The 55,546-nt window shown below is 39.6% G+C and overlaps 3 protein-coding genes across 5 annotated transcripts; 1 reads left to right on the top strand and 2 right to left on the bottom strand.

The window, feature by feature from the left end:
- Positions 1 to 10,229: 10,229 nt before the first annotated feature.
- On the bottom strand, positions 10,230 to 15,422 carry LOC135464158 (uncharacterized protein C2orf50-like). 3 transcript variants are annotated; one of them, XM_064741658.1, is made up of 4 exons: positions 15,017 to 15,422; positions 12,013 to 12,183; positions 11,230 to 11,269; positions 10,230 to 10,756 (listed from the first exon to the last, which is right to left on the bottom strand). In XM_064741658.1, exons 1-4 carry the CDS (start codon positions 15,046 to 15,048, stop codon positions 10,562 to 10,564), a joined length of 438 nt encoding a protein of 145 aa, XP_064597728.1. In that variant the 5' UTR covers positions 15,049 to 15,422; the 3' UTR covers positions 10,230 to 10,561. The 3 variants fall into 3 exon arrangements, with proteins under 3 accessions (XP_064597728.1, XP_064597727.1, XP_064597725.1); XM_064741657.1 differs by lacking the exon at positions 15,017 to 15,422 and adding an exon at positions 13,373 to 13,511; XM_064741655.1 differs by lacking the exon at positions 15,017 to 15,422 and having other exon boundaries at positions 12,013 to 12,543.
- Positions 15,423 to 41,381: 25,959 nt separating this feature from the next.
- Positions 41,382 to 48,919, top strand: LOC135463993 (solute carrier organic anion transporter family member 2A1-like). The gene is made up of 9 exons (XM_064741466.1): positions 41,382 to 42,093; positions 42,607 to 42,693; positions 43,665 to 43,898; positions 44,337 to 44,501; positions 44,989 to 45,178; positions 45,847 to 45,991; positions 46,305 to 46,456; positions 47,413 to 47,477; positions 48,256 to 48,919. The coding sequence occupies exons 1-9, from the start codon at positions 41,382 to 41,384 to the stop codon at positions 48,525 to 48,527; spliced, it is 2,022 nt and encodes a 673-aa protein (XP_064597536.1). The 3' UTR covers positions 48,528 to 48,919.
- Positions 48,920 to 50,860: 1,941 nt separating this feature from the next.
- Positions 50,861 to 53,458, bottom strand: LOC135463992 (transcription factor Adf-1-like). The gene is made up of 2 exons (XM_064741464.1): positions 53,162 to 53,458; positions 50,861 to 51,594 (listed from the first exon to the last, which is right to left on the bottom strand). Exons 1-2 carry the CDS (start codon positions 53,313 to 53,315, stop codon positions 50,861 to 50,863), a joined length of 888 nt encoding a protein of 295 aa, XP_064597534.1. The 5' UTR covers positions 53,316 to 53,458.
- Positions 53,459 to 55,546: the final 2,088 nt, after the last annotated feature.

Raw genomic sequence — 55,546 nt, 5'->3', positions numbered from 1 at the left:
TGGAAGGGTTGAATCCCTTTACAAATCCCACCTTCCTGGATAAGATGTTCCGTCAATTCTCAAGGGCGATTTTTGAAATGGACAGGAACTGCAGTCATCATAGCATTAATGAAAAGAGCAAATATATGTTATATGAGTTATAAAAGATATATATGTTGAAAATTAAATATATTCAGTATCAAGCACATTTCTGTATATTAGTATAGTACAGCAATTTTCAATATTTAAAGTAGTGGTGATACAATTGTTTTTTGTGGTGGCACAAATGTGATTTATATGTTGTTTTTTTTTTTTGTATTTTTGAACTTTAACATGTTGTATAAATACATGTAGCTTTACAGATTAAACACGGTGGTTTTACAAGTACACGTATAAACGTGAGTATTTTGAACTGTTTTTTTTTAACCGTAACAAGATATACAATATCATAAATAATTTATATGGAAAAATAATATTCATACCTAATTATGAATTAGAATTTAAAATGAAGTGATAATTTTTAACAGTGAAATACATTTTGCAACACCATAGATATATGAAGCTGAGGACTTCAGTTTGATTGATATTTTTGTGGTTTTGATTTTCCTTTGTCTCTAGTCTGCAAGAAGAGAAGCTGTCAAAAGCACTTTTTTGTCACGGTTCAAACCTAAGGTTTCTCATCTAGTCAGAGGCATACACTGTCATGAATAAACAATATTTTCTGTTTTTCTTAAGTTTTTTTCATAGCACAGTCTTGAATCATTTTGACATGCTTGTAACCAGATTACAATTTTTTATGCACATCAGGAATTGTGTAACTAAGAATGTACTTGTTTTCTGTAGACAGAGAATAGAGATAGTAAAATAAACACTAAAATAGATTTCAAATTATGTGTTAAAAAAAAAAAAGAACACAGTGTAGATATGTTTTAATAGTGCAATTTGTCTTCATTTGTTCTGATTACAAATTTTCACATTATACAAGCACAGTGTTCAACTACAGTTTTGATACTTAATGCAGAATTTACAATAACTTTTGTACACATATATTTATTACACAGCATATACATTCAGTTGTACCTATTATGAATTAGTTTCAGTTGCAAAATTTAGAGTGCGTATGGATAGGGCTTAAGTATGGCGTAGGAGTTGGTTATAGGAAAACATAAGTGTAGGTTTGTGTCTTTGCATTATTGAAAATGACTTATTATTTGTTTCTTGTCGAAAATTGTTTTTTCGTAATATAGGCAAAAGGAGTTTTTGAAATATTAAGTTAACATGTGTAAGACAACCATAAAAGGCTACCTCCATTCTCTCAGTTGACATCTTATTTTTGGCCAGTCATATTGCCTCGTATAGGATAGATATAATTCGCTCCGCCCCGTCATAATCATGAAGACTTTTCATTATGACCGCTATCTGTTTTAGACGAGTGATTGGATATTTCATACAAAGCCACGCCCTCTCTTCCTGTCACTGGTCTGTCAGTGTCTCAACCCAACAGCCGTTGTTATGTCACATGGTCGGTGACCTGTCAATCAATGTCTGCTCACTCGGCGCATGGTTTCTTTGGCTCCGCCCCTACTGTCTTCATATGACGTTTTCTTCCTCAATAAGTACTTTGGAATTAAAGCCTGTGATTGGCTGAAAACACCATCGATAGCCAATCTGTCGTCTATATGCTTTCCACCGATAGCACAGATCATCTGTTGCAATCCCCTTGAAATAGGCTCTCAACTCTGTTGTCTGCCTGATTATAGAATATTATAGAACTGGCATGCTGCAGCTGTACAGTTTAAATGACCTAATTTAATACGTGCGTGTATAAATTTGCTTTTTAAAAAAAGCTCATCAGCTCTAAGATAACATCATTTGTAGGATAATTAATTTGGAAGTTTCACGAAATAATCATATTTGGTTTGTAAAATCTTCAGATAAAGAATTTGGAAATTCATCTTTTTGATAATATCATCAATTTTTGGTGACATTTTAATAATATTTTAACAAACAATAAATACCTGTGAGCCTTTGCCAGTTTGGCACTGATCAAAATGTGGTGAAAATATTTGTGATATTCTTATTGGTGAAGATATTTGTACTGTTCTTATTGGTGCAGACATTTGTGACTTTTTAACTGATGTGGATGGAGACATTTGTGAAGTTCTTATTGGTGGAGGCAACTGTTATGCTGTCAGTGGTGGAGAGATTTGTGATTTTCTCAGTGGTGGAGACCTTTGAAGTTCTCAGTGGTGGAGACCTTTGAAGTTCTCAGTTTGTGGAGACATTTGAAGTTCTCAGTTGTGGAGACATTTATGATGTTCTCATTGGTGGAGACATTCGTGATGTTTTCATTGGTGAATACAGTTGTGGAGTTCTCATTGGTGGTGACAGCAGTTATGCTCTCATGAGTGCGGACATTTGTGATGTTCTCAGTTGTGGAGATATTTGTAATGTTTTCATTGGTGGAAAGTGAATTGTATGATGTACATTTGTATACAAGATAGGTAAAAAGGTAATTCCTTTGATGTATCTATTTAGCATCTCCTTACAGAATTGTGGGTTAATCATAGCAGTGTTGTAGAAGATTATTAGGTGTGGCATGTAAAATATAAGGTGGCAAGTTAAGTCTTCCCAGAATTCCAATTGATATTCCATGAAGTTAAATTATAATTAGCCCATATCTTAGCCAAAAACAGGTGTAACGTAATTAATAATTATTTCAATTTTTTTTTTTTTTGGAAACCTTTCAAATGTATTGTAGACTACACTGTTATTCTGTATCTGTAGATGGAAACAAAGTATCCTTGAAAAAAAATAACATAGAAAGTTTTTAGTGACACACAGAAAGCCAGGTGTGCATTAATTAGTCACTAGTAGTTGATATAGACATGTACAATGACAAGGGGTAGTGGGAGGGTTGGGGGGTGGGGGCTGGAATTCCCCAAAACTTCAGTCTGGATTTAACATGTTATATACAGATTTATCTTTTAGACCATGTAAGTTGAGATTCAGGACACTTGATGGTATGAAGACAAAGATACCAAAATTTGATACCCTGAGACCATAAATTTGTTATTATATCAAGATTTTGAGTTTTGACTGAAGCAAAAATAAGGAATCACTTTGTGGTATGGGGTCCTGGTACTTCACATGATGTGTGTCTGGTACTGGATACATAATCCCAGTATTTGTATATTGAGTTGGTGCAGCTTTAATGCCGCAGATGCATCTGTTTAAGCTTTAATACAATTTTTTACTGTTTATATGCAGATCTTTCTGTTTTCCTTAAGTTTTTTTATAGCACCGTCTTGAATCATTTTTCACATATTTGTGCCAGATTACACTTTTTTACGCACATGTCTTTTAATATGCGTGAAATATCAATCAGGAATTGTGCAAGTGAGAATGCACTTGTTTTCCGTAGACAGAGAATAGAGATAGTAAAATAAACACTAAAATAGATTTCAAATTATGTGTTAAAAAAAAAAAAAAAAAGAACACAGTTTAGATATGTTTTAATGGTGCAATTTGTCTTCATTTGCCCTTATTACAAATATTCACATTATACAAGCCCAGTGTTCAACTACAGTTTTGATACTTCATGCAGAATTTACAATAACTTTTGTACACATATATTTATAACACAGCATATACATTCAATTGTACGTATTATGAATTAGTTTCAGTCTGTTTGTCTGTCCGTCTGTCACAGGTTTAATTATTGTTATATTAAATAGCACAATATGATGAAATTAAGTTTGTTTTTTCTTCTTACCTTGTTTTACTCACAGGTATTTCTCCTCATTACTAATGTCAATCAAACTACGAAAGAAAAAAAATGTACACATACATTAGTAAAAAAACTGAAAAAAAAAAATAATAGTAAAAATTGAAAAAAAAAATAAATGTTTAAAAGAAACCGAAAGAAAAGTTATTTAAAAAAAAAAAGATAATATAAAAATTAAAACACACGGAAATGAAAGGTCGAAAAATATTTGAGTGATGGAACAAAATTGTTTTTATTGTTTGGTGACATGGGTTGCCATGGTGACTTGAGTATCAGCACATGGACTATTTTGATTCTTCAGCCTTTTTGTGTGTTTCCAAGGTGTTCATTTTAGCCTAGTCTGAAAGCATTGATCTGATAAAGTTACACTTTTTGTGAAGCCCTGAATTTGATCAATCCAACCAACGTAGTTTTCTCTCCACAGTCAACTTTCAAAATGTGCATAAATTGCGCTGAAAGTTGTTCTTTCAGATGTGAAAAGGTTGAGGAATTGGGGAAGTCCAAAGGTACGTATGCATGTATGTATAATGGGACGCAGATATGAATAAAATTTTAGATTCACTCTTAAGATGTGTGTTTTGTCATTGTTAGACATGTAAGATGCGACAAGCAGGTCTGTATAAAGTCTGTTCCGTCTGTCTGTCTGTCTGTCTATTCCATCTGTCTGTCTGTCTGTCTGTATGTTCCGTCTGTCTGTCTGTCTGTCTGTCTATTCCATCTGTCTGTCTGTCTATTCCATCTGTCTGTCTGTCTATTCCATCTGTCTGTCTGTATGTTCCGTCTGTCTGTCACATATTTGATTGATCAATTACTCTAATTCTTCGGGCAAATTCTTTCCCTTGTGTCTTTTAGCATGGGCCGCTCACTTATCGAGGGACAGACTTAAATCAAAATTGAAAACTCCTTCGCAAAGCTTAGTTTTTAGTACACGAAGTTGAAATTTGGACACATTTTTGTTAAGATAACATTGGTGAAGTGGATAAAATTTTTAATTTCTACGGCCGAAAAAATAAGCTTTAAGATCACGTTTCTGACTTGAGTCAGAAATAGCGTTGTTAAATTGGCCTTAGGTTTCCTCCCAGCATATTGCTGGCAGATGTGTCTGAAATATTCTAGAGTATGGCGTAAAGCAACAAAGAAATAAATAAATGAACTTATCGAGGGGCCTTTAGTGCAAGACGACATGCATGGACTTTTTGGGGGATGTCACAGCTCTTTTTGAATATATGGTTCCTGATGCTGACCTAGCTATTACTGAATGTATGTAGGTCTATTTGGCTTATAGCTGGTTTTTGAGGTTGCACTTCTAAAACCCCTATTCACCAAGGTTCATTGTTAACGTGGTGATAACTGGTTTTTGTGGTTGCACTTCTAAAACCCCTATTCACCAAGGTTCATTGTTAACGTGGTGATAGCTGGTTTTTGTGGTTGCACTTCTAAAACCCCTATTCACCAAGGTTCATTGTTAACGTGGTGATAGCTGGTTTTTGTGGTTGCACGTCTAAAACCCCTATTCACCAAGGTTCATTGTTAACGTGGTGATAGCTGGTTTTTGTGGTTGTACGTCTAAAACCCCTATTCACCAAGGTTCATTGTTAATGTGGTGATAGCTGGTTTTTGTGGTTGCACTTCTAAAACCCCTATTCACCAAGGTTCATTGTTAACGTGGTGATAGCTGGTTTTTGTGGTTGTACTTCTAAAACCCCTATTCACCAAGGCTCATTGTTAACGTGGTGATAGCTGGTTTTTGTGGTTGCACGTCTAAAACCCCTATTCACCAAGGTTCATTGTTAACGTGGTGATAGCTGGTTTTTGTGGTTGTACGTCTAAAACCCCTATTCACCAAGGTTCATTGTTAACGTGGTGATAGCTGGTTTTTGTGGTTGCACTTCTAAAACCCCTATTCACCAAGGTTCATTGTTAACGTGGTGATAACTGGTTTTTGTGGTTGTACGTCTAAAACCCCTATTCACCAAGATTCATTGTTAACGTGGTGATAGCTGGTTTTTGTGGTTGTACTTCTAAAACCCCTATTCACCAAGGTTCATTGTGAACATGGTGATAACTGGTTTTTGTGGTTGTACGTCTAAAACCCCTATTCACCAAGGTTCATTGTGAACATGGTGATAACTGGTTTTTGTGGTTGCACTTCTAAATGCCCCGTTCACCGCAGCTTAATGATGACGTGCTTAATGATGAATAGCTGGCTGATGTTTATGTGGTTGATCTTTAAAAAGCCAATTCACAGAAATGAAATATTTTTGCACCATTCCTGTGTCTTAATTGTGATGCACGGATTTGCGTGATTGAGCCATGCGTTATGAAATTTGTTCCTACATGTGAGGCCTTGGCAGCATGCGTGGGGACAACAGTTGGTGGGTGACGCTTGTGTAGCTGTTGTTCATCCACCACGTAATTTCCATGGCAACGTAATACCTACAGACTACTTGTTGCCATGGAATATACGTTGCCACTTAACACTATATACGTTGCCCTGGGCGCTGAATTCCACTAGATCCACCCAGTTTCCTGACCTTCATCATAAACAGCGAAAAACACTTCAGTGCAGCGTTTAAACATAATTGGGGCCTCTGTGGCTCAGTTGGTTAGCGCGCTAGCGCAGCGTAATGACCCAGGAGTCTCGCACCAATGCGGTCGCTGTGAGCTCAAGTCCAGCTTATGCTGGCTTCCTCTCCGGCCGTATGTGGGAAGGCCTGCCAGCAACCTGCAGATGGTTGTGGGTTCCTCCCACCATAATGCTGGCTGCCATCATAAAAGTGAAATATTCTTGAGTACGGCGTAAAAGACCAATCAAATAAAAAAATAAATTAAACAGTATCAAGTAAGTAAAAACAGTGGGGGAGAATTTCAATCAATCGCTTAACCAGGCATATATGCTCGTGGTTTGTCATATCAACCTATCAGTCAACTCAATTTAACTCCCCTTTATAGTGAAGGATGTTCACGGTCCTGTTGTTCTAAAGTGTATTAAAAATTAAGCCAGACTTAAATCTTAATACCAGTCTCGGTATAAATTTGATTTGATTCAAGTCCAGACTACATTTAATATCAGGATTAAGTGCTAATACATTTTTGAACAACTGGACCCAGAAAATTTGTCAGTAAGCATAGCAAATTTATAATCTTCAACGCAATATCACACGTTACATGTGGCTGAAACAGAATGGAGTAACCAATGCACATAACAGGAAGCAAATTTAAGATAGATATTAAACATTGGAAAGATTGCTTTGGTGGCTTAATGGTTTGAATGTCCACCCAAGAGTCAGGAGACCGGGATCAAATCTTGGTCAGGTCATTCCTAAGACTTGTTGCTGCCTTGTTTTGCGCTCAGCACTGAGAGGTTAGAGCAAGGAAACAGGACTGGTTGTCAGTAAAATGTGACTGGGTGAGGTGTCATGTCTGGTGTCTTCCACATGATACTTCAGTGGCGACAACACTTTGGCAGCATGGAATCGCCCTGTCACTAGAAGACACGGTATATCTACACACACCTAATGACTCTTTGTCATATGACTGATAAATTGTTACCCTAATCCCTCAACCATTTCGCATGTGAAAGAGCTAATTTCAGTGCAATTTATGCAAATCTTTAATACGATATTGGAGACAATACATTGGATTGGTCAATTTCAGGGCTGCACAAAAAGTATAATTTTAGCAGTCAACACAGAAAAATTGCCTTCAGAATATGCTTGAATAAACATCTTACAAACATGAAAAAGGTGGAAGAATTACTGTAAGTACTGGTACTATGTAACACATCATGCATATACATATACCTGTACATTCAACATTAAAACTTTGCATTCACATATTTCCACAAACCTTTACTTTGTGCTAAAAAAGCCTATAACAAGAGAAAAATGTTTTACATAAATATATTTGAGAAAATCTATAACAATCAATAATATTCAGAAGTTGTAAATAACAATATTCATGTCATTACAGCAACAAAATGACATATACAAACGCATAAATACATGTATACCTTAGTCATGAGAAGTTAATAATGGAATAAAGGCACACATTAGGAAAGCTTAACAAATATGTATACACTGTCAGCTCTTAAAATACAGTAGCTCTGTATACTGGTTGTATTATTTCAAGTAGATCAGATGCAGCTACATTACATTCACTATGTTTCAAAATGTTTGTTGTTACATATCTTTCAAAATATTGTTACAGTTTGCTGTTACATATCTTTCAAAATGTTGGTTTTCAAAATGTTTGTTACATATCTTTCAAAATATTGGTTTTTACATATCTTTTACAATATTTGTTGATACACATCTTTCAAAATGTTTGTTGTTACATATCTTTCAAAATGTTTGTTACAGTTTGTTACATCTTTCAAAATGTTTGTTGTTACAGTTTGCTGTTACATATCTTTCAAAATGTTGGTTGTTACATATCTTTCAAAATGTTTGTCGTTACATATCTTTCAAAATGTTTGTCATTACATATCAGCATCAATTACATCATATCTTGCTCAGGCAACTTTTTTTTCTTTTCAGCCCTCTTAAATTTTCTCCTCTCGTTCCGCAGAATGAATTTGATAAAAAATGTCAAAAAAAATTAGTCTTTGTTTTTTAAACACCATACTGAACAGTTTTACATTTATCTGATGGTGGTCTGAGTTTTATGGGTTTAGCCACTGGCGGAAGACAAGTCATCTTCAACCAAACATGGGCACCATTGTCTTCAACCAAACATGGGCACCATCGTCTCCAACCAAACATGGGCACCATCGTCTTCAACCAAACATGGGCACCATCAACCACTTTGTTGTCACCAAGGCCCACGAGAGAGCGAGGCAATCTAGAGTATCCATTTCCAAGGTCAGGACTGAACCCACAATCCTTGCAAGCCATCCTCAAACCATTTTTCTATGGTCAATGAAACTATCAGGTAAAACGAATAACTTTGTCATGGATGAAACATTTTATCAAATTAAACTGATTTATTTATTAGATTGGTGTTTTACACCGTACTCAAGAATATTTCACTTACACGATGGCAGCCAGCATTATGGTGGGTGGAAACCGGGCAGAGCCCGGGGGAAACCCACGACCATCCACAGGTTGCTGACAGACCTTCTCACTTACGGCCGGAGAGGAAGCCAGCATGAGCTGGACTTGAACTCACAGTGACCGTATCAAATTTAATAGTCTCATCTTGTTAAGCAAGCTCTAGTTATCTGTTTTGAGAACAGCAAAGAACAGCAACCATGGTAGCAAAGGAATAATACATTTTCAATGTCCTGGGGGAAATAAGAAACTATTACAATAAGATTGAACAAGAATATAAGTGTTAGGGTACACCTGTGCACATCAGACGATATTATCACTGGTTTGTGGACGTTTGTAGATTAGGAACAAGTAAAATAGACTCAAACACTTTCACAAACTTCAAAAACATAATTACATCTGTAAGTACATGTGGACTAAACAGCATGATAAACATGACATGAAAACCAACACAAGACTGGTGATATAAAAATGTTTAGTTCTGATGTTGTGTTTCCACGGAGCAGCAATTACCTTGTATGATTATTTGACGCATTTGCCAAAGATTTTCCATGACCTCTACAACACATGTACTCCCACAGTCTACCCAAGCAATGAGTTCTCGTCTGATGCATAAAAAAAAATGGAACGCATTAACACGCGCGTTAAACAATAGCATGGACTGTGTGGAAATACCTATATTGGTGTAATTCTATTGGATTAGTAATCGAAAACGCAATCGCATGTCCATGGAAACACAGCATAACACACCTAAGTTTTGATTTTTCCCATCACTCTGGAAAATTATCTGTCTTGGACAGGTGGACAAACCAGCATGCATTATTTCCATGCCTGACTCTTAAAGAAACCCAGCAGGCCATTTAAAGCAAGCCGAATATATCAAATAGGTAGAAACACATCCAATAACACCTGTAAATAATACTGTAATCTATATATTCTAGCAATATTCAATGTACATGTACTAAGAATAATGAAATAAAAATTATAATAATACATCTGTTTTACATTTTTTAATATCACTTTCATGTGTGAAGAAAATCCTGACTCGTGTTCATTCACATGGTAGTAATACTTTGGTATTCTCACTGGCTTGTAATATTTTTCTGTACGAAGCAACCTGCATAAAACAGACGCTTGATTTTGTCTGTCTGGAGAAGTTACACTGTTCATATAACTACAGTAAGCCTCTAACACTGTTCATATTACTACAGTAAGCCTCTAACACTGTTCATATAACCATAGTAAGCCTCTAACACTGTTCACATAACTACAGTAAGCCTCTAACACTGCCACTGCGCTTAACACGTGCAAGTGACAAACATAGCACTTGACAGCTTTCTACTGATTGCTCTCCTCACCAGCTAATTGCAAAACGGAAACTTCTTGCCTAAACAAAAAAAAAAAAAAATTGCTTTCTGCTTGTTTCATATCTTAGGATATTCTGAACAAATTGGAAAGCCTTGCCGTAACTTTGTCGTCTATGTTAACATATCACATAATGTATGAAGTACTTGTTTGACAGTGACATTGTACGACAACAACCTACACGTGTACATATCTACAATATCTTACAAAACGGCTACGTAAGTCATGGATGTGCCTAAAACTGTCATCTAGCTACATATGTCTTATACACTGTCCATTTCACAGCTTGAGCTAAAACGCGGAAAATCCTGATACGTGATAATTTCAGAATGAATATGTACACATTCAGTCACAGGTACAGACCCAGCTGCTACGACAGCTAGTAACAAATGAGGTCATCGCCAATCTTCCGCCGTCGCCTCTCACTGTAAAATCGGAACTCCAACGCTTGCATCTGATTGGCCACATCTGTGTTCAGTCGCCCTCCGTAATTGCCAGCATTCGTATTTGGCACTGGTCCTTCTGAATAGATGGAGGCTTTCTCAGGTAATTCCTGAGGTGTTTTGGGCCGTCCCTGTTTTTTTTTTTGAGAAACAAGATAAAAAATAAACAGATTTGTTGCGTATCATATACCTGTATCAAAAACGATACAGGCTTTTAATTTTGTAAACTGATTTGGACAGCCCACCCAAAGGCGAGATTTTTTCTTCTTTCACTATTCGGGGGAAATCTAAAGTCCTCTACTGAAATGCATGTATAAGTAAAACAAACCAGCTTAAGCTGAAAAACTTTGACTTCATTTAAGATTTCTCAACATTTCTGCATCTCTCCATGTCATGTTTTTCCACATCCTGTTGGCTAGAATCTCACTATTGTGGAATAACTTATATACTACATACTTCAGTGTGATCTCATAGTTTCGCGCCTCAAAACCTAGTCTTGCATTATATCATAGGAGCTGTTTGTGTATGAAGGGAGGTAAACCAGAGGAGGTCTATTCTGATAATTAACTACATGCAATATGTTATATTTTCATGTTAACCTTACCTTTGGATCAAACTCTGCCAAAAATCCCCAATTCTCCTCCCTGTCAAATACATGTAGTGAATTCTGAGAGTTTACATTGATTACTGTGACAGTCCTAGCTACATGTTATACTGCATTCAAGGTAGGAATGGATTAAAACGCACATGTTTGGAGACTGACCATGCATTCGATCACTTCCGTATCTTTTGACAGAAACTACATGTACTTAGCAAGCATGACAAGCCATGTAATATCAATTTTAACCGTTTTCGGCGCTGCCTCACTGACCACAGCCTGGTATCTGCTAATACTGATTGTCAAGCTGGAAAAAGTGGGTAACCATATACCTATACCCACTAACTCAAACAGGAATATTATTTTATTTGACTAAAATTAACATTATGAAAGAAGATTAATTTTTTACACTTTTTTCCATTTACAGGTTGCACATGTTACAATAAAGTAAATGTGTATGTAAATCTGTATCAATTAACTTGTAATTAGATTGTAACCTGCATCAGGTCTTAAAAAAGAAATTCTTTACTATGCTAACAATCTCTAGAATAACTTTCCTGTAATATCAATTCTCCCCCTTCTTCAGGAAAAAAAATTAATTTTTATTAAAGGCTTAAGAAAGTAATTTTAAAAAGAAATACCCCCATCCCCAAAAGAAATGGCATCAGTTCTGGTGCCATGTACACGTGAATACTTTATGCAGGTCTGGCGTAGGTGTTCATTCAAGTTTGTCCAAATATATATATATATATATATTTAAACAAATGAACACGTGAAAAGCGGACTTACCAGCTTTTGATACATCTTTTCTCCGACTCTACACTCTGCTTCCAGATTTTGTTGGTTGTCACCTCATCGCAATTGCTGTAATCACCGTTGGTGTAGTTTTTGTTGTCTTGTGTGTTAATCTGTTGTTGTTGTTCTTTCTTGTGCTTAGGGATGCAGTTGTCGTGGTAAGCACTGCGGGGACGAAATGATCGAAAAGAATTAGAACCTGGAGCACGATACCCAGCTGAAACAGTCCGATCTGACCACGGCAGCCCATCCATTTTGTCTCCTAACAGTTTACAGACACAATGAATGCACGGAGACAGAGAGGGACTGCTGGGCTGTCATATTTTCAAGACAAAATGTCGCGAGCAAGCGTCATGTCGATTTATAGTCAAGTGCACACAAAACGCGCACAAAAGGAAGGAATCTCTGCTAATTGCAATCTCAATGCTTCCAGAGACAGTTATGACAAGTCGACATCTATCCGCCCCAAAATCAGGCAATGTCAGTGAAAAGACTACCGTCAAAATCGATCCGAAAATCAATTTTCGACCCAGTGTCTTTTCACATTTGCACGTGGAGTTTGGTGACGTCGATATTTTTGTGTACGCGTTGCCATTGGTTACCATATTGACATCTCTTGAGAGACAAGACACGTGCGTGTTGGGAGATAGAATGTCACCATTGCGTGTCGTCCGATAGATCATGCGCAATAAACTCACCAACACGTCAGTGCTCTTTGTTTGTGATGAATGTTTTATGTAAAGATTTGCTTCTCGCAGACTAAACAGTGTTGATCTTCATAGTTAATGACAATACAAAGCTTTTTGTAAGCCAGTTTTAATGCCCGCAATTAAATGGCCATGATGTACCCTTATAGACAAGTCTATAGACCTATATACGCTACCATGTCTTTTGACTAAATTGCTTTCCTAGCTTAATTGTATAATGCAATGTATATTAGAGCTACAACACGCTAGACAAAATATATACCGGTAGCCGCTATTTCACCATATATGTGGTAGGCCTACATGAAATGCACCATGGTACTGGAGATATGTTCATACACGCATTTTAGATGTGTCACTGAAGGGTGTACGCATATGTAGTCCTACCAGGTTATTTGTACCGGCAAATGACGACTTAATTGTTGAGCAATGCATGTATGTCCTTAATTACTCGCCATACTGTGTGGGGGGTCCTGGATATTGACTAAACAGATATAAGCTGAACACAAAGACTTAAAGGGTCAGAAACATGTATGAAGACTAAGTGATCCGATGCGTAGCGTATAGGCATTCAGGCCTATAAATTATTTATTCATACACAAAGAAAAGACAAAATCTGTCTTTCCACTAGCCTATACATTTGCACCCACCTTTGGCTAGTGTATGGTAACAATACTCCCCGTCCCACATCGCGGCTCATCTTGTGTAATGTGGCAAGTGACCACACACCGTCAGAAACAGCTCACGTGTCAAACTGTGAGGCACGGCGAGCAAACTGGGTGAAAGTTACACCTATGCAGTGGCAGGTGCATGGCAATTAAAGGCTGCACAGGCATGTAAATAGCAGACCAACGCGTACCTGCTGACACAAGGGACGAAACTCACGTACGCCATCCTGCATAGGGCCCACGAGTAAAGCTAAATTTTACAGCTCCATGCTAATAGCGGAGAAAATAGTACATGTATTTACAGTTTGTCAAATGTATGCCTTCTTAATGTTTTAATCAAGACGACGAAACTAAATATGTAAAGTTACATATAATATTTTGAATCCTTGATCCTTTGTTGATAAACTGATAGTGTAGGTTGGAGGAGTGAGTGAGTGCTTGGGGTTTAACGTCGTACTCAACAATTTTTCAGTCATATGACGACGAAGGAATCATTAGGGTGCATGTACGTATAATGTGCCCCCTTGTTGCAGGACAGATTTCCACCGCTCTTTTATTTAGTGCTGCTTCACTGAGACGACTTACCGAAGGCAAGTAAGCCGCCCCGCCCGAGCCATTATACTAATACGGGTCAACTAGTCGTTGCACTATCCCCTTCATGCTGAACGCCAAGCGAGGAAGTTACAACTTCCTCTTTTAAAGTCTTAGGTGTGACTCGATCAAGGATTGATCCTGGATCTACCGGTCCCGAAGCGGACGCTCTACCAACTGTGCTATCCGGGCCGGTCTCGTAGGTTGGAGAAAAGTAAACGCTCATTGTAATTGCTAATGGCATACTATTGCGTAATTTGCAGCTCTTTCTATATAAAGCCCACAGAAATGAACCTATATGCTTATACATGTGATTATGCGCCCTATTTTATTATTTGGCTATGGATTCCAATGCCTGAATACAGTCAATACGACCGGGTTTTACAGAAACCCAGAGCAATTAAGGCTGTATTGGCCGAGTTGTATTGGCCGTGTTAAAAGCCGGATTGGGTGAGTTGAAAGCCGTTATTAGCCGAGATGTATTTGTCGCATTGAAAGCCCTTTTTGTCCGAGTTCAAAGCCGTATTGGCTGAGTTCAAAGCCGTATTGGCTGACATAAAAGCCGTATTGGCCGACCTAAAAGCCGTATTGATAGAGTTGTATTGGTCGAGTTGAAAGTCGTATTGACCGAGTTGAAAACCGTTTTGGCCGAGCTGGAAGCCGTATTGGCCGAGATGTATTGGTGGAGTTGAAAATCGTATTGGCCGATTTGGAACCCGTATTGGTCGACATCACAAAATGCAGGGGTGGAGATGTATTTACTTATTTGATGGTTGTTTCATGCCACACTAAAATTTTTTTCACTTACACACGATGCCGTATTTTTTTATGGATGGTGGAATCCCAAGTGCACGGCATAAACCTCCGATTCATGGCAAGTTACTGGTGAACCATCCCACGTCCATGTGACGCACAGATTTGCTCATCATATTGGTGGAAAACAAGTTCAATCTTCAATTAACGAGTTTAACACTGCGTAAAAGGCTAAACAAATTCACTTCCCAAGAACATGCATATTAATGTAAAGCCAATTACCTTTTGATTGTTGATAGCATGTAGCTCGCCATTTCTTGAAATTTGTCTTCGTGCCCCTCCCAAACCAATGTTGAATCCCTTTTTCAAAGCTCAAAGTTTGGGAATAATCGGCTCCTTGTCATTTCGTTGGGCACAACTCTCCAAATAGAAGGGAAGAACAGCGTTCCGAAGAAACGTCACCTCAGTTAAGCCCCTGACAGGGAAGAACAGCGTTCCGAAGAAACGTCACGTCAGTTAAGCCCCTGACAGGTAAGAACAGCGTTCCGGCAGACGACACGTCAAAGCTCCTGATAGGTAAGAACAGCGTTCCGGCAGACGACACGTCAAAGACCCTGACAGGTAAGAGCAGCGTTCCGGCAGACGACACGTCAAAGCTCCTGATAGGTGCTATCGATAGAAAACCGTTCCAGTGAATGGCCACCTTAATGAAATGAGCACACATTTAAGGCATTTATAAGCATATATTGTTGATATAATCATATCAAGTATAATATATTTTGGCATGTACCTGCCTCCCCCGCCCCTCCCCTCCTATACATCACGATTGCTTGTACGTCTTGTATTATTTTAAAAAACTGGATTTGGATAAAGTAAAATAACAAAAACTACATCACATATAAAACCAGAGCAGTGACGACAGTGTGATTGTTGACTAATGGTCACACATATTATCTGAAACTTGGCATCTTGTCAGTTTACCTCTGTAGGGTTTTCTTCTAACTTTTCATGTAAATGCTTAAACAATAGCAACTCAACGCTCCCAAGTACCATGGCAAATGTAGACCTTGCTTAAAAAAATACAGTGATGTTAAATGTAATATATCAGATTTGATGTAGAATTATCCAAAAGGCTCTGTTGTCATAACACAAACACATTAAAACCAAAAGGTTCCGTTGTCAGAACACAAACACATTAAAACCAAAATGCTCCGTTGTCATAACACAAACACATTAAACCAAAAGGCTCCGTTGTCTAAATACACACAAACACATTAAAACCAAAAGGCTCCGTTGTCATAACACAAACACATTTAAACCAAAAAGCTCCGTTGTCATAACACAAACACATTAAAACCAAAAGACTCCGTTGTCATAACACAAACACATTAAAACCAAAAGGCTCTGTTGTCATAACACAAACACATTAACACCAAAAGGCTCCGTTGTCATAACACAAACACATTAAACCAAAAGGCTCCATTGTCATAGCACAAACACATTAAAACAAAAAGGCTCTGTTGTCATAACACAAATACATTAAACCAAACGGCTCTGTTGTCAGAACACAAACACATTAAAGCTAAAAGGCTCCGTTGTCATAACACAAACACATTAAAACCAAAAAGGCTCCGTTGTCAGAACACAAACACATTAAAACCAAAAGGCTCCGTTGTCATAACACAAACACATTAAAACCAAAAGGCTCTGTTGTCATAACACAAACACATTAAACCAAAAAGGTTGCGTTGTCAGAACACAAACACATTAAACCAAAAGGCTCCGTTGTCAGAACACAAACACATTAAAACCAAAAAGGCTCCGTTGTCATAACACAAACACATTAAACCAAAAAGGCTGCGTTGTCATAACACAAACACATTAAACCAATAAGGCTCTGTTGTCATAACACAAACACATTAAACCAAAAAGGCTCCGTTGTCAGAACACAAACACATTAAACCAAAAAGGCTCCGTTGTCATAACACAAACACATTAAACCAAAAAGGCTCCGTTGTCATAACACAAACACATTAAACCAAAAAGGCTCTGTTGTCATAACACAAACACATTAAACCAAAAGGCTCCGTTGTCAGAACACAAACACATTAAACCAAAAAGGCTCCGTTGTCACAACACAAACACATTAAAACAAAAAGGCTGCGTTGTCAGAACACAAACACATTAAACCAAAAAGGCTCCGTTGTCATAACACAAACACATTAAAACAAAAAGGCTGCGTTGTCAGAACACAAACACATTAAACCAAAAAGGTTGCGTTGTCAGAACACAAACACATTAAACCAAAAGGCTCCGTTGTCAGAACACAAACACATTAAACCAAAAAGGCTCCGTTGTCATAACACAAACACATTAAACCAAAAAGGCTCCGTTGTCATAACACAAACACATTAAACCAAAAAGGCTCCGTTGTCATAACACAAACACATTAAACCAAAAAGGCTCTGTTGTCAGAACACAAACACATTAAACCAAAAAGGCTCCGTTGTCAGAACACAAGCACATTAAACCAAAAAGGCTCCGTTGTCATAACACAAACACATTAAACCAAAAAGGCCCTGTTGTCATAACACAAACACATTAAACCAAAAAGGCTCTGTTGTCAGAACACAAACACATTAAACCAAAAGGCTCCGTTGTCAGAACACAAACACATTAAAACAAAAAGGCTGCGTTGTCATAACACAAACACATTAAACCAAAAAGGCTCTGTTGTCATAACACAAACACATTAAAACAAAAAGGCTGCGTTGTCAGAACACAAACACATTAAACCAAAAGGCTCCGTTGTCATAACACAAACACATTAAAACGAAAAGGCTCTCCGTTGTCATAGCACAAACACATTTAAACCAAAAAGGCTCCGTTGTCAGAACACAAACACATTAAAACCAAAACTCTCCGTTGTCATAACACAAACACATCAAAATCAAAAGGCACCGTTGTCATAACACAAACACATTAAAGCTAAAAGGCTCCGTTGTCATAACACAAACACATTAACACCAAAAAGGCTCTGTTGTCATAGCACAAACACATTAAAAACCAAAAGGCTCCGTTGTCTAGCACAAACACATTAAAACCAAAAGGCTCCGTTGTCATAGCACAAAACATTGAACCAAAAAGCTCTGTTGTCATAACACAAACACATTAACACCAAAAAGGCTCCGTTGTCATAACACATTAAGCTAAACACATTAAAGCTAAAAGGCTCCGTTGTCATAACACAAAACACATTAACACCAAAAGGCTCTGTTGTCCTAGCACAAACACATTAAAACCAAAAGGCTCCGTTGTCATAGCACAAACACATTAAAACCAAAAGGCTCCGTTGTCATAGCACAAACACATGAACCAAAAAGGCTCTGTTGTCAAACACAAACACATTAACACCAAAAAGGCTCCGTTGTCATAACACATTAAAACCAAAACTCTCCGTTGTCATAACACAAACACATCAAAATCAAAAGGCTCCGTTGGTCATAACACAAAACACTATTAAAGCTAAAAGGCTCCGTTGTCATAACACAAACACATTAACACCAAAAAGGCTCTGTTGTCATAGCACAAAACACATTAAAACAAAAGGCTCCGTTGTCATAACAGAAACACATTAAAACCAAAAGGCTCCGTTTGTCATAACACAAACACATTAAAACCAAAGCTCCGTTGTCATAACACAAACACATTAAACCAAAAAGGCTCCGTTGTCATAACACAAATACATCAAACCAAAAAGGCTCTGTTGTCATAACACAAACACATTAAACCCAAAAGGCTCCGTGTCCTAAACACACCCAAACACATTAAAAAGGGCTTCGTTGTTCAAACACAAACACATTAAACCAAAAAGGTTGCGTTGTCAGAACACAAACACATTAAACCAAAAGGCTCGTTGTCATAACACAAACACATTAAACCAAAAAGGCTCCGTTGTCATAACACAAACACATTAAACCAAAAAGGCTCTGTTGTCATAACACAAACACATTAAAACCAAAAAGGTTGCGTTGTCAGAACACAAACACATTAAACCAAAACGCTCCGTTGTCAGAACACAAACACATTAAACCAAAAAGGCTCCCGTTGTCCTAACACAAACACATTAAACCAAAAAGGCTCCGTTGTCCATAACCACAAACACATTAAACCAAAAAGGCTCTGTTGTCATAACACAAACACATTAAAACCAAAAAGCTCCGATGTCATAACACAAACACATTAAAACCAAAGGCTCCGTCGTCATAGCACAAACACATTAAAACCAAAAGGCTCCGTTGTCTAAATACACACAAACACATTAAAACCAAAAAGGCTCCGTTGTCAGAACACAAACACATTAAAACCAAAAAGCTCCGATGTCATAACACAAACACATAAAACCAAAAGGCTCCGTCGTCATAGCACAAACACATTAAAACCAAAAGGCTCCGTTGTCTAAATACACACAACACATTAAAACCAAAAGGCTCCGTTGTCAGAACACAAACACAATAAAACCAAAAGGCTCCGTTGTCATAACACAAACACATTAAGCTAAAAGGCTCCGTTGTCATAACACAAACACATTACACCAAAAAGGCTCTGTTGTCATAGCACAAACACATTAAAACCAAAAGGCTCCGTTGTCATAGCACAAACACATTAAAACCAAAAGGCTCCGTTGTCATAGCACAAACACATTGAACCAAAAAGGCTCTGTTGTCATAACACAAACACATTAACACCAAAAGGCTCCGTTGTCATAACACAAACACATTAAAACAAAAAGGCTCCGTTGTCAGAACACAAACACATTAAAACAAAAAGGCTCCGTTGTCATAACAGAAAATACCATTAAAACCAAAAGGCTCCGTTGTCATACACAAACACATTAAAACCAAAAGGCTCCGTTGTCATAACACAAACACATTAAACCAAAAAGGCTCCGTTGTCATAACACAAATACATCAAACCAAAAAGGCTCTGTTGTCATAACACAAACACATTAAACCCAAAAGGCTCCGTTGTCTAAACACACCAAACACATTAAAAAAGGGCTTCGTTGTCATAACACAAACACATTAAACAAAAAGGTTGCGTTGTCAGAACACAAACACATTAAACCAAAAAGGCTCCGTTGTCATAACACAAAATCACATTAAACCAAAAAGGCTCCGTTGTCATAACACAAACACATTCACATTAAACCAAAAGGCTCTGTTGTCATAACACAAACACATTAAACCAAAAAGGTTGCGTTGTCAGAACACAAACACATTAAACCAAAAGGCTCCGTTGTCAGAACACAAACACATTAAACCAAAAAGGCTCCGTTGTCATAACACAAACACATTAAACCAAAAAGGCTCCGTTGTCATAACACAAACACATTAAACCAAAAAGGCTCTGTTGTCATAACACAAACACATTAAAACAAAAAGCTCCGATGTCATAACACAAACACATTAAAACCAAAAGGCTCCGTCGTCATAGCACAAACACATTAAAACCAAAAGGCTCCGTTGTCTAAATACACACAAACACATTAAAACCAAAAAGGCTCCGTTGTCAGAACACAAACACATTAAAACCAAAAGGCTCCGTTGTCATAACACAAACACATTAAAACAAAAAGGCTCTGTTGTCATAACACAAACACATTAAACCAAAAAGGTTGCGTTGTCAGAACACAAACACATTAAACCAAAAGGCTCGTTGTCAGAACACAAACACATTTAAAACCAAAAAGGCTCTGTTGTCATAACACAAACACATTAAAACCAAAAGACTCCGTTGTCATAACACAAACACATTAAAGCCAAAAGGCTCCGTTGTCATAATACAAACACATCAAAACCAAAAGGCTCCGTTGTCATAGCACAAACACATTAAAACCAAAGGCTCCGTTGTCATAGCACAAACACATTGAACCAAAAAGGCTCTGTTGTCATAACACAAACACATTAACACCAAAAGGCTCCGTTGTCATAACACAAACACATTAAAACAAAAAGGCTCCGTTGTCAGAACACAAACACATTAAAACAAAAAGGCTCCGTTGTCATAACAGAAACACATTAAAACCAAAAGCTCCGTTGTCATAACACAAACACATTAAAACCAAAAGGCTCCGTTGTCATAACACAAACACATTAAACCAAAAAGGCTCCGTTGTCATAACACAAATACATCAAACCAAAAAGGCTCTGTTGTCATAACACAAACACATTAAAACCAAAAGGCTCCGTTGTCTAAACACACCCAAACACATTAAAAAAGGGCTTCGTTGTCATAACACAAACACATTAAACCAAAAAGGTTGCGTTGTCAGAACACAAACACATTAAACCAAAAAGGCTCCGTTGTCATAACACAAACACATTAAACCAAAAAGGCTCCGTTGTCATAACACAAACACATTAAACCAAAAAGGCTCTGTTGTCATAACACAAACACATTAAACCAAAAAGGTTGCGTTGTCAGAACACAAACACATTAAACCAAAAGGCTCCGTTGTCAGAACACAAACACATTAAACCAAAAAGGCTCCGTTGTCATAACACAAACACATTAAACAAAAAGGCTCCGTTGTCATAACACAAACACATTAAACCAAAAAGGCTCTGTTGTCATAACACAAACACATTAAAACCAAAAAGCTCCGATGTCATAACACAAACACATTAAAACCAAAAGGCTCCGTCGTCATAGCACAAACACATTAAAACCAAAAGGCTCCGTTGTCTAAATACACACAAACACATTAAAACCAAAAAGGCTCCGTTGTCAGAACACAAACACATTAAAACCAAAAGGCTCCGTTGTCATAAACACAAACACATTAAAACAAAAAGGCTCTGTTGTCATAACACAAACACATTAAACAAAAAGGTTGCGTTGTCAGAACACAAACACATTAAACCAAAAGGCTCCGTTGTCAGAACACAAACACATTAAAACCAAAAAGGCTCCGTTGTCATAACACAAACACATTAAACCAAAAAGGCTGCGTTGTCATAACACAAACACATTAAACCAAAAAGGCTCTGTTGTCATAACACAAACACATTAAACCAAAAAGGCTCCGTTGTCAGAACACAAACACATTAAACCAAAAAGGCTCTGTTGTCATAACACAAACACATTAAACCAAAAAGGCTCTGTTGTCATAACACAAACACATTAAACCAAAAAGGCTCCGTTGTCAGAACACAAACACATTAAAACAAAAAGGCTGCGTTGTCAGAACACAAACACATTAACCAAAAAGGCTCCGTTGTCATAACACAAACACATTAAAACAAAAGGCTGCGTTGTCAGAACACAAACACATTAAACCAAAAGGCTCCGTTGTCAGAACACAAACACATAAACCAAAAGGCTCCGTTGTCAGAACACAAACACATTAAACCAAAAAGGCTCCGTTGTCATAACACAAACACATTAAACCAAAAAGGCTCCGTTGTCATAACACAAACACATTAAACCAAAAAGGCTCTGTTGTCATAACACAAACACATTAAACCAAAAAGGCTCTGTTGTCAGAACACAAACACATTAAACCAAAAAGGCTCCGTTGTCAGAACACAAACACATTAAACCAAAAAGGCTCCGTTGTCATAACACAAACACATTAAACCAAAAAGGCCCTGTTGTCATAACACAAACACATTAAACCAAAAGGCTCTGTTGTCAGAACACAAACACATTAAACCAAAAGGCTCCGTTGTCAGAACACAAACACATTAAAACAAAAAGGCTGCGTTGTCATAACACGAACACATTAAACCAAAATGGCTCTGTTGTCATAACACAAACACATTAAAACAAAAAGGCTGCGTTGTCAGAACACAAACACATTAAACCAAAAGGCTCCGTTGTCATAACACAAACACATTAAAACGAAAAGGCTCTCCGTTGTCATAGCACAAACACATTTAAACCAAAAAGGCTCCGTTGTCAGAACACAAACACATTAAAACCAAAAGTCTCCGTTGTCATAACACAAACACATTAAAACAAAAAGGCTCCGTTGTCTAAACACACACAAACACATTAAAAAAGGGGCTTCGTTGTCATAACACAAACACATTAAGACCAAAAAGCTCCGTTGTCATAGCACAAACACATTAAAACCAAAAGGCTCCGTTGTCTAAATGCTCTCAATTACATTAAAACCAAAAGGCTCCGTTGTCTAAATACACACAAACACATTAAAACCAAAAGGCTCCGTTGTGTAAACACACTCAAACACATTAAAACAAAAAGGCTCGGTTGTCTAGACACATTCAAACACATTAAAACCAAAAGGCTCGGTTGTTTAAACACATTCAAACACATTAAAACAAAAAGGGCCTGTTGTCTAAACACACCCAATCACATAAAAACAAAATCCTCCGTTGTCTAAACACACTCAAACACATTAAAACCAAAAGGCTCTGTTGTCTAAACACACTCAAACACATTAAAACAAAAAGGGTCCGTCACGAGCCAGGACTGGATTCAAACCCGCGACCTCACTGCACGGCCAAAGTCCAGCGTGACTATTGCAACGAGTCATCACTTTATCTGTCTCACCCATTAGGGGCTCTTGACAAGCTTTTCATATACTCAGTACATGCATTCTTTTTTCTGTGCATTGCATACGTATATATATATCCGATCAATACAACTATACAGCCTGCTGTGATATAAAGGAATTTATCACCTCCTGCTGACAAATGACTCGTTATAGCTATAGCTATTAACCTTTAACTCCATTGGCTTGGGAATAAACCCTCTCAATGGTCTATGCATTCGACTTCAGGCGTCACACAGCATACCCTGGATTAATTCTTTAACTTGGCGGTGATTAGGTTTATAGATTTTCTAAAGCAAGTATGATAATTTATTATTAAGACCCTGAGGAATTATAATTACTCCGTCTGTAGCATGGGTCCATCTGTTCTAAAGTGGCAAATATAGTTATGAAGCGCCATATATATGTACACGCAGCCTATACATTTAACCACGTATGCTGGCTTCCTCTCCAGCCGTAAGTGAGAAGGTCTTCCAGCAACATGCGGATGGTCGTAAGTTTCCCCCGGGCTCTGCCCGTTTTCCTCCCAACATAATGCTGGCCGCCTTCGTATAAGTGAAAATATTCTTGAGTACGGCGCAAAACACCAATCAAATAAATAACTTTAACCACGTTTGTGCTGGCATCGTTCGTGATTGTAGAAGAACAATGGTTTACTAACTGCAAAGAAAAATGAAACGCGATTACACCGGCGTGTTCGTGCCAAAACTAGTCCGGCGTGGTTGTACATGCAGGATATATACCGTGGTACCCATCAGTCAGATATAGAACAAGCTTGGTCCAGAACTGTCTATATTCACTTTCTATACGTGCAATTTTCAAGTTATTTATTCACTCCAAAACCAGTCAAACCTGGTGGCACGAGAGGTCAATTGTTTATAAACAATATAATTTTAAATTGGAATTGAACTGTGTTCACTTTCCATATATACAGTGTAACAAAAGTAAGTTCCCCCAAAACGTTGTTTGATATCTTCAGTGGTATGTACCAGATCGCTTTGAAATTCTGCACACACCATCCCAGTAATCCGGCGGATATTGCATATCAAGGATTAGCGTGCAGGTGCAGTTATGCGGTAATGGGCATGCGCAAACTGAAAATCAGTCGATTTTGAAAATTTCATAAAAGGAGTCAACCAGATTTTTCAACGGCAATGCTTTATTTTATCACAGAATTCGATCATTTTCACTCGATGTAATTATCAATATCATGTGTAGCCGCCACCAGATTGTATCACATTTCGACAACGCGCTGGCATTGTGTTGATGAGGCGTGAGATCTGACGTTGCTGGATGGCTGACCACTCTTCCTGAAGGTGGCGTCTCAGACCTAATGCAGGTAATGTTTAACCGAATGAATTTCTTGTGGTGTGTGTCATGTCCTTAATGCCCACCCACATGTATATTTCAGGACTGGTGACACGAATTCTCTGATGAAATCAAACTTTGGCGGTAAAAAATCTGTCTGACTCCTTTTGTGAAATGTTCAAAATCGACCGATTTTCAGTTTGTGCATGCCCATTAGCGCACAATTGCACCTGCACGTTAATCCTTGATATACCACGTCCGCCGGATTACTGGGGTGGTGTGTGCAAAATTTCATTCCGATCTGGTACATATTAAGGGAGATATCAAACAACGTTTTGGGGGAAACTTACTTTTGTTGCGCTGTTTATATCAAGCATGTTCCATGTGAGGCATCTGGTTTATGTTGTACAGACTTATCCCATATTCAGCAAAGGACGTACACAGTTGGCTCTATATTTTTCTGTTTGACAGCATGGTCGGCGATGTAATATGTGTGTGTATAAAAATATTCCCTGACAGTGGTTTTGATATGTAAATTTTTTATCACCTCCTTCAGATATGTCCATATGCACATAGTATATTTTGGATTGCATATATTTCTTCTTATCCATCAAAGATGGCATGCAGGAGTAAATCATGAAGGAATGGCCGCCGGTGCAGCGAGAATGCAAGAATCGTCTCTCATTGCTATGACCGCCATAACCGCTATAACCGCAACAACCGCCATAACCGGGGGCCTCCGTGGCTCAGTTGGTTAGCGCGCTAGCGCAGCCTTATGACCTAGGAGTCTCTCACCAATGCGGTCGCTGTGAGTTCAAGTCCAGCTCATGCTGGCTTCCTCTCCGGCCGTACGTGGGAAGGTCTGCCAGCAACCTGCGGATGGTCGTGGGTTTCCCCCGGGCTCTGTCCTGTTTTCCACCCACCATAATGCTGCCGCCGTCGTATAAGTGAAATATTCTTGAGTACGGCGTAAAACACCAATCAAAAAAAAAAAAAAAAAAAACCGCTATAACCGCCACAACCGCCATGACCATGACCGGTATAATCGCCATCTAATATTAGGGATTCTTGAGTTGAAAGCACTGAAAACTTTGCACAAAATACTTTCATTCATTTCTTGAAGATTCTTTGGGAGAGGGTTAAATGTGTTCACATGTTTGAATTCTCGGGTGGACCATACTACCAGTTGGGGATCGCTCTTTTACCCATGAGTAAAAGATTACTCAAATAATCTGTTGAAATATTCTTCCTTCTGGTGAACATAAGCAAACAAAGTGACGCGCATGACGTCAGAGTTGCGGAACTATGTCAGTATGGCCCGTAATACGCAGCGTTGAATTTAGTTATTTAAATGTTTTTACAGTCTTCAAAAAGCATCTAAAAAGGTAAATGAATGTATTTTTGCGCAAAGTTTACCCGCTGCCTGTCTGTTTCTCCACAGAAAACGGAGTCCAGGACTGCTCGCTGTAAAACACCACCTTTCGTTTGGCAAACTTTTCAAACCTTCCAATTTAAAGTTTCGTCCAAAACAGCCACAGTTGAGTTCGTATCAGCCACCTCAAGTGAGAGGAACTCTTTAATCTAAAGTTTGGACCATTAAATACTTTCACCGACAGACTGAAGTAACCATGCTCATCGCCTGAACCAGTTATCTGACCAGAAAGTCAGAAACAATGTATATGAAAACAGAAATTGGACACGATTTTCTCACAGAGAATACAGAAGCTTAAGACCACGTGAAAGAAGCCGCCCCATTTCATTTAGATAAGTAAATCCTTAATTACCATGACAACTTATGTTATATAATTATGAAGTGCACTTAACTAAGGGATATACTTAACATTAAGTATGTTTCATGAAACTGGCCCATGGGCGCGAAACTATAGGTTTCTCTCATATAGAATACATGTACATGAAGATGGATGCGAAAACCCGCCTCTTTAAAGAGACACTGGAACCATTAACAAGGGACTTGGACAAAACTAACAATTATCTGGACTCGAAAGAGTATAATGGAACAGCGTTCCAAGAAAGTTCACACGGACACTAACATCTGCAGAAGCCAGGAAAACAGCATTTGGACATTAAGAACTGACCTTCAAGCTATTTTTTTTATTTCATTGGTGTTTTACGCCATACTGAAGAATATTTCACTTATACGATGGCGGACAGCATTGTGGTGGGAAGAAACACACGACCATCCGCGGGCTGCTGCAGGACCTTCCCACGTACGGCCGGAGAGGAAGCCAGCATGAGCTGGACTTCCCGGCGACCGCACAGGTGAGAGGCTCCTGGGTCATTACGCTACGCTAGCGCGCTAAACAACTGAGCCACGGAGGCCCCCGGACCTCTAAGTAGGGATACACTGTATACACTGTGTCTTCCTTGTGGCAGAGCGAGTCTATGCCACCAAAGTGCTGGCATCATTGAAGTATCATGCCGAAGACACCAGACATGACACTCCACCTAATCACATTATACTGACACCGGACCGACAACGGTAGAAAACAATGGAAGACATTAAAGACCAAATAAATGAATACATGTAAATAAATAAACTTAGTGGTTTCGGCTATTATGGTGAAAATGCACCATCGTAGCTAAAATATACAATCAACAGCAGCAAACCAACTTCTGAAACACGATCGGTTTAATTATTTATAGACAGAAGTCAGTCCCGTTATAGTGTGACCGGTTTGAATATTCATGTGCTGCCTCAACGATATCGACTCTAATTTGGTCGTCGTATACATGCACATTGGAGTACCTCCAACATATTGGTCTTATTTTAGGCTCTCCTGATCCCACTTTAACCCTCGGCCAGCTTTTACGGATGACTTTCATAATTAATACGACTGTATTTAGACCGACAAATAACGCCAAGTGACATTTTATCGGTATGAGGTGTTATTACAAATAGGGGCTTCTTATGCTGTGGTATATGCGTGTAGTAGGGGCCCTCCGTGGCTCAGTTGGTTGGCGCGCTAGCGCAGCGTAATGACCCAGGAGTCTCTCACCAATGCGGTCGCTGTGAGTTCAAGTCCATCTCATGCTGGCTTCCTCTACGGGCGTGTGTGGAAGGTCTTTCAGCAACCTGCGGATGGTCGTGGGGCTGTGCCCGGTTTCCACCCACCATAATGCTGGCCGCCGTCGTATAAGTGAAATATTCTTGAGTACGGCGTAAAACACCAATCAAATAAATAAATAAATAAATAAATAATTATGCATGTATTATTTTCAAAGATCGACTCGCATGCAGCAACAACTTATCCTATCATTTATTTACTTGACGGTCAACTGTAAACCGGTACTGAAGAATTCTATACGACTGTGATCAGTTCTATAAGTGAATGAAGCTCGTGGACATTCGCCCGGTACCAGACAAACTTCCTGATTCAAAGCCGCAGTCGAAACAGCGAGACCTGGATTCGATCACGCGACCTCATTGGTCAAGGACCTGACAGTCGCAGCAAGCCAGTGGTTACACTATCTATCCCAGCGAGGACCTACAAGCTGAAATAAGTGCTCACTGATTCTATAGAGACAATTTATTTATTAATTTGGGGACTTCGGTTGACCTTGTATATAGGGTAAACTTCCCTGCAAACCTTATATAATGTCGAGCATAGACGTGCAATTTGCGCTCTTTCTTCCTCTATAACGCCCAAACCTTTATATTATCAAATCGCGCTATCAAATCATCGGCTTTATTACATGCATGGGGAGAACTGCAGTACCAGGTTAAACTTCGGGTAATCCATAGGATATAGCTCAGTTCTAGATCGCTTCGCACTTGCGCAAAGGATTTGTTGGACAAGCTCCAGCTTATCGGCTCTAATTAAACTTGAACTGTTGAGATATTTACACCCCTTGCATACCTCATTGTGTACAATTGTTATAAGTCCCCTGTATATATATAAGCATACCTCCCAGAGGGTCCCTCCGTGCCCTCATTAACTATATGTCAATACACTCATATAGAAAAGCCTGAAAACGTCATCTAGTCATGTATTGTGGTTAAAATGTTTGAGTGGCATTTAAAAGTTGAAGTACACTGGGAAGGCTTTCTAACGAATCTTCTTGGTTTATTAACACGACGTTTCGATGTAGTTACTAACATCGTTAAGAAGTGCTTGATAACGATGTAGTAACTACATCGAAACGCCGTGTTAATAAACCAAGAAGTTGTATATCCATAAGAAAGACTTTCCCCAATGTACTGAGGTATAATCATTTGATTCAGAAATTCCAATGAAACAATATCCTTATGTTTTTCTATTTAGGACTTCCCTGACGAACAAAGATTCACATTTCAAATTCATACACTCAAGAATTAACTTCTACATATATAGTTTTCCCCTAACAATAAAACAATATTCTTAGCTTTTTTACTTTGTTAATTTCGTAGAAACTTGCTGGCTTTGTGATTACTGACTTAAAGTGCTGACACATATCTATTTATCAATTGTTCATTGTGTGTTTAACGCGGTATTGAAAACAATTCCGCTATACACGTTGGTGACCAGGTGAATGACCGGGAAAAACTGGGTGCATGTGGCTCCATAGGAATAGTAATAAACCACCGCTCTACAACATGAACCTGACAAACCTACTGACTAAAAGGCGCAGCCGAAGAAGTGAAAGGTGGAAAATGGAACAACCCGCCCATAGATACACGCTAAATGAACACGAGTGAGTGGAGGTGCTTGGGTCCTTGACGTCGTACTTTACAATTTTTCAGTCCATATGGCGACGAAGGAGTCATTTGAGTGCATGTAATGTGCCTCCTTATTGCAGGATGGATTTCCATCCTATCTAGTGCTGCTTCACTGAGACGTCCTTACCGAAGGCTGGTCAGCTGCTCCCGCCCAGGCCATTATACTGATACGGGTCAACCAGTCGTGGCACAATCCCCCTTCATACCGAACGCCAAGCGAGGAAGTTACAACTTCCTCTTTATTGGTCTTAGGTGTGACTCGATCAAGGATTGACCCTGGATCTACCGTTTCCGATGCGGACGCTCTAAGAATTGTGCTATTGGGACCGGTAGAGAACACGAAGGTTAGTCATTCAGTCAAGGAAAGACACTTCTTGCCTTCTAAGAACTTCGTTCAGATATTTTGGCCTGGGAATCCTCTGCAAATTTCCAGATTCCGAAAAGCGGCATAAAAGGTGTCCTCTTGATATTGAAACTAACCATGCTGTCTGTGAATTTCACAAAAAGTCTTTTTTTGATTTTGAAAGTGATAACGTATACTCAAAAAATGTAAATTTTTAAAGGAAAATCTGTTATCTGAGTGATGTTAGAATGTATTTTGCCATTGCAAGAGATTAACCTGCTAAATATGACACACATATTCCGTGGCCAAGAGAATGTGCACGCCGGCGCGGCGCAATGACCCAGCATTCTCTGGTCAAGTCAAGCTTATGCTGGCTTCCTCTCCGGCCGTATATGGGATGGTCTGTCAGCAACCTGCTAGTAGCAGCCGTATAAGCGATTATTCTAGTGCGGGGTAAAGCAGCAATAATATAAAAAAAAATCTAAAACCACGCATGTATGCGCTATGTTACAATTCTGTTGAACAGCAAAGGCGCTAAGCTTTTAATAATACCACTCTTTGTAAGTACAGCCAAACACCACGTATGAGCTGCACTTGAACTCAGAGTAACATAACACGCTGACTGGGCATGGTAGCTGACCGATGTGTCGCAAGGTAGTTACACTAAATAAATATAAGCCGAAGCTTAGTTCGGCTTTGTTTGGGTATAAAACCTTATTCTTGCAAGCATGGTCACGCTACAGTGGTTATGCCACGCAGGCTTGGGCAAGATTGGCTTCTGGTAAGATCTTTTTACATGAAAATCTGCGCAAACGCCGTGAAAAGCTGATGACATACATTGATTTACACTAGGGATTGAGACGAGGATTTCGTCGTAGAAATAAATATATACACTCAAAAAACTAATCTGTTAATTTTAACGGATAGTCTGTTGTCTGAGTGTTGCTAGAATATATTCTGTTATTATAACACTATACTGTGTCATATTCAACATAATACCCTGCTGAACTAATAGACTCTTTGAATGAGTAGAATGAGTAGACTACATGTGTTATATTTAACAGAACAATCTGCTGCAATAGAAGAACATACTCTAGCATTACTCAGACAATAGATTCTCCTTTAAAATGAACAGATTAATTGTTTGAGTGTAATAACAAAATAAAAACACATGGCATAGTATCTAAGTGGTCATTGCAGTTTTTCGACATAACATATTATCCTTAACTCTTAAAGTTTACGATGACTGTAGTTCTCTGGCAAGCCAATACTAACAATGTCTAGAATCTGTGGCACTCTGTTCCATTGTGTCTAATTCCCATTGGGCTAGGTGCTTTGCATACATTCGTCACGTTAGATACCAGGACAGTTGCAATCACAGCACAACTCAGAAACATGTTTTCGTTAACGACATCTTATACACTAGGCAGTATGCCAAACGATATGCATACTGTTTTAATTCATTACTATAGAATATAGCGTCTTAACGTCATCACTGCAACATTCATGCACTTCTTTTACTTCCACCATATTCCTTACCGCCGTCACGTAAGTGAAAATTCTTAAGATGGGGTGAAACTCCATTCAAATAAATAAATGAATAAATTCCGTTATCACAAATAACTGTTGGCTGCTTCTCACAGTGTACTTCCTCTTACTTCCTATACCGGTATTTTTCTAGTTCTTTGATGGTGTACGCTAACAGTTCAACGCGAAGAAATCCCATCCAGGAAAACAAAATTTCGGCAGTCAGTATTTATATATTATTTTTTTCGAATCACTTTGATGTATCTACCAACACCTTCCAGAAATAGAGGGCCGAGCTTCAAATAAAACGTTAAGCCAGAAATGAAAATGAAATTGCTGACGGATTTAACGATAAGATACATTTTGTTAAATGTTCACTGTGAAATGTTTGTTGAAAACTGGAATACTGAAACAACAATGATATTGCAGGAATATTAAACCTCGAGGTAGCCTCGGAAATATATACATGTATACTCTTATTGGCTGAAGAAACATTCGGTACGTCTATGAATGGATCCACCCACATCCAATGTCCCAGAACAATCAAACATTTGTAACCAATGTGTGGGACATCTGGTTGTCCTACTAGCAAACAATACTGATTATGATTGGTCAAATGCGTGAACTTGATTGACAGTTCGGCAAGGTCTACATTTCTAGACAAAAATGTGAACTATTCGTTGATCATTGAAAAAAACGTGGATGAGAAGGAAATTGCCCGTATCGTTAGGGTAAAACACAAAGAAATATCACTTACAGATACTGAATCACATCGGATACTGATATCATGACTTAAGTCAATGCTTGGGGTAAAACTCGAAGAGATATCGCCTACGGACAATTATAATCCTGACTTCGCAACCACTCGAGTAAAACAGGAAGAAATTATGATATATACAAGCACTCAGGTAAAACACGACAAACAGTGAGGTATAAAAAAAAAGAGAAATATTGCCTACGAGTACTTAATCGTGAATTATACAAACACTCAGGTAAAATATGAAGAAATATTGACTACAGACACCTCATCATGACTCCATCATCACATCATCAAGGGATGGCAATGGAGAATGCCCAAAGGTTGTGTCCCAAGGAAGTGTGACTTTTGTTTCGGAGTTATAACTACTTACGTATTATACAGCACAGATATATACATTCTACATTTATGTAAACATGACAGTTTTGGGAAGTTTAGAACACACAGTATCCTAAATAAAATCAGATGTAATATTCTCGTGTATATAAATCCATACTGCGAACATTGACATTTTAGTTTTTTTGGTTTTTTTTTAGATGGTAAAGTATGGAGAGTAAAGAGGACTTACCTTATGTTCGTCACACGCCTGTCGCTAATGGTATGTCCCTCGTGCAGTCCAATTACACGAACTGTCAACCGAGCCCGGCGCTGTAGGTACTTGTGCCTGAAATAATAGACTGCTTGTAAATGTACTGAATATATGGAAGGGCCGTTGGACCATATGTAAGGGCAGTAACTCGTAGACTATGGCGTATGTATTATACTCTTGGGTCTTGGTGAATTATCACGTGATTTAAAAGCCGCGATTCTATTGGGTGTTTTTTGCAGATCTATATATCATTGATTTAACCTACCTGTACCTCTTAGAAAGCCAGTTCTGATCCCCGGGATTGGTGTAGGCCTGTGTAAGCCACTAGTTCTTAGACAAAGCCGGATAGAGAGTGGGCGAATAATACAATGATATAAGTAAACAAAGACCCAGCTAAGCTTTTAATTATTAATCGGCTTCTTGCGAATTCAGCCTGGGCGAAAGCACGTGCATTAAGAAAATTGTGTAACAAAGCTTCTAGCAAGCAATCTGATCAGTGAGTCCACAAGTTCGAATCCAGCTCCAGTTGATTCAGCCGCGGATTTATGTTTTCAGGTATTCTACACTATCAGTACCAACATGCAGTTCTATCAACATCACGAATTGGAACTATCAATACTGAAAGACAGCATATTATCACAAGACATAATTATACAGTATCTCGAAAAAGCACAGTAATATCGCGAGAAAGCAGGCCAATGTCACGAGGCAACACTACCAATATGAAGAGGTACATCTAGCACTATTAATATCACGAGGCAACACTATCAATATAAAAAGGTATATGTAGCACTATCAATGTCACGAGGTAACACTATCAATATGAAGAAGGTACATCTAGCACTATTAATATCATGAGGCAACACTATCAGTATAAAAAGGTACATGTAGCAATCAATGTCAAGAAGCAACACTATCAGTATGAAAAGGTGCATGTAGAGCTATCAATATCACGAGACAACACTATCAATATGAAGAGGTACATCTATCACTATTAATATCACGAGGCAACACTATCAATATCAGGAGGCAACAGTATCAATATGAAAAGGAATACCACGAGGCAACACTGTCAATATGAAAAGGTAAATGTAGCACTATCAATATCACCGGAACAACACTATCAACATGAAAAAGTGTATGTACCACTATTAATATCACAAGGCAACACTATCAACATTAAAAAGGTACGTGTAGTTCCAGCAACATCACCCGACAACACTATCAACATGCAAAGGTAAATGTAGCACTATCAATATCACGAGACAACAATTTTCAACATGAAAAAGTATATGTACCACTATTAATATCACCAGGCAACAGTATCAACATAAAAATATGCATGTAGCACTATCAATATCACGAGGCAGCACTGTCAACATGAAAAAGTATATGTAGCACTATCAGTATACGAGGCAACAGTATCAATATGATGAGGTACATGTAGCACTACCAATATCATCAGGCAACACTATCAATATGAAAAGGTAAATGTAGCACTGTCAATATCACAAGACAACACTATCCACATGAAAAGGTACATGTAGCTCCAGCAATATCATGAGACAACACTACCAATATGAAGAGGTACGTGTAGCACTGTCAATATCACGAGACAACACTACCAATATGAAGAGTTGCATGTAGCACTATAAATATCATGACATGACTTAAGTGAAGTTTTCACAAAGGTGTCGTGATGATACCTAATGAACTCGGCGTCAGCGAGCAGTGACTGGGTGAAGCATCGTGTCTGATGTATTCAACATGGCATCTCAGTTCGGGTGCACTATAAATATGTCGGCATTGAGAGTGCCCCTCTGTAAAGCGCCACCGTCGTGATACGATGGATATACTGTTGATCCTTAGGTAAAACCTCGGACAATAAAGTATTCTAGACATACCCAGCCTACGTTTTGCCATATTTATTTAATAAAGGCCGACAGATCGTTAGCAATATGTTAATTTCCATTTACGAAATGCTGTGTTTCCGTGGCCGATGTGTTTAGCGTGGCCCAATATGAAATATTGTGAAATATTCTTGAGTATGACGTGAAACTCCAATTTTTCGTCAAAATTTACGACCTGCTAAAAGCACAAATATTGTTTTCTTATAGATGTAGGAGCCTTCATTGCCTATAGTAGGACGTCGCACAATCTTCACCGCTTGTCATATATGCCACCTTTTTCAAAATAATGCTTGAACTGTTTATATACAGAATGAACTGTTTATATACAGAATGAACTGTTTTTGTATTGTGGGCGATTTGTAATGGACAGGGGCATAGTATTAGCGTGCTAGCGCAGCACAATTGCCCAGGGGCTTCTCACCAATGCGATCACTGTGAGTTCAAGTCCAGCTCAAGTTCAGGTATGAATAGTCTGTCAGCGGATGACCGTGGGTTCTTCTGGGTTCTGCCCTCCCCCCCCCCCACCCCCCCCGTTATGGACGGGTTGAGCACATGGGTGTCTGATTGTATTTCACAGTTGCATTTTGTTGTTGTTTTCTTCTTTTTCATCTTCTCATAATAGTTTTGGCCATTTATATAACTGTTCTGCACATTTCTCTGTAAATATGAAATCATTGACAGGTTTGTTTAACAATCATTCCTCGAGATGGACACTCGAGATTTTTCCAGTTGTATGACGGCGGTGAGGCATATAGGTGGAGGATACGGGCGTGACCCGGGGTGAGCCATAAACCGCCTTTCGCCAGGTACCTGAAAACCCTACTGTCTTACAGCTCCAGTCGAGTCGAAAAGAGCTGGATTCGAACACGCGAGCTTTAACCGTCTTATATCGGTACAGAGGGGCCACCGTGGCACAGCACAGTAGCTCAGGAACCTCTCACCAATCAGGTCGCTTTGAGTTCTCTGGTTGTACGGAGGACGATCTACCAGGCAGCAAGCCGCGGTCTAGGTTACCGCTGGCTGCCGTAGTAGCCAAGAGAAATATTGGTATCGGCGTAAAACACCAAATAAATACGCATGGGCATTTAGACTTGTCTGCTATATATACAAAGACATAATCGTGATATGACCGAAAATAACAAACAAACAAACGAACAATATCGGCACTGGCATCATGGGGAACCCGGGACGAATGCTTGTTGACAATAATCAGATCGTTAGCAATATATTTCATATTCAATAGGGCGACATACAACCTCCGCGAGTAGAAACATTTGTGGTATACCGCGTTGTGTTTTTGTGGCACAGGTGAAGTCAAATGTTGACTCTGGCAACTGCTGGATATGATTTGTGATTTTGCTACAGTATTTATTATCGTACACTACGTGTATATAAAAATATACAAGGTAGGTACATATTTCCTTTCATATGCTAAGTATACGTAGTTCATAGACGTGGTATCAATATCCATTCATTATACCGCGAACCTTGGAGAAATATTTGTTTTATGTCTATGTAGTATAGGTATAGCTAGATCTGATATCTGTTTCATCCTTCCCAGCTTAGCTTCCACATTATTTCTGAAAGCTAAGCTGGGAACATGGCCAACCGATCTCAGAGCTAATTTATATGTGACAGAAAATAATATTTACTACAGGAAATAAATATTTATTTTAATTTTTATTTTAGAACATTATATGATAATTAGAAGTCTTAATATAAGTATATAATCACAATAAATACATTATATAAAATCATGCCGGCCGTACGTGGGAAGGTCTGCAGCAACCTGTGGATGGTCGTGGGTTTCGCCGTGCGCAAGAATATTTCACTTATACGACAACGGCCAGCATTAAGGTGGGAGGGAACCGGGCAGATCCCGGGGAAAACCCACGACCATCCGCAGATTGCTGACAGATCTTCGAACGTACGGCCGGAGAGGCAGCCAGCATGAGCAGGACTTCAACTCACAGCGACCGCATTGGATAGAGGCTCCTGGGTCATTACGCTGCGCTAGCGCGCTAATCAACTGAGCCACGGAGGCATACAGATTATATTGAACTAACTGGGTATTATGACGAACAGGACACAGTACTATATGTTATAATAACAGAGTATATTCTAGCTTTACTCAAACAACAATATCTTTTTAGTGTATTTGGCTTAGGCCTATGTATTTTAGTACGTATTTTTGAAGACTGGCGTTTAAAGAACCTTTCACTTGTTTTTACAGTGGTTATGTTTGGCTGGTAACGGAAACCGAGGTTTTCGTCGAAATAAACCACCGCCCATAGCCAGATACCAGACAAACCTCATGACCTAAAGTAGCAGCCATGGCTGCGATAACGAGCTTGTAACACGCTACGCCATTGGTCAAAAGCCAAGCTTTTTTGAAATATCTAGGAGACAAAATCGGATCTGTTTAATTGTCGTTTCAAATACAGACCTTTTGATCCCAAGATGTGAAATGCAGGTATCTCCTGATCTCAACCCGACCACTGTTAAGTCGTCCAATTAAATTCTAATTGTTTGAGTATATTGGGACGTGACATCGTGTCATTTCTTGATTTCACTTCACTCAGTTGTACTTTGAAACGACAACTGTAAATGGTTTTGTCACCTAATATAAAATACTAAAAATAATGGTTCATTTGAACAGAAAATCCGTTTTCTGATTAATGTTGTTCTTTATTTAACAGAATAACAGTCTGCTACAATAACAGATTACGTTCTAGCATCACTCTAACAATAGTTCTTTCTGTTAAATTTCACAAATTATTCATGCTATTCCTAAATATCTAGTAAGCGATATGTACAAGTCAGAACTTTGATGTTTACCACTGAATGTTTCACTGATGAGGTCGACCAGGTTTATAAATGGGGAAACCTAAGGAAACCACTGATTTCCGGCAGGTACCTGACACACCTCGTGACTTAAATCTGCAATCGACATGAGCGAATAGGGGATAGGTGGTTGGAATGGGCTTTATAAAGAAGCCTTGGTATCCCAAGGTTTCGCAAGGCTAAAGGCAAAGACAATAAAACCAGAGCATCTATAGATACATGTAGATGGCAATTTAAATTGTCACACGCAATCGGTGAAATATGTCCTCTTGTCAATTTTCCTCAAGTAATTATTCTACCTCTTCATGTAAATACCTGAACAGTTGCAAATGACACACCTCTTAGCACCGTGACTTAAGCAGAATTTAGTAGACGTCATTGATCTAGTATAACTCAAAACGTTGTGGTGTCATCACATTTAATAGGCAAGAACATGGAGACGAGGCCAAAGAAACCAGGAAATGTTTAAAATTCCCCACAGAAGTAGTCAAAGTAGTGTTCAAGCTGTTACACAGCTTTGAACCAACGTACTATGCATGCTTATAGTAAAAAAAATGGAAAGCAATTGCGCACATCTCCTCTCCGGCCGTAAGTGGGAAGGTCTGCAGCAACCTGCGGGTGGTCGTGTGTTTCCCCCGGGTTCTACCCGGTTTCCTCCCACCATAATGCAGGCCAGCGTCGTATAAGTGAAATATTCTTGAGTACGGCGTAAAATGCAAATCAAATAAATAATTAAATATTGTGTCCAACACTGTTTATAACAATTGTACTGATTTGCGCAGTAAGACATACAACCGAAAACACACTTGAAAGTTTTACAACATGTAATATCCACAAAGAACTTTTCATTTATTGTTCTTTTTGTAGTTTCACATAGCACCTTGACCCTTGACCTTGCATGTGGCATGATTGTGTTCCTCCAACACCTCTTCGCTACCACGACACACGCACACACACACACGTACGCAGACACCCCGTCACCATCACCCATCCTCGTCCAAACAAATCCTCGTGCTGACACCTACGATTGATATGTAACAAAAACGCATTGAATCAAATTTATTACGCAAGCCGTTGCAAAACAAATGTTTAGATTTACCTTGTGGGAGTGGATGGTACATAGTCACAATTGTTACCTCAGATCTGCGCGCTTCCTTGTAGCTGCTGGGCCTCACGCTGGCTCTGTCGCCTGAGGCCCCGCCCTCTCTACAGATGACGGACATGGCCTCCACCAGTAAGGACGCGTGTTCGCATTCAGCCAGATGTCAGCTATATAGTACGACGCCAAACTCCCAATCCGACGTATGAATGCATGCATATCTGTTGGCTTAAAGATAGCGATATTAAACTTGAGGCATTTTCACGGATTATTTGGCCAAATTGTGAAGTATTAATTAAGCCAAAAACAAGCTAGCCCAAACCTACAGGGCCGCGAGTTTTGAAGTAAAACAGCCGGCCCCGATAGCCCACTTGGTAGAGTGTCCCCTTCGGGGGGCTGTAGATCCAGGGTCAATCCTGGGTCGAGTCACACGTAAGACTTTAAAAGAGGAAGTTGCATTAAGGGGATAGTGAACGAATGGTTGACCCGTATCAATATAATGGTTCGGGCTGGGCGCCTCACTTGCCTTCGCTAAGTCGTCTCATTGAAGCAGCCCTGGATAAAAATGCAGTGCAAATCCGTTCTGTAACACGGAGGCACATGTCATGCACTCTAAAGACTCCTACTGCGTCACATAACTGAAAAATTGTTAAGTATGACGTTTAACCCCAAACACTCACTCACTCACGCACTCACGCACTCACTCACTCAAACTAGAACTTATCCGAGTTGTCATCTTGGTACCCGTACATGTATGTTTTCTCCAACCGCTTTAAAATGGCATTCACTCATTATATCCTTGAAATATAAGACTTGAATTACGACTAAAAGTAAACATTTAGCAAACAGAAACAACACAAGCTAAACAAACTTACTTAAATTCCTTGAAAAACTACTCACAGCAAACCCCCCAAGAAAAGTCGTCATCACTAGACAGAACTGAACAGCATCCAATAATACTTGCAAAATATTGTCTTAAAACTTTCTTGAATATATTTAAAAGTATCTGAATCGACATTTAATTGCTAATATGGAGTGTTCACACATGTGTCCAGCAAGGTAAGGTATAGCAAACCTTTAGTGTAAAACAGAGCTCCACAAACAAATAGGCAGTTCGTTGATTTGAACTCGTAACTTTCTTTGTGGGAGGTCAAGACAGATCTCGAATCTAGCAATTTACAATATACCGCCACACGATGTGTTTTTTCCCGTTAAATTCGAACACTATCATATGAAATCATGATAGATTTTATGAGGGACCACTTTTACAACAGTCCATAAACACGTTTTTCGTAAGTTTCCTCGTAAGTCACTTGGCTTTGTGCCATAACCAGTAGACCATGTCGTTTAAGAACGAGAAATATGACTTACTAAGTTTTGGCTTACTAAGCTCTTGCATGACGTGGCAGTAGTAATATCATTTTTATGTTTTGTCTGTGACCTGGATTTTTTTTTTATCAAATATTATGATTTGTTATTTTACCACATCTGGGTTTTAGTTGTACCGAATTTTTCGAATTGATTGTATTAGTTGACTTTTCCCTCCCTCACCTGACTTCTGCTACCACCGAGGCGCCTGGGACAAGATAACACAAGCAACAACAACAATACCAAACTGCCAAACACAGATTTGGGACTCGGTGTCACTACATCTGTCGCCATATTTGTTTTACTGCCATCAAAGGCTGGGCGGTCCGCTTGCAAGGGTTCTCCGCCGAGTATATTAGTATACTGCTCCCGTGCAGTTCTTCAGAAGCGACACTCGACTTCACAGCGGCACAGTCGCACCAATACTGATACCGTCCAAAAAAGACTGAAGTGATACACATTTGACTACAGAAAAAAAACGCCCAGGTTTAAACACCTGATCTATTTTGGACATCAGATTCTTCATTAGACTTGGGCGGGATTTTGGACACTTCCTGTAACCAGTCTGTATTCTCTGACGTCGTCGGGATATCAAACCAAGATTATATTAAATCTGAGATAGCAGAATCAGTCCGAGAAATGTACAGGTAAGATCTGAATGACAGGGAATTGCTTTTGCTAGCATTTCTCTTCAAAGAATACTAAGAGAAACTCTAAGAATTTCTATTGTTGAAAATACCTAGCATAAAGTTTCACACAGATTCTGAAATCTTAAATTAGTCTAATTCTGACATATTAAATATATCGAATATTTTATACAATTTATTCAAAAGGAATAGCATAGAATTTCAACGATAATTCTAGGCCTCAAAGAAGTAGTCAAAAATTTTCCGTATCTGTCTTTAATTTTATCCCTTCTTCCATAAAGAAGAGCATGATGGACTTTCCCCGCCCTGAGTGACGAACATGTAATTCGAGTTCAAACATTATATCTTTTCATTCATCCTTCATCAAACTGATTGTTCTTTTTTTATATGAGGTATATTGAAGAATATTTTAGTTATGCGCCAGCGGTTAGCTTTCCCTTACGCCAACTCCACGCGCGTTTGGGGAAACTGTGGCTCTGTTAGAAATAGGATGTTAATAAAGGCTGCCAAACCGATTTAAAGTGAAGTAGGAAAAGCTGGTAACAATCTCTAAATTTTTTAGACAATGATCGTTGGTTTTCCCTGAGCTCTGCCCGGTTTCCTCCCACCATAATACTGGTCGTTGTCGTACAAGTGAAATATTCTTGAGTAAAGCGTAAAGCACAAATCAAATAAATAAATAGATTTTTTGGACAAAGCGCAAAAAAACTTCAAAAGGAGTATAGAAGTCAATGACAAAAAACTCTTGACCTAATGTGGTTAATAAAAGAGTTATGACGAAGAATGAAAAGCATTGACCATATTAACACAAGCTCTTGTATTTGCCACTAAAAGCGAGATACATGTGGCCTATCTGAAAGAAAAGGTGACAAAACATATGCTCCATCAACTAATTGCATTTTTTAAAATTTTTTTTCCAGGCCTTAATTCGCTTTGATCGATAGATTACGAAAAAACATGGACAGCAAAATGGAGCCGGTCAAAACCACTGACGATTCGGAGAGGATGGTAAATTCGACAGAGGACACCTACGAAGATGACCCCGTGGACACCAGATGTGGAATTGGGGGATGCAAGCCAAGATGGCTGCAGAAATTTGCAACTGTCCAAGGTTTTGTCGGATTCGGTGCTTTGTCCAACCTGGTCACGTTTTCGCTGCGGATGTATCTGATTTCGCAAGTCACTACGTTGGAGAAACGTTTCGGTTTCAGCAGTTCCCAGACTGGTTTCATTCTGAGCTCGTCTCAAGTCTCGTTTGTCATCTGCATCCTGTTTTTCTCACATTATGGGCGTCATTCTAACATCCCTAAAATTCTTTCCGTGACGGCGTCCATTGTCGGTCTCACCGGATTACTTTTTAGCTCCGCTCAGTTCCTACCCATGGAAAAGCAGAGCGTCATGGCGGTGCAGAACCAGAGCCTTCAGTCGAAGGCCGCAAATGTTTCCAGTGGAACTTGCGAATTTGCCACTAAGTTTGACTCTGGCGTGAATATGAAATCTACTTGCGATGCACAGGCTGATGAAAGCTCGTACACTAGTACAGTTGCCATGGCGATATTTCTGATCGCCATGTTAATTCAAGGGGCAGTAACCGCACCGCGTGCTCCGCTGGGTGGCACTTACTTGGACGATAACAACCCCGTTCCAGTAAACAGTGGAAAATATGTCGGTAAGTATTTGTTTGACGAAAGGTATATAAACAGAGGTTAGAGTAGACCGAGGCCTATTTACGCAAATGACGTTGTATGCGTTATGATGTCAAAAAAGTGACTTTTACGAGCGAAAGATTCGGAAATAGATCTACGAAATTTTGTGAAAGTGGAGCCTTCAAACCAGATTGCTTGTAACATTTCGTCTAATTAGTGCATTGTTAATTATATGGTGTACAGGAAGTTCATCATTCACTGGCTCTGAAAATTAAGGGTTTACAAGTCTGTCAAACTCTTATGATCATTAATTAATTATCACAGAATATATAAACGTCTTGATTTCAGAAGATTTTTATTCCACTTGGATTAAAATCGCGTCAAAAATTCACCAAACGATGTGTAAAAACTTGCCTCACTTGTCCTTAAGTTTGCCAACAACATGTGTTGTACTCAAATTTATAGCGGGGGGGGGGGGGGGGGTGGCGATGTCCTTTTTGGTGAACACTTTCTTACATCAATCCCTTGTCTTTCAGGCATAATGATGGGGATCCTCACTTTAGCTCCTGTCTTATCATTCGGCATGGGTGCCATCTCCAGCGGTATTTTCCATACCCTCGAACGTGAGTATTCGGGCCTTCACTCTGGATTGGTTTTATTCAGTTTTATTTATTTATTTATTTATTCGATTGGTGTTTTACGCCGTAATCAAGAATATTTCATCTATACGACGGCGGCCAGCATTATGGTGGGAGGAAACCGGGCAGAACCTGGGGGAAAACCCACGTCCATCCGCAGGTTGCTGGAAGACTTTCCCACGTACGCCCGGAGAGGAAGCCAGCATGGGCTAGACTCGAACTCACAGCGACCGCATTGGTGAGAGGCTCCTTGGTCATTACGCTGCGTTAGCGAGCTAACCAACTGAGCCGCGGAGGCCACCGGTTTTATTCAAATCATATTAATTAATACACTTGTTGTGACAATTTAAACTGCGGAGCTCAGTCATCCATCTGGATAAACCCTCCACCCATACAATTACCCTTCCAGCAAGCCGTTCAACCATCTTTCCATCCACCCATCCAACCATCTTTCCATCCACCCAATCGACTACCAGTTCATTCATCCCCTGTTCATCCACCCATTCAACCAGCCGTTAATCCATCTAGTCACCAATTTATTCACCCACCTACCATTGAACCGTCAATCACTTTTTACTTATCTGCAATTTGACAAGCTACATCCATTCATCCACTCATCTATCTAACCATCTGTTCATTCATCCATCTATTCATCCACACCATCTGTTCATCCACCCATCTATTGAGCCATCTGTTCATCCATCCATCTATCCATCCACACCATCTGTTCATCCATTCGTCTATCCATCTATTCATGGAATTTGACTAGCTGAATCAGTCTGTCCATTATACTGTCCATCTATTCATGTATTCATCCATACATTCGTCCACCTATTCAATCCATGCAAAAACTGACCAAAGAACCAATTCTTACTTACGTCATATAACCGTTAAAAATGGGTAATCAATCGATAAATCAATCAATCAATCAATCAATGCTTGTTCACGTGTTTCAGCGACGGAACTGGGCCCCCGTGACCCCAGATGGATCGGGGCCTGGTGGCTAGGCTTTATCGTGCTCGGGATTCTCTCCATCATCACTGCATCTTTCGTCTACTGTTTCCCACAAAAGCTGAAAACACACATCGTCAAGAAGAAAGAGGAGCGACTGGGCGAGGAAAGGAAGAAAGAGGGTGCAAAGTCTGAGAAACCACAGGGCTGGGTGGAGAGCGTGAAAAACAATCTTAAAGGTTTGCAAGGATACAAAATCTTTCTATTTTCGCAAATTGTTAATTGGTGGTAAACACATTTACACGAACAGTTAGAATAAAACCATAACGCAGGTAAGTTGACAAGAGGTCGTATTTCACACCGTAACGTGGGAACATTTACACAATTAATAATAGTTCAGAGGGGATGGAGGGAGGGGGTAGAAGGGTGAGGGAATGCTTGCAGAGCCTTATCAATGCCTTATATTACAGAGCCAATGAAGTTACATATTTTTCAAAAAGGAAGTTAACTTAAATTTTGTGGTATATTTCAATTCGTTTCTGTTGAAAGCAGTCCTTTAAGTCCACATAGCTAATTGGCGTGAGCAATTTGAATGGTCGGTACTCCAAGCCACGGCACATTCAAACAAGTCTGTTATCACCTTTTACATGTTTTTCTTCCACCTTTTTCTCCAACAGGTCCGTTTTTTGGTGCATTCCGTCTTTTGAAGAAACCTGTTTTCTTGGCCGTCGCCTTGGGAGGCACGTTCAACACATGTGCATTCCTGGGCAGTGCCTCCTTCGCAACCAAGTACATCGAGACACAGTTTTATATTCCGGCTTACAAGACAAATCTTATGCTTGGTGAGTTGATGCTGAATGAAGTCGGTACCAGGCTATGTACAAGATGCCCGACGACAAGCCTATAATTTAGTGCTTGTGTACCACGTCACTGCTTTATGGGCACACGTACAAAAAAGTGTGATGATTCACTAGAAACGACAAAAAGACAGATAGCTTGGTACTCTTGTGTTTAGACAAGAGAACCTCAGCATTATAAGAAGAAAAAATATTTAAAAAACAAAAATTAATTTTAGTAAAGTTAAAAACTTTTTTTTCGTCAGTTTCTTCAGTGGTGTTCATTTAGGTTAGTTATCCAACCATTTTTGTTCATTTGAACGTCATAGATCGGAAAAATTGTCTGGTACGTGACAATATGCAGGCCGGAGCCGATTTGTCAACAGGGCCAATACATAAGGGAAAACCAGGCAATTTAATACGTTATACTTGTCACCTTATATAGGCCAATATCCATAATCACACGATTCTTTGAAATTTTCTATTACAACAGGCGGCATATCTCTACTAGGAAGCACTCTGGGACCTGTCTGCGGAGGTTTTGTGACGTCACGGTTTAAGTTGACCACGTCAGGGAATCTCCGCGTACTGCTTGTCGTGTCAGTCATTCTGACGGCCTTGTGTCCTGTCGCCATGTTCATCAACGGGAAACAAACGACCCTTGTCCGTAACGACCTGCCGGGGTAAGCTGATACGGAAAACGAAAAACTGGAAGTCTCAGTTCAGAGAGAGTAAAATACTAAGCCTGGTTTCACAGACTTGTTTTCACTGCTTAATCTAAAAACCTAAGAACTATCGTCATTATATAGTATTTGACATAAGTTTTTTTCCCGACAAACATAGGCAAAGAACTACTGACTTAAACACGTTACTGCTTTATGAAGTTTCGTGAAATCGGGAGCAGATTCTCTTGAAAATGTCAAAGGAGAAGATCCTGACAGTTCTAAACAGTTGTACCGCCGGACAAATTCTACCGCCCATGTTTTTCCATTAGAAATATATTCATCTAATATAAGAAACGTCATACATGTATATGCCTAGGGCGTCATGCCGGGAAGTAAAATAACTGTGTGAAAATTCAGTTAGAGCGTTTTGTTATGTGGTGTTCTTACCTCATGATAACTTTAATCAATATTAATAATAATTAATCAATAACTCAATCAAAACACCCGTAGGCCAAAATTCACCCATCAATCAGTTAATCAGTTCTTCAAACAGTAATTCCAAGAAGATGTTTCCATGAATATTATGTCGGTTCCTGTGAATTGTCATCTTTCGAAGATACGTAAAGAATCAATTAGTCAATCCATCAATCAATCAACCAATCAGTGTTGCTTCTCTGTTTACACAGGATGTCCGGACAATCAATCGCCTCCAACTCCAGTTGTGTGGGAAACTGCCTGTGCCTAAACGATGAATTCAGACCAGTGTGCGGTTCTGATGGGCTCACGTATTACTCCCCGTGTCATGCAGGATGTTTCTCGCGTGCCAACAGGGTACGTACATTTTACACGGATTTTTTGCCTTTTATTTCCTTTGTCTTGTGGCTGTCAGAATTTTGGGAAACATAGTGCTTTGGAACCACCATGGTTACGAAAGTGGCCTCTGCATGCATCCGTCTTAAATTCTTACTTCATATACCGTAATTTTCTTGGTTCTGTGGTAGTTTGTGTTCAACGTCGTTTTGGGAACTGATCTCGCGATAACTCATCGGGAACGCCTATTTTGGTTCACGGCTTCTATGCGAATGTCTGATTGGACGCCTAGATTGATATGCTATACAAAAATATTTGTTTCATTGATTCACAGACTTACTCTGACTGCGCATGCGCCAACGGAACAGCCACGGCGGGCTTCTGTGCCCCGGAGGATTCGAAGGTGTACGTGCTTCTGATGTACTTCACTCTGACGTCATTTGTCATCACGTTCACAGCCAGTCCCACCTTCATGATATTTGTCAGGTACGTCACGTGATTCGCAATCTTGCGTGAAAGGCCGTGACTGAATGAAGGGAAGCGCTACATTTTTGACTGGCTAACTTCTGACCTTCAAATACAAATATACATGTACTTGTCGAACGTACGTGGGAAGGTTTGTTAGCAACCTGCGGATGGGTTCGTGGGTCGTGGGTTTTCCCCGGGCTCTGCCCGGTTTCCTCCCACCATAATGCTGGCCGCCGTCGTATAAGTGAAATATTCTTGAGTACGGCGTAAAACACCAATCAAACAAATAAATAAATAAATAAATAAATAAATTCTTGTCGAACAGAATCATTGGGCTGAAAATGTGGGAAATACTTGCAGAGTTGTAAAGGTTTTATATGACGTCACAGCAGCAAATTGTGAATTCAACCGGTTAAATTATGTATTGCTTACTTGGGCCACTGAAGCAACCTGTTTGATACAACTTTCCTTTTCATTAAGATTCAGAAACAAATTTCGGCAAATTCACCGTAGGGGATGTGAACTATTTTGTCATACATTGGAACCGGCCCGGATAGCACAGTTGGTAGAGCGTCCGCTTCGGGACCGGTAGATCCAGGATCAATCCTTGATCGAGTCACACGTAAGACTTTAAAAAAGAGGAAGTTGTAACTTCCTCGCTTGGCGTTCAGCATGAAGGGGATAGTGCAACGACTGGTTGACCCGTATCAGTATAATGGCTCGGGCGGGGCGGCTTACTTACCTTCAGTAAGTCGTCTCAGTGAAGCAGCACTAAATAAAAGAGCGGTGGAAATCCGTCCTGTAACAAGGAGGCACATTACACGTACATGCACCCTAATGATTCCTTCGTCGTCATATGACTGAAAAATTGTTGAGTACGACGTTAAACCCCAAGCACTCACTCCCAAGCACTCACTCACTCACTCACTCGCTTGGGGTATATGACTCATTGGTTGTTTGTTTCCTTGTTATAGGAGTGTTTCGGAAAACGATAAGGCTTTAGCGCTGGGGCTTTCGGCTTTCATGTCCACACTTCTAGGTAAGTTTTACAATTCTGTACGACAGCACGGAAGTTAGAGACCACGTGATCTCCTTAGTAACTGACGGCTCGGTCGAAGAAAATTGCCATGTTATAGCATAGGGAAATGCATAGTTTTGAATCGTTGCGATAGTGTATTCGTTGGATTTTGTTTCCGCCCAAGCTGGATCGATCACGTGATTTTCTGAGCCAATAAATAAGATATGAATAAATTAAGGAGATCCAGGTTTAATGGACACATTGTAAATAAGCTAACTGCTTGGACTCGAGGCAGAAATAATTTTAAAGGAAGGACAACTCAGGCTAAATGTATACACATGTACGCATGATAAAGTATCCCACATGAAGTTCAAGAAGCAGAACATTTTGAGCGTGTCGCATAATCGAGATATAGCAGTACAAAGTAAGCAAAATAGCAAATATTGGGAAAACTGAAAGTATCACAATGTTATAAATTCTGATCAATCAGACGCGAGGTATTTCTATAACCCGAGAACGCAGCTGTTTCCTCTTACGTCACAGGAACCCTGGTGTGCCATTAACCATATGTGCGTGCGGTACAAGTCACGTGACATAGTGTTGCTTCACCCTGGCGCATTCCATAGCCTCGAAAGAATTTCAGATATAGAATTGATTTATTGAGTTACCGAGCAAATCAGACCGTTTGGGCCTCTCCCTAAACGCTAGGGTCCATTATTTGTTGTTTTTTTAAAGTGCCCCATTCATTGAGTTTGGAATAGTATGTGGTCTTCATGAGCCAATGTTGTCGTTGTTCCAGGTCACTTCCCCGGTCCAATACTCTACGGATACATCGTCGACACAAACTGCATTCTCTGGCAAGGAAGTTGCTCTGGTAGAGGCGCATGCGCTCTGTACAACCTAGCTGGTCTCCGGTTCAAAATATTCGGGACAAATATGGTGATGTTCGTATTCTCGGGAATCTGCGCGTTCCTCGCTTTGATGCATCATCAAAAGAAACTTCGGGAAAATCCACAAAAGGCCGAGTACAAAGCCGTGAACTTGGCACCAGACGCAGAACAACAATTGTGAAACTGAGAACCCTCCGATCAGGATCCAGAAACAATTAGAAAGCTAATCCACTGAGAGAAAAAATCTCAGCTAGACTCCATCCAGTTAGGCATTTTTCTCTTGTAGTCTTGTAAGGCCTTCAAGTACGACGTAAAACCCATGCGTACATACACAGACATAAGGTCTTTACTAGCTCATTCAGCTATACTGTCAACGTTCCTCTCGCCCATTCCGGTCGAACTCCGGACACTGGCGTCCCAGGTTCGAATCCAGCTCTCGATAATTCGTCCACGTCATTGTTTTGTAGGGTAGACTACCTAGTGAATTCAGGGTGGTGATGTACACAAAGCACTCTGGGGCTTTCTTTCTCCATCAATTGTATTATTAACACATGTTTTGGTAAAGTTAACAGAATATAGTCTGTCATAGCAAAAGATATTTCTTCCGATTTTTCATAATGAAGGGAAAAAACGATATACTCTTTTCACCTTTGCCATACACAAGTGTACATGGGTGGGTATATACTGTGTTATTTGTAACGGAATTCTTTCTCTGGGTGCACCGCGTAGTGCACTGTCGTTCAATGAGAACGATTCGGACAATTATTTTCATATCGTGAAGCTGCTTTTACATGTACAGTTTGGCCATCGTGTTCATAAATACTTTCAACATTGCATGCTTTTGCCGTCATTATTGGTGTCATCGCTTTTGTAACACTGAGTGCATGGTTTATTTGTGGTTTGTACTTTGTGCTCGTAAAATAAATCTAACCATATGACGAAAATGAGCATTCGTGTTTAGGCTAACTTTTTTATTTATCATCTAAATGCTAACTGAGCATTTCGATCACTATTGTGTCGGCGCTTATAGGTCTGTAGGTATGTGTGTCAGACACCGGGAACACTCCGTGATCACAAATTTGCTCCGGAGTCTTCTTGCGTCACGTGGCTCAGAATTAGCAGCGTTACCCACTCGGCCAACCGGAAATCTCCGAAGAGTTCCGTGCGCGCGCGCGCGTGTGTGTGTGTGTGCGTGTGGAGGAAGACACATCTCGAGGACACTAAAGAGATACACCAAAGTACATACTCAAATGTAGATGCTGTGGCAGGAGGCCGTTCGCTTGTATTTTCATTATATACTTGTTACCGTATGGAGCCTCACGCTGAACGTTTTCCATTTAACAGAACCACCACTCGTGCGCCTCTGGAATATCTCCACGTCGAATCTTTACATAGCGTCGAAGTTAAGGTCCGTTTATACAGAGCGCGAACGCGAACGCGGCCAAAGCGAACGCGAACGCGAACGCGACTTTTTAGCAGTTTGGCCGTTCAAATAGAGCGCGGAAAACCATCGACAGCTTTCCAGGCGGCTCGCCTTTTTCTTGTTGTGAGAGTTAAAATTTTGTCATTCTGGATCATGGCACAGGCAGAGTCAGACACGGAGGAGATCATAGCTCTGTATTTATACACAAAACAGCGTAGAAAGAGAAAGAGGCGTGTGTCCGTGCATGAAATTTTACAGAGAAGAAGTGAATATGGAGAGTACCACCACCTCGTCCAAGAACTGTATTTTCATCCTGCAAAATTTCAGCAATATTTTCGAATGACTGAGGAGCAATTTGACTACATTTTGGAATTAATTCGAGGCGACATTTGCAAACAAGATACTAACTGGAAGAAGGCCATCACCCCAAGAGAACGGCTGGCCATTTGTTTGAGGTAAGTAAAGTTTCAGTGTTTTCCCTATAATAAGTTAATTTTGGATCTGCAATGTTTATATTTCAGTGGGAAATACTGTAGCAGGACACGCACTGACAAGGATGGAAAAATAATTAAAAAAAGAAAAAAAACAAAAAAAACAACAAAAAACAAAACAAAACAAAAAAAAAACAAAACAAAAAAACAAAACCAAAAAAAACGTGTAAAATTATAATTAAAAGATTTTATTTATACAATGCATTCGTTAACTAAAACAATACTTGAATAGCATTTCAAACATTTATTATGTATGCTTGTGTTCAGTGCAGTAAATCTTTATAACAGGTTCGAGTGAAAAAGAAGCAGTAGTAAAAATAATCGTAATTATTGTATTATCGATTCAAATGCCCAAAATGAAAATAATTACAGTTTGTTCCATCGAATCTTGACTGAAACAGTTCAAAATGAAAACAATAACATTTCCTTTCCATCGCATCTTGATGAAAACAGTTCAAATGTTCAAAATTAGCATAAACACTGTTATGTGTTTCTCATTTTGTTTAGCAATATTTTCCTAAATCTAAATATTTCCTTGAAATTGTCATCTGCAATTTAAAATTATAATAACTCAAAGAAACAAAGATGCCCTTGTGGTCATCACGATCCCTGAGAGTCCAGAAACTGGGAGTACGACTGGAAGCCCTGAAAGGTTGATTCCAAGTTGCTTCTGACGGTGGGCTGGCTGCCCATTGGCTGCATGTCATGCGCAGGAGATGTCATGCATCGGGTGTAGGTCAAATTCGGAAGTTCACTCATGGGCTGCATATCAACTGGTGTCGACATTTCAGGGAAGCAGCACTGCATTTCCGCTTGATGTACGACGCTATGTATTTTAAACTTAACCTCGGTCCGTTTACGTGCAGGGAGCTTTCTGATTGTTCCGGCCATTGACAGAAGGAACAGATCCACATCATCTTGCTTTTCCTCTCTTTTCTCAGGAGTACGTGACTTCTTCTTCAAATAGTGACATAAGGTGGCGTCCAAATCATCCTGAGTGCGCCTTTGTTTTCGCTTGGACTGACTTGAGGAGGCAACACTGGTGCTCAGTGGTGTAACTGGTCGATCATGTCGTGGCTGGATGTCAGATATTTGACTTGCATCATCTTCTTCGTCAGAGAAGGTGTCTGGTGGCAATGGGTCCTCATCTGATCCCTCTGTCAAGTTGCTGCTGGTGGGTCTGTCACCCAAGTAGGGGGTTAGAAAGGACAGAGCTTTTGCGTACTTGTATTCCTTGACTGGTTTAGCTGCATCCCCGCTCTGGCATTTCAGCTTCCTTTTATATTTAGAAAAGCCATCACGCACATTCTTCCAACGAGTTTCCACTTCTTTACCTGAAACAGAAATGCAGATCTCTATTAATATCTTTTGTTTGCTTTCAGGTTCTTGACAACTGGGGATTCCTACCACACCATAGCATCGAGTTACCGTGTGGGGGTTGCGACAGTGGCAGCAATCGTACGTGAAGTATGCGAGTCGATTTGGAATCAACTACAACGAATTCATCTACCTCAGCCAACTCAAGAAATGTGGCGGCAAACTGAAAGGGGATTTCGTGAAAGATGGCAGTTCCCAAACTGCATAGGTGCTTTAGATGGAAAGCACGTATTGATTCAGGCGCCTCCCTGTTCAGGAAGTAAATACTTCAATTACAAAAAATCTTTCTCAATCGTTCTTCTGGCCCTCGTGGATTATCGGTATCGTTTTACATTTGTGGATATTGGTTCATACGGGTCAAACAGTGATTCTGGCGTTTTCAAAAACACTGCATTGTTTCGAAAGATGCAAAACAAAACGCTTGCCCTACCGGATGACAAACCATTAATCGTGGATGATCAACCCTGTCCTCATGTAATAGTAGGAGATGAAGCCTTCCCGCTCATGACCAATTTGATGCGCCCGTACCCAGGTTCTCATCTGAATGATGCAAGGCGGATTTATAATTACAGACTATCGCGAGCAAGGAGAATCTCTGAAAACACGTTTGGCATACTGGCAAATCGGTGGAGAATGTATCACAGAAAACTCTCTCTGTCACCTGAAAATGTGGAGTGTGCAGTGAAAGCAAGCATAGTTTTACATAACATGCTGTGTGGTGAACTGGAGGTCGGTGCACACGGGGCTGACGTGGAGGCCATGGAAACAGACATCCACGATGGTGTATTGAGGCCTTTCAGGCGAGAAGGCCATCGACCTAGGGATGCAGCCATTGAGGTGCGAGAACAGTTCAAAAACTATTTCGGTTCCCCAGCAGGAACAGTCACATGGCAAATGGAAGAATGCTTTGGACATGCCAATTAGGACATAGACATGCATCCACACATTCAGAGGACGTTTTAAACAAAGTGTGACAACAGTCAATTTCCCCAAAGAAGATAATATCATTCACAGCTCTGTCTAGACAATAACGAGAACAGACAGACAAACAGATTGCCTGTGTTTATTGTATTCCTGTGTATCAGATCTGTCAGTGTGAGACGCAGGCTTTATAATATCGTAATTCCTTCATATACAGGTACGTCTCATAAAATTAGAATATTATGAAAATGGTCAATATTTTTGTCAGTTGGTTCAGAAAGTATAAATCATACATTTTGAGGATTTATTACATAAAGTGTTAAATATTTCAAACAGTTGTTCTTGAAATTTTGCTAATTGGTAGGACATTGTCATTGAAATCAGAAAAAAATATTATCTAAAAAAATATTAAGCATTTCCATCATATTCTATTTTTTTTCGACGTACCTGTAGTTCTCTCAGAGCTAAAATGGTGTCATTATGATGACTGCTAACATGAAAGTTAAAACGTGTTTAATAATTGAATTGGTACATACAATTATGTTAGTTTCATACCATTGTTGACAGAGGCAAAATAAATTGAAATTAATTTCAATCACAGACCTGTCAGTCCAATTTTCTCTCCAATTGCCTTCCAAATATCTTTCTTTTTGACTGTCTCTTTGTAAGCTTTATCAGATTTGTCGAACAAAACCGTATTTTTTGCCACTTCTAAAATCATGACTTCCTTTTTATCCATCTTCTCGGCATCGGCCATACCCTACAAGCAACGTAGACTGGTTATGAGTAGCGTTTTCTTGGAAAAGCCATGCCTACAAGTTTCTATTTTTGGAAATGATGCAATGGGAGGTGGTACTTCCTGATTGGTTGATACAACCTGATAGCAAGAAATCCGCCGCGGCGTTCTGAAAAATTCGCTCTGGGGGCAATCTCGGCGGTCGTTCGCGCGAACAAATATTTGTTCGCTTTCGCGTTCGCACTCTATTTGAACGGTTCCATTATAAAATGACTATACCATTCCAGGACGAAAAACCGCGTTCGCGTTCGCGTTCACGTTCGCGCTCTGTATAAACGGACCTTAAGTGTCTACAAAACTACCTGGACGCAGACCCCCCATTACAACGTTCGTTTTTTGGGAGGGACGAATGTAATTCTGTGTATTTTAGGGTGTAAAGTCTTTTTTTTGCTGCCAGCCTGCCGTTTTTGGTGTACAGGTGCATGCTTGGTATCAAAATGGTGGAAATTGTCTAAGCTTTGGGCAGGTATGAGTTTTACTGATGAAAGTTTGAAATTCTGGGCGGTAGGACACAAGGAGATAGGTGTCATGAGGCTGCGAGCGACGTCCCCTTGGCGTTGCTCGGCACCCCTCCCAGCGGCCGGCATAGAAAGGTTCAGGTTTTGACGGTCAACCTTTGTCAATACTTTATTGGCTTCTTTCTCACAGGCTAGGGCAGATATGCACCAAAGCTTACTGGCCACGGAATGTTACAGCGATAGACGTTAACATTGCCGCTTGTGGAAAATTAATGGGGGTCTGTGGCCAATTAGACAGTGTTGTTAAACATATTGAAGTATATTTAAAGCGACTATGGAGTTTTAATTCGCTCGGGTTTAGCACAGGGAAAATGCTAAAGGTGAATAAGTTTTGTAAGACGGGTCGGAAATTGGAGGTCATGTGACCACCCTTTCGTGTTGAAAACAAAATGGTTGCCCAATGTTAAAGCATTGGGGAAAGGCCACTTTTTGCCACTTCGCTAGCGACCAGTAAGGCCTAGTTGTACAAAATAACATCACGAAAGCTCTGCAGAAATACTCAGGATATCTGGAAATTATACAAATCCAACGGATACAAGATCACTGACAGCGATTCAAAAATAGGCATTTTCCTATTCAATAAGGTTGGGGTGGCCGTTTGCTTCAGTCGCGCCGTTTGTTACTAAGGAGATCACGTGATCTCTAGCAGTCCACAATGTTTTCAGTGAGCTTCATTTACTACCAGTATGAAGTCGAAACCCAGGATATATAACTTAGTTTCCACAGCTCTCGAATAGGTTTTACTTATCTGCAGTCGTAAATTTCCTTCTGTAATCGCTTTAGACAGAATAAATCCACTATTTAGACGAGTGTTTCCCGTGCCGCCATCTTGTCTGCAACCGGACCTTTCATTAATCCCTGAAGAACTCCCATTGTAATTCTGTGGGTCAATACGACAAATTTTACATGTCGACGTAGAAAAGCATAGACAGTCTTTGTTGGCTGAACTTTGACAGATGTGAAGTATTCTGTGTCCAATTAAATTTTAAAGAAACTTTGTATAATTGTTGTACAGTTTTTACACCATGCTGATCTCAGGAGTGCATGACTGTCTACATCTGTGTTGTAACCAATGAGAAGCCTAGAATTTATGGTTAGCTCCACCTACATTGTCAGAAAAGTATAAATAAGACTGAATCCGTAGAAATGGTGAAGATGGTCTACAAGGAAGGTCTATAGGATGGATGGTCTCAGGAGTCTGAAGTGTTAATAATCAACAGAATAGATAGAAAATACAGCTAGTGATGTTAGTACAGTGATATAGATACAGCATGTATATGATTTAAAATAAATGCTGGTAACTGTTGACTACATTTTAGTGCGCATGGACCGCCGGTACTAGGCACCGCGCAGCAGATGTTTTAGTGCGCATGGACTGGCGGTACTAGGCACCGTGCAGCAGATGTTTTAGTGCAGATGGTATCGCCATACACCCGCAGGTTGCTGCTAGATCTTCCCACGTATGGCCGAAGAGGAAGCCAGCATGAGCTGGACTTGAACTCACATCGACCCCATTGGTGAGAGGTGCCTGGGTCATTGCGCCCTCGACGACTCCGTGGTGGAAGCCAGCACGAGGCCCCGATAGGTTTTATGGCAACCGTTCATGTATATGTCTAAAAGCAACAACATATACGTCCCTTAGTACCCTGACTTAATCAGAATAAGGCATAAAAC

The sequence above is a fragment of the Liolophura sinensis genome, chromosome 3 (assembly GCF_032854445.1).
Source record: "Liolophura sinensis isolate JHLJ2023 chromosome 3, CUHK_Ljap_v2, whole genome shotgun sequence".
Taxonomy (NCBI): Eukaryota; Metazoa; Mollusca; class Polyplacophora; order Chitonida; family Chitonidae; genus Liolophura; species Liolophura sinensis.
The sequence above is the reverse complement of the archived record's forward strand: the minus strand, read 5'-3'. Positions and strand labels throughout refer to the sequence as shown.

Bases quoted from the DNA above. Each gene is read 5' to 3' on its own strand.
- LOC135463992 (XM_064741464.1), bottom strand. From the start codon at position 53,315: ATGGCCGATGCCGAGAAGATGGATAAAAAGGAAGTCATGATTTTAGAA. The intron at 51,595-53,161 runs GTCTGTGATTGA...TTTCTGTTTCAG, and splicing joins AGAGAAAATTGGACTGACAG to GTAAAGAAGTGGAAACTCGT.
- LOC135464158 (XM_064741655.1), bottom strand. From the start codon at position 12,272: ATGGATGGGCTGCCGTGGTCAGATCGGACTGTTTCAGCTGGGTATCGT. The intron at 11,270-12,012 runs GTAAGTCCGCTT...TGTATTTGACAG, and splicing joins AAAAGATGTATCAAAAGCTG to GGAGGAGAATTGGGGATTTT. The intron at 10,757-11,229 runs GTAAGGTTAACA...AAAAAAAAACAG, and splicing joins TGGCAGAGTTTGATCCAAAG to GGACGGCCCAAAACACCTCA.
- LOC135463993 (XM_064741466.1), top strand. From the start codon at position 41,382: ATGGACAGCAAAATGGAGCCGGTCAAAACCACTGACGATTCGGAGAGG. The intron at 44,502-44,988 runs GTGAGTTGATGC...CTATTACAACAG, and splicing joins CAAGACAAATCTTATGCTTG to GCGGCATATCTCTACTAGGA. The intron at 45,179-45,846 runs GTAAGCTGATAC...CTGTTTACACAG, and splicing joins GTCCGTAACGACCTGCCGGG to GATGTCCGGACAATCAATCG.